At 35.0% G+C, this 72089-nt stretch overlaps 1 protein-coding gene, 3 non-coding genes and 2 pseudogenes across 4 annotated transcripts; 2 read left to right on the top strand and 4 right to left on the bottom strand.

Moving 5' to 3' along the window:
* Nucleotides 1–41326: 41326 nt before the first annotated feature.
* LOC149536269 (uncharacterized) lies at nt 41327–42132 on the bottom strand (annotated as a pseudogene).
* Nucleotides 42133–42185: 53 nt separating this feature from the next.
* On the bottom strand, nt 42186–43418 carry LOC149536268 (potassium channel KAT3-like; annotated as a pseudogene).
* Nucleotides 43419–60286: 16868 nt separating this feature from the next.
* On the bottom strand, nt 60287–60358 carry TRNAT-UGU (transfer RNA threonine (anticodon UGU)). The gene has a single exon. It is a non-coding gene; the product is annotated as a tRNA-Thr (tRNA).
* An 88-nt stretch (nt 60359–60446) lies between these two features.
* On the top strand, nt 60447–60519 carry TRNAA-UGC (transfer RNA alanine (anticodon UGC)). Its single transcript has one exon. It is a non-coding gene; the product is annotated as a tRNA-Ala (tRNA).
* A 69-nt stretch (nt 60520–60588) lies between these two features.
* TRNAG-GCC (transfer RNA glycine (anticodon GCC)) lies at nt 60589–60659 on the top strand. Its single transcript has one exon. It is a non-coding gene; the product is annotated as a tRNA-Gly (tRNA).
* Nucleotides 60660–64724: 4065 nt separating this feature from the next.
* On the bottom strand, nt 64725–68455 carry LOC149536264 (uncharacterized). The gene is made up of 5 exons (XM_089805644.1): nt 67259–68455; nt 67104–67153; nt 66878–67010; nt 66610–66714; nt 64725–65507 (listed from the first exon to the last, which is right to left on the bottom strand). The coding sequence occupies exons 1-5, from the start codon at nt 67473–67475 to the stop codon at nt 64882–64884; spliced, it is 1131 nt and encodes a 376-aa protein (XP_089661770.1). The 5' UTR covers nt 67476–68455; the 3' UTR covers nt 64725–64881.
* Between the last annotated feature and the right edge of the window lie 3634 nt (nt 68456–72089).

Raw genomic sequence — 72089 nt, 5'->3', positions numbered from 1 at the left:
GCAAGCAAGGTTTTATAAAATTGCTAGCTAAATTTAAAACAAACTTTCTATAATGTGTTGATAAGCCAAGCCATATGCTTATCTGACCTTAGAATTTTAACAATTGATAATGACTATTTCTTAATACTATTAAATTTTAGTGAATAGAATTTAAACTACTGTCTAGGTTTCAAGCAGATGATACTCACCATCAGCATATTTGTTCCTAATTTTTTGTGGCTGCATACACTATTTTTTAAAAGGCCATTACCATGGAATCCATAATATGGACCTCTATTTAGTTAAAGCAAAGCTTCAAACCACTTATTCGTCTATTGCAAATCTCAAAAGCAAAGCTCAAAAATTTCATGTTCCCTCTATTGCCAAGCCCATTCCGTCAAATTTGTTAACAATTGTACTCGACTTGAGGACAAAAGCACAGAAGATAAGAAGAGAGCACATATAACTTGCCTTCCTCCCCTATTTTTGTTTCCCTCTATTCTTCTTTGCTTTTGCATTGGTGTCTCTCTTCTCAGTGCATAAATTTTTCTTCGTTCTCAATTTCCCTTTCTAGTTCCTATTTCTAGGATCTTCTTTGACAATCAAATACAAAGAATTGATTACATATTTCATGGTATAATTTTGTATTCCAATTTCTATAAATAAAAAAATTCATACAATAACATTCTTAGTATTAGTAAGAATTGACACAATGCTTCATTATACCAAATACTACGTATACAAGAAAAGCGTATGGTCATATTATGCATGGTCCTGCCTGATGGCTATCATTAAAGTGACGTGCCTCTCAAATCACCTCTTCTTTTACTAAACCAAATTTTTCTCTAGCCATTGCAAAATAGTCAAAGTTGACTTATTTTTTCAAGCTTAATTTCTCCCTTAGTCTCTGATAAGTGACGAATTGTGAGTAGCTGTTAGAATGTAGAATCAACAATTTTTTCCTACAACCACAATTTCATCCTATTTTGTGGCAGCACCCACATTCAAAATTAACATATAAAAATTAAACTCTTTTAAGAATAGAATCAATTATGAGATCATGAACATTAAGATCTAAATACCTAATCAAGCAGAGCCATCATGAAAACAAACATAAATTTCTTTGCAAACATAATTATAGATGCACACAAGCACCAGACTTTGAAACACCCTATCATTATCAACAATTGACTGACTATAATTTATATCAATATTATATAATAGTATAGTTTACAATTATGCATTCTTAAATTTGAAATCAAATAAATCATACTTTGATTAAACTATTTTCTAGAAAGTAACAAATTCTTTTAAATTCATATAAATTAATTTAACATATAATATTTAAAATAATTATAGATATTATAGTTAGTTATTTTTAGAAAATATTAAAACCAAGGCTTAAAATAAATATTTTTTTAAAAATCAAACAGACATTCTCAAATGATCTATAAGAATATTCAATTACAAATGAAAAATGTTTCTTAACATTAAGATATAAAAATTAACTTCATTGTAAACAATCGACCATAACATTTTTCAAACTCACAATCTTTAAACATATGAAACCTAAACACAACAATTAGTCAACAGTGAACGAGGCTAACTCTAGAAAGTTTATAGTTTTAGTCCATATTCTAAGTCACGTAAGGAGGTAAAGCCCTTTCTACTACATTTAGTTTTCCTTTTAAAACATTGCTAATTTCTCAAGTAAATTGAATAATAGGGTGGATTGATTATTATATATTAAAAATGAAAAAAATTTAACTACTATCATTTTAATTTATTTTTTTAATTTTGTAAATTTAGTTTTACTTGTCACTTTAATAAGAAATAAGTTGTACACTAATTGAAGTGCGTGGATATACTTATAATTTGATTTATTTATAATTAATTATAAATATATTAATAAAGGTAATATTTTTAACAAACTAAATATAAAAAGGACACAAATTATTATGTGGAATATATTCTTGAATTATGTTTATGTTTTCCTTAATAATTTCATCAAACATAAATATTTATATTAAATTTACCTTACTTAATAATTAGAATTCTAATCTTAATTATTCTATATAAACAATGTTATGATATTTTCGTCTTTAGTTCTTTAAATGTGAAATAGATTCTTGATAATTTGATCATGATTTAAGTATTAAAAATGTAACTTTTGATATAGTTATAGTTATAGTTAAATATTAATAAGAAATATAAATATAAATGGACTAATAAAAAATCAAATGAATTGATAAGATAGAAATATAAGTATATATTTTTAAAATGAATATATATATACACTCATAGAGCTATGTAGATATATTTATAGTTTGCTTTATTTATAACTGATTATAAATATATTGATAAGGATAATATTTTTAACAAACTAAATATAAAAAGGACATAAATTATTAAATAAAATATTAAAAAAATTAATCTACCCAGCAACTATTTAAATATATATAAATATTTATGTACAATTTAGTTTGCTTAATAATTAGAATTCTAATGTTAACTATTCTTTATGAACGATGTTATGATATTCTTGTCCCATAAAATATGGCATACTAGATTTGTCTATGTGTTGTTTAGATGGAATAAAATTTCACATATTTTTCGTCACAATTTTTAGAATATTTGTTATTATTTTCTCTAGAATTTATGTATACACATATCTCTATATGCTTTATATTCATTTTATCTTCTATCATTTTCTATGACCTCTAATATATTCCACTAAATATTTACACTATATTTCCATAAACTTATCAACTACATTTTAATAATATTTTAGTCTTATTTTATTCTACTAAATTTTCCCCCATTTCTATCTTGAATCTTAGCTCCATTGCTTTTAGACAAGTGTTTTATGTTGTTGATTAAATATGTAATATTGTACATAGATGATAGCTAATATTGCTTACCCTTGTAACAAATTTCAAATCATCCAGAGCATTTGATTGCAAATACAAAAGCACCAGGTAAACTATTGGTTTCTTTATCACATGTAGAAAGTTGTAATTAAAATCCTTGCTTGGTTTCAACTTTAAATCATTGTTTTGTCATGTTCTCTAAATCTAATAGTCATATCTATGTTTTCCTGATATAAGAAACTTAGTGTTTTCTTCTCCTTGAGTTAATAGCTAGAGTTAGATTCTACAACCAAAGCCAAAATAATTGCACAAGATAATGCCACCAGAAAAAAGGAAAATAGAAAGCATTCAAATTGTAGATATAGAGAACTACAAAAACAAAAGCTTAAAGCCAATCTCCAATATTGACAACGTACTTAATCAACAAGGTTTGTCTAGGATTCTATCATTTACATATAATATTGGAGAGTGCTTATTTGATTCACTACAACTTTTTCTTGGGAATCAGTATACATCAACTAATCTTCACAGAGGAACTATTCAACACTTTTTGAACAGTCTCAAAAAATAAGAGTCAGAGGCAATTGATTCTTACAACCATGAATTATATCCAGAGATACTTTACGAATTGCATAAAGTTAGGGACCGTGAAACATATTTGCGAAGAATGCAAAAACTTGCAAATCCTAACATAAGTAATAATGAACAAGGTCTTTGGGGAGATATATTCTGCATACGATGGTTGTCAAAATGGTTGAATATAGGAATATGCATTTGGTCATCTACAACGGGCAAAAAATACTTGCATTTTAACGAATCTTTAGTGACTAAACCGTACTCACTTCTTTTCCATGATGCTAACCCACTTTCTGGTCATTTTGAACCACTAATAGAAATAGTGACACCAAGTTTGCAGAACTAGCAACAAAACCAATGCCCAATTGGAATATTCAAAGATAAATATGCAGAAGAAATGAATTTTCCAACCCTATTTTTTGGTAATCCACGTGACCATGACATCGACCAAAAACTATCATATCAAAAAATTGCAAAGTGGTAATTGTTGCATTCATTAAGACATTTTTCATATCACACAACAAATCTTTTCTTTAAAACAATAAAAATACTCATAGATCAAGTCATGTACACAATGTGGATAAGAATTTGTAAAGGACAACTAAAAGGAAGAAAGCTATTAGCAAGAGATGTTAAACACAAACCAAACCTAGAAAAAATACTAAAATCAGATATAGGATACGTTGACTTCAAGAGAATTCGTATATCTCCATACTATGCACATCAACTAAAAAAAAACATCTTCGCTATGATTTGACAACTAGGACCTCCAACATTTTTCCTTACATTTACAAGTGCTCAACAAAATTGGAATGCTTTAATGAACATGCTCAAACAACTATACAACAATCACCAGTCAACAACACATAACATATCAAATATGACAAAAGAACTTACCACATATGAACTAATTAAGAAGGATCCAATAATTTGTGTGCGGTGCTATAGACATCGGATAAATGCCTTGAAGAAAATGATACTTTTATATGAATCTTTTTTTGGAAATGTAGTAGATTACTTTTCAGTAATAGAATTTCAAAATCGTGGAAATGAACACGATCACTTTCTCATATGGGTGAAGGATGCACCTATCTATGGAAAGCAAAGCAATGAAAGTATTACAAATTTCATCGATACATACCTTACATGTGAAACAAAATTTTTTGATCCAGATATTGCTATTTTCCATAGACACCACCATACAAAGAAATGCAAAAGATCAATAAATAAACATTGTAGACATAACTTTCCATTTCCACCAATCAGAAAAACAACAATACTTGAGCCCTTGCCTGAAAAAGACTGAAGCATAAGCTCGATAGCCAACAAAATTAAGTGCAAACTTGAACTTGCAACATACGATACATCTTTTACATTTGACAGCTTCCTAAGTGAAATAGACATAACTGAAGAAAATTACATAATTGCTCTGAGGTCAACAATTCAAAGACCAACAATCTTTCTCCAAAGAAAGCCTTCACAAATTTGGAATAATAGCTTTGGCAAAAAGATACCTCTTCTATGGAAAGCCAATACAGATGCACAGTTTATTCTTAATGCTTATGCAGCTGCAATGTATTGCAGTTCATACATAGAAAAAGTTGATAGGTCTATGACAAATGCTTTCAAGAAAATATGTGATGATCATCAACGAGACAATATAGATGCACTCAAAATGATAGCCAAACTTGGAAATGCTTTACTAAACTTATAGCAAATGTCTGCTCAACAAGCAGCTCATCTAGTTTTAGCCCTACCACTACACTCTAGCTCTAGAAAATGCATCTTTATTGACACACGATCACATAATGATCGTACATTTGTACTAAAATGAATAAAGAAATTAAAGAAAGAACATGATAACTCTGAAAATGTGATGTGCAAATCATTAATTGAATATTACCTATGTCGGCCACAAGCTATTGCTAATTTGTGTCTAGCAGAATTTGTATCAAGCTATAAAAAAGATGGAACTAAGCTTGAACCAAAAACTAAACTAAACATTATACATTTTATTAATTTCAATAAACATTTACAGCTAGAAAGCTATTGCAGAGAACAATTATTTCTATATGTTCCATTCATTATAGCTGAAGATACATTCAAACAAACGTATGGCTCATGGGAAAAAGCTTATATGCATAATGCAAATATAATTCAACATAATCAAGCAAAGTTTTCACACAACACAAATTTAATGTGGGTTGATATTGATGATGCTATTAATGAAATAGATAATAGCAAAGAAACCAAAGACAATATTTGCCAACAACCAATAATTGAAACACTTGACGAAAAATATGACATGCATGAAGATATAAAAACAAAAAAATTTGACAGCTCCAAAAATACAAGTCCAAAATCTTTTGAGCTTATACAACTCTCTCAAATAATGAGCAATAATGAGTACTATAACTTAAGGAGAAAGTTAAATGGAGAGCAACAAACAATTGTCAAGGATATTGTGATGAAAAAACTTAAGGACATAAAAACTCCATTGCATCTTTTCTTAACCGGAGGTGCTGGAACTGGAAAAACATTTACAGTAATAGCCATTTTTCAAGCTCTTATTCGCATTTATAGTAATCTGATTGACAACGATCCAGACAAACCTAAAGGCTTAATAACTGCATATACAGGAAAAATGGCATATAATATAGGTGGAAGTACATTGCATTCAATTTTTCACATACCTTTTAATAAATCAGATTTCATCCCACTTAGTATAGAAACATTGGATACAATGTCAAAGAACTATAGTCAATTACACGTGCTCCTCATAGATGAAATTTCACTAGTAGGTTCCACCTTTCTACGTTACATTGACAAACGATTGCGTGACATAATGCAGTTGCCAACAACATACTTTGGTAACCTAGACACAATTTTTTGTGGCAATTTCTATCAAGCACTTCCAGTACTTGACTCAGCTATTTTTGATAACAAACCATCGACAACAAAATTAATGCCCTATAATTTTTGGGCTAATAATGTGAAATACTATTCACTAAACAATACAATGCGTCAGAAAGATGAGAAATTTATTTCCATTCTAAATAACATATGTTTAGGGAAACATACACAAGATGATATAGAGCATCTCAATTTAACTTGTCTACGACCACCACCTATCGATCCAACATTTCCATATCTATTTTACAAAAAAAAAAGATGTGGCGGCACACAACAACAATATGCTTTCCAAAGTTCCTGGAGACTATATTGTATTAGATGCAATAGACTTTGAAGATGAAAATTTTAACGCAATGCGACTATATACACAGACAATGATTCTACCAGTCCAAATAGTTGTGAAGCCAAATATTCTTGTCAAATTTTTCATAGGAAACTACAACACAAAGGATGGGCTAGTAAATGGCTCAGATAGAATATTTAAGACATATACGAAACAAGAAGAAGTCAACATAGTTTGGATACAATTCAACAATGCAAAAATAGGCTAGGAACAAAGAAACAAATTATGCCACTATTACATTCAAAGCATTCAAAAAGACTGGGTTTCGATTCTTCGAATTGCAAGACCCATTCCCAAAATATCAACTATTGGAAAAGTTCAAATCAAAAAACAATTTCCAATACAAGTAGCATGTGCTAGGACAGTACATAGAGCCCAAGGCCTCACAATGGATGGTCTTGCATTTGATCCTAGTGACATAACACAACATGGCTTAACATACACAACACTTTCGAGAACAAGATCAATTAATTCGTTATATCTCTTAAAACCTTTGATTCCAACAAATTTCAAAATCCATCATGAAATGTCTCGGCTATACTCAGAGGCAACATGGAAACTTGAAAGTCAACTACATTGTACAGCTCACAATGAACACATATTGCTATGCACACTAAACACATGTAGCCTACATGCTCATGCAAATGACATTTCAAATGATTGGGATATCATGTCCACTGATATCATATGTCTACAGGAACTATTTTTCCTCCCATGCAACACCGATATTCTTTTTGGAAAATACAATAACCATTCAATGTATTATATACACAGTATAACAATACTTACTTCAAGCAATCTTGTGATAACCAATTCAATAGAACATAGATCTAAAAATATTGAAGCTATAACAATTACCTTCAAACAAACAGATTCTCAACTCAGTGTTTCTAATATTTACATACGACCACATACAACAATTGCCAAAATCAAAACACTAATTACTGAAATAGCTACAACCTACATATCAAAAAACAAGTTTTACATTGTTGGAGATTTCAACATAGACATGTCCACACAAAACATAACTTTAACAACACTCATAAAACATATGCAAAAATACAATATTCAATTCATCCTACCTCAAACACACAACATAAACAAGCCACTCATTGACCATGTATGGACAAATACACCAACAAGTATATGCTCTATCAACAAAACTGAAGCATACTGGAGAGATCATTTTGCAACATTCATTCACCTATATGCAATTTAATTCTAACTTGGGTTATGTCTACAACAGCAATGACTCCACCAAAGCGACTAGCAAGTGAACCACCACAGGATCAACAAGAGCCCACCAAAAGGTATTTTAAATCTAAACTTTGCAACTTGTTTGTTCTTCCAACCTTTACATGCTTGCAAATATTTGAACATTAAATTTTTTTCCTTAAACTATTGCTGGACAAAAGAGGATAATGAACCATGTACATTAATAGAAGAGCTAATTGCAAAAAAGGCAGGCTGAACTTTCAAAGGTGATGTCTTGGTGGTTTACAAAGCCTTCCTGGACAAAGTGAATAGAACACGTGAAGTGCTACGTGTTGATCTTATAGACTCCAAAGGAGAGCTTACTATAACATTAAATATCAATAACAACAATCTTCTTAGCAGGCATGAAAGTAAAATAATCACAAGCATGGCATTAAGAATAAAAGACTTTGACATAGAACCAAAATCAGATGTTGATCGAGGAGATAGTGATTGCATACTAATTCTAAAAGAGTCCAGCATAGTTGAAACAATACCAGCTATATTGCATGAATACAAATTCATTCCCGGTACAACTATAAAGCAATTACTAACAAGCACAACTGATTACACCACTGGAACAATTGGTGCTATCGTTTTAGCAACATACAAAAAAGGTACTCAAAATGTGCTTGAAATCAAAGATGGAAACAACGACATGAGCAAAGCACTGGTAAGCTCATACAAACAACTTCATTGATACATCTATGAAAATAAATCTTTATTTACTTATTTCTATTACATTTTACGATTTCACTATGTCAACTTCTAAAACTAGAAAACTAACTTTGTTACTTGTGTTCAGCTATACATGCATCTAGCTTTCACACACCAATATATTCAAATACAACACCAACTTGAAAAAAATTAAATACCATCACTACTGTTTAGAAACATAGCTAAAAGAATTGATCAAAAACTAGCTCTACGAACAACTCCAGCAACATTTATCTGCAACCTACATAACAAAAGAACATTAGATACACTCCATGGGTTGCTACAGACTTCAATTGAGGTAAGTGATTCCAGATCCTTTGTCATTTTACCTTATCTTTTTATCTTTCATGTTTTAAAGCATACTAATACATGCACATTGTAAACAGGTCATGGAAAATTTGACTATAGAAAATGCATACTCAAGTCCATTCCATGCTTCTTGCTCAAAATGCAGTCGCAGATTTGAAAGCAATGGAGCATTGAATGAAGAAAAAGGATACTACAATCGATGCAAGGAACATGTCTGATACAAGTATTCATTGTACCTAAAAGCAATTATCACAAATGATAACTAGCAACCAGTTCATTGCTCTATCGAAAATAGTATTGTACAACAACTACTTCCTGCTCTTAAAGACATAGATTATCAGCAGTACATTGATGACAAATCAGAAGTAATATTTATGCTCTGAGACTTTTCAGCAATTGGCACATACACTCTCAACCAATACAATATCATCACTCATGCAATCCTTATGAGTTACTAAACTAGGCATCAAACAACAAAGGTACTTATTCTTTATACTTGTTTATTTTTAATTACAAAAAATCAATTACTTTTTCCCTATTAAACATCATTGACAATGCACTAATAATGTTACCAATTTTGCAGGTATCACGTTTGGCCACCAAAATAATATACCTCCCTACTACATTGAATGTAAAACTTTCTTATATGTATCTCCCACTACATCAAAGTTTTGTTAAGTCAAAATATCTGGCTCAATTATATGTATATATACTATGTCTAAAGTAACCAAATCTATATGTATAGATTCAGTAAGCTTTGGACTTTGAAAAAATACCTAGTTAAAGACTCAATTGAAGACATTGTGAATTAAGTATTTAGAACATGCTTTCTCTACATTTAAATTGGTTTATGCTCTACCGTGCTTCAATAAACTTGCATATAAATTATTAATGCACTTTTAATTATGATATTCTCTTCCTTCAAATATGCTATTTTAAGACATTGCTTTCCATTTGATCAGTAACGATATTTGCATATCTATTTAACATCATCTATATTATACCTCCAAACTTATAGTCCCACTGAACAGATAAATTTCTACCATCTATTTTTTTGTCAACATATCACCTAATGGCATAACCCATTTCTATCACGCATATGGCAGGAACTACGACGCTACACGTCACTTGTTATAAGAGGAAATGGTTATCAATAAAGGAAAGTTGTTATCAAAAAGAACCCGAGAACAGTAAATTGATTTCAATTTCTAATCGTTGAGTTTGAAGAGAAAAAATATCATGTCTTTACTCAAATATTCAACTTTCAGAAATGGAACAGGCTGGTAGCCCTACACAACTTTGAACCAGGGGAAGGAAATTTGCATGTGTCTCTTTCGCTACTCATGCCTTTGCCATAGTGCCAGTTGCTCCCTAGTTGATTCAATATGTTACTGGTAGAGAAAAGTGGGATGCTAATCGACCCACATCTTGAGAAAAACTCCTGGGAGGTGTGATGCCTCTCCCCCAATGTTTTCATTTTTGAGTAAATCTAAGGGCAAAGAGAAGATTGATGATGGATGATTGTGATGTGAATATCAGGATTTAACTGTGTAATTTTGAGTCAAACTCGATGACCCATGTTTCATGAGTAGTGATTCAACATGAATCCATCTCTCATGAGAATAAATGGAACACTTAGCACTCATTGGATCTAGGTGATGCTCACAGGGGTGAAGCACCGGGACTTCCCAGGAGGTCACCCATCCCAGTACTACTCCAGCCTAAGCGCGCTTAACTACGGAGTTTCCTCCACAGTTAAACCCAAAGCTTGCAACCCCATTTGCTAAATAAACTAGTCTGAGATACAACTTGATGATAAAATCAAATAGCCTCTTGTCTAGATCTCGAGAAATCCATCTGCCTCCATGTGCTTTCTCTTGTGTGTACAATATTGTCAGTGATAGCAAATTAGTCATGTTGAATGCATCTACAATCACCAATTTAACCCATGCTCATGGATTAAATGTGGAGAAACCGTCAGAATTTAGCACCTAAAATCAGGATACCAACCTTTCAACTAATTTCAGGTATGGGAAAATGATTTTTTTCGATGGTTTCCCACCCATAATAGTCTAATTAGTCGATAGGCTTTCCCATTAGGATTGCCTGCAATAACGATTTGTCTTACGCCGAAAATATTTAGCCAGTTAATGGTTTTTTCAGACGTTGTCAGATATCGGCATCTAAATGCGTTCATTTCAATCAATAAAAAGCTTTTCCTCCTTCTACGCTAGCAATCCATTGAACAATAGGATTTCAAATCACGTCGGAGTAATTGGACAGGTGGGAAAGTAAATGCTAATTCAGGCCATGATAGAAAGCATTGAATCTAATCCAGGAATATGACTACCAGAAACTTAAAATAGTGTACTATCATCATATAAAATCTACTCAAATATGCTCAAATCATGAGCTCGATTTCATTTATGGGCGTCATGAGTTATTGACAGCACTATCGCAGGCTCCACATTATGGAAAGTCGGGAATATCATTAACTGTTGCATCTAATATTCACCCATAGTTTACATGCTATTTAAAAAAGCCCAGAAAACTTCCTGGAATGAAGTTGAATTTAGTAGGGAGAAGCAACTTGGACGTAGCTAAAGATATAATGGAGGATTTATATAAGCAACGTGGACATAGCTAAAGATATAATGGTGTATTCAATCTTTCATCGATACTACGAAACAGATTCAAATTTGGATTCAAATTAGATATTACGTTGATAGCTATTTGGACAAGCCTGTGGACTTGTTGCCAAGGTTTTTATTCATTGTAAGAGATGTGTGGGGTATTATGGTATTACTTAAGTGTTCTAATGACTGGCCAGTGTTGCCTGAAAGTAATGCTCGCCGGGATGAAAGTCGAAGCGATCTGCAGATTAAATAGTCACCGGATTATGGTGAAACGACCGGTAATAATTGCCTACGATGGAATGATTTCAAGAAGATTTAGTTATCTCTGAATCTATATCATTAATGTGGAGTATTGACATGATCTGACAGCCATATCTGATCTGATCTTAATGGCTATGTAGGAGGTCTTTAAATAGTGCACAATTTCTACTCATATTTCAGTATCCACCATTCCCGTTCCTGTTCAAATTTATAGCATCAACCTTAGCATAGCATCTACTTCTACCAATTGTAGCTCTAGGTTCATGTTTCTCTTGTTTTTTCCCTTGCAGCTTCAAGTTCATGTTTCTCTTGTTTTTTTCCTTTTATGTTTTTTAAAGTATTCATTCTGAAGCATGTTATCATAAGTGAATATTAAGGATATTTCTTTACTAAATATTTGATAGGATAATCTACTAGATGCTTTTATCTGACAGTTATGGCAATGCACAAATAGGACGTTTTATTTTCTGTTGCCTTTCAAAAAGTATTAAACTATTTGGGTAAGTTCTTTGTATCTGGTAGGGGAGAAGACCCAGTAGTTGTGCACCCTAACTTCGCGCTTCTCAAAATCCTATGTGGAAATTTCAAATCACTCTCATTTTTTGATAGTAGCTTACTTGACAAGTCTCCTGCTTATAACTAAGATTTCAGAGCCACATCATCAAATATGATGCCACATCAGCATGCTTTTTGTCGAAGTGTGCAAAACAGCCCAAAAAAAGAGTGAGACCAATCATAGTGCATTGGAGACCCCCATACTTGTGCAACTGACGTGGCATCACACTATTGGTTGTTTTTTGGGAAAAGGGACACTTTTCATTCACTTATGGGTAATCATCATTAACAAAAACAACTTTAAAGTCACATCCATTGGTACAATCTTGTCAAAAATGTTAGATATTAAATCAACAAGTATGAGTATTAAGTTAACAACTACTGTCACAACTATTGGAAGGCGCTCAAGTACTGGGTCCTCTCCCCTAGTGATATTTTGTAAATTTAGGAAAAGAATATGAGAAAGATACAGAAATTATGAAAACTTAATCAAAGAAAAACTTCAATTGAAACAAAGGTAATTCATTTAATGTTAATATTGTAAAATCAGCAAGCAGCATAATATGGGTCTTCAATAAGATAATCACCACAATTATCGTTTACAAGCATAAATTGAAGTTCAGAAATGATGAATAGTTTCTGTCATTTGCATTCAAAATAAGATAGAATGTGTTTTGTGCTTAAAATGGTTTAACTTTAAATGACATTTTTAGGCTAAAAGGGTCATTTCTTTTCCCTTCAATCAAATTAAAAGTAGAAAAAGAGAAAAAAGTGAATAAATTAGAAACTGCCTTTTTTCCCTGTGGCTTTGCCCGACTTACCCCAGTTCATCCCAGGCAAACTCAGTCCAATTTTACAAGATTGCATATGTGCATGTTGCCTTATAAATTTGTAGGAAACCTTCCTATATGTCTGAGAAGATATACATGTTGCCCAAAAAATATTTAAGCCTCAATCTGTAACAGTAACACTTGTACTTGGAAGAGAAATGCTATTTTACATTGAGCCAGTGCAAGATCAATTATGATTTTGAAAGTATGATGTGCCTAATCTTTACTCCAGACAACGAGATCAAACATGAAGGGTTGAGACAAATTCTTAGTTTCTCATTATAAACCAGAAATTGCTGTAATTTATTGAAGAAATTTCAGAAATGCTCATATGAGTATGTATTTAGTGCTCAATTAACCATGAAGAGTAGCTGTCCTATTCACTGGGCATCATATTTTAAGTTTCAACGAATTATTGACAATATTTTAAGTGCACTCTCTTGTTGATATTTCTTCAAGTTTTGAATGTTCTTTTAGGGTTTAAGGCATAAATAATTGTATTAATGTAACTTTGCAAATTCAATAAAATTGTAGTACAAAGATTTCAACAGCTAGAATGATATATTAGATATATTAGATAGAATGATTGTTTGTACAATTTTATAGACTAGTTGTGATAGATTATTTCTTCTTTGGTTGATTATCTTGGTTTAGGACTGTCCTTGTTTACTAGTGACAACAATTTCTTGCACCTTAATTAGCTGATCGCAGTTTGTTAAGGAGCCCAAGATAATGCATGGCTTCAACATGTTCAAGCCCAGAGTTCTTCATTTGTTATTCTGAGAATTTGTCTTGGAGATGTCCTTCAACACATTGTGAACTATTTGGATTCCTCAAGTCTTAAATAGCTAGCTTCTTATTGCCAACAAAACTAGCCTAAATCTAAATTGTTTCTATATTTTTCTCTTCCATAAATAAACCTAAACTATTTGGGTTCCTCAAATTCTAAAAAGCTCACTTCTCATTGGCAACTCAGCCAATCCATCTACAGACTAGATGTCAAAAATAAAGCCTCCGTTATGATTTCACTGCAGGCCTCAGATAAAACATGAACTTTTGATTCTCTTTCATTTATTTTTCTACCATATCTGTTGAGGAATATGGAGACTGAAGTATTGGGGTGCTCCTTGAGTTCGTGGGTCTTAAATTTGGAGGCATTACTGCTTCTTAAAGATTAGGGTTCAACGCAGACCATGAACAACAACGTGTCTCAACGTAGACCATGAACAACATTGACGGGCTCAATGAAGTGTATTTTCACCATCTATATATGTTTGTCACTTTCTTTAGCTCAAGTTCATAATTTATAAAATAATATATGTTAGTTTTAAAGTTTTGTTTTCATATTATTGTAATAAGGTCAAGTAAGTTTGTTTTGGTCAAATTTTCTTTATTAAATGAATTTTATACTTATGACAAATGTTAAAAACAATGAGAAAAAATAATAATTGTTTCAAAGTGTATTTATTGTTGTCTTAAAAGTTTCAAAGATTGAAATATTTTTAGTAGTTTTTATTAATATAGATGATTATTTTACAACTGTTTGACTATTGTTCCAATGAATGTCTTTAAATTTGTGATCTAAAGCCACCATATGTGCCCTGTTATTTCAGGATTTATGATCCTTTGAATTAGTAAATATTAATATTTATCAAGATCAATTTCATAAATTCTATGAAAAAGGTCCACTTTAGCATTTTGCCAATCGTTGGAAGTAGAATTTTCACTCACTATTTTGAACAGGCCTGGATCTACTTGGGGAAAATAACCTTCTCTTAAGGTTAATCTACATCTTGATTTCTCATGGTACTAAGCTAATAAGGAGCAGCACCAAAATTATAGATTTTTCACTTGCAGAGCAACCTGCAATGGTTAGATGGGGATCTTTAAGCTTCCCAATATGTCCAGACTCCTGACTATTCTATGTACTCATCACTACTGCTCTCTATGATCATCATTAAATGATATATTAAACATGGGAATAATATCTCTAGCCTAATTCTTTATGCTTTACTAGCATAATGCATGAATATTATTGTATTCCAGTTCTCATTAAGAGTTGATATCATTTCTCATAGAACTAATCATCTGAGATCAATCCATAAGTACCATGGCAAAAATATCAACATGTTCAATTGTGACTTAAACTACATCATCAATATATGGAAGTTTTGAATAATTTATATTGAATTAAACAAAGTTTGCAATGTGCATGGTTCATAATTTTTTTCCATACAATATAATCATATTTCATTGGACAACAAAGATTAGCTCAAAAACCAATCAGGAATACATTCTAATGACCAGGAATAAGAGGTAGATTTAATGACAGATAATGTATAAGAATAATGTTTTTGTTCACATTTTTCAATCCCTAGAATCAATAGTCAATTACTAGGTATAAACCATCATTCTATTGAGCATTTAGCACAGTGATAACAAAATTTGACAAGGAGTTGGTAAAACCATCATTACGATCCGACAAGGTTGAGACAAATAAAGCAGAATCCAAGAGACAAATTTATATGTTTGAGCTAGAGTTAGACAGAAAATGGTAGGCATTGTGTAAGACTATTTAGAGGTTTTAAATAGGAGAAATTATAGCATGATATTGTATTGAAATGATTAGATTCAATTATTTTGAAAAATAAAACCTATCCAATATTAATGTAGCATCTCTTCATAAGATAGATTGAATAAAAACATAATATCAATGAAATAAAAAAAAATTATTGGTTGTGCCAGCAAGGATTAATAAAAATTTATGTCATAGCCTTGGCATTAGTTCTCTTCCATGGCGGGAACTAATTACTCATTTAAAATCTTTTAGTGACCATACTATAATCAAATTATTGGTCTGTATTAAATGCTATGGTTGCTCCAGCCACTATATATTTATAACTATACTATAATCAAATTACTGCTCTATTAAATGATATGGCTACACTATATATTTATAACTGTCTCTAAGTGCATTTAGTTGCAAATTAAGTTGATCTACATAGACTCACATTGTGTGATTGCAATAAATGAGAGGATGTCATTCTATAATCCCAAAATCTCTCAACCAAATGTTTCACAAACTGAATTGATTTGTAACTTCTCTTCCATTATTGGAAGGCTTTCCCATTTGACAAACTGCAGATGGGTGGAAATTACTTTTCAAGCAATGTGCCACTAGAGCTCGTCAACTTATAGGTTTGTAGATTGCTTTAAATGTAAGTTGGAATAGCTTGTTTTGGAAGATAACAGTTGAATTAGGTAACATAAGTTTGTTAAGATCTATTTATCTCAACAATAATCAATTTTTTTTATCAACTTCCTCCTTCATTCGCTAAGCTTTCAAGTTTTATATATCTATTTTAACGCTTTATTATTTTTGGAACAATCAAACTGCTATTGAATCTAGAATCCATGATGAGAATAAAGGCCAAGTCGATTGCTACTGAAGATAAATATTTAAGCTGGCTACATCTGTAAGAAATAATAATCAGTTGGAGTATTCTTTCAAAGATTTTAATTTTGATTATTTTTTATGTATTATGTTTAGGATAGAGAACATAAAAATTATAATTTAAATTTGATTTATCAAAATATTATCTGAATCTGATTATCAAAAGAAAAAATTGAATGAATGATATATTAGATATATTAGATAGAACGATTGTTTGTACAATTTTATAGACTGGTTGTGATAGATTATTTCTTCTTTGGTTGATTATCTTGGTTTAGGACTGTCGTTGTTTACCAGTGACAACAATTTCTTGCACCTTAATTAGCTAATAATAGTTTGTTAGGCTTCAATGATAGCCAAGCACCACCAAGGTTGGAGGATGTGGAGAAGCGTTGGCTGCCGGCTGGGCTAGGGTTTTTCCCCTAGCTTGTTCTTGGTGTTTGATCTTTACTATTTTTCTGTTCTGTTTGGATTGCTAGCTACTAGACATAATTTGCGTCGGTGTTTTTGGAAATCTTCTGCAGTCAATTTTGGATTGGGGTTTTATTGTTTGCATGGCAGGGCCTGGGATTTCTTCTCCGTTGGTGAGAATAGATGGTTCTTCTCCAACTATGCATGCAATGCGATCTGAATCGTTTTATTCAGGGGAGAGCTCCAAGCTGAAAAAAGTTAATGGTTGTTTTCCACGTAGCCATGATCGCCCTGTTCTGGTTATTCCTCCAACTACTGTAATGGAGGACATTGATTATTGGACCAAGCATGCTTTGATATGCAAGTTTCTTGGAATCCGGATTTCCCTATCCGCTCTTGAGGCATGGATCTGCCGCTCTTGGCAGGTGGAAGGCGATATGGAGATTATGTTGGCAGGGAATAGTTATTTTTTTGTTGTATTCTCTTGCATGTCTGATCGTGATTGTGTTTTTGAAGGAGGCCCTTATTTCTACAACCATGTGGGGTTATTTGTCAAACCTTGGCATTCAGGTTTTAATTTTGCTGAGGATCTCCCTTCAACAGTGCCAGTTTGGGTTCGCTTGCCTCGTCTTCCCTTGGAATTTTGGCGTGAAGACATCCTTCGACAAATTGCTGCTTTGTTGGGGAAGCCTGCTGCGATCGCACATCAATCCCTCGATAAAAAGGTTATTTCTTATGCTAGAATTTGTGTTGAAATTAATTTGAATAACCCATTACCAGATTCTTTGGAAATTTGTCTAGGGGATTCTTCTTGGGTGCAACAGTTAGATTATGAATCCCTCCCTTTTCATTGCCGGATTTGTCATGAGTATGGTCATTTACAGCGTCAGTGCCCTCGTAACTCGAGTTTCAAAGGAGTGGATGGTTCTACAACTGGCAATGCTGGTGGTTTGGTAGATACTACAGGGAAAGGACAATCTCAAATGGTTAATACTACCAAGGGGATGAATCCGCAAGATGCTACAGGTAAGGGTAAGGCTCAAATGTAGGATAAGGATGGATTTACCCCTATTCGCCCTCGAGCTAAGGGACGTGGTCAAAAAAGGCCTTTGAAAGAAAGATTATCTGATTCAGGTTTTAACCGCTTTGAGGTGCTGGATAGTATGGTTCTAGAGGAGGGTATTCCTCCTCCTATCTCTTCTGATCCAATTTTCCTAGATGAGAGATCTATTCCTAATGATGCTTGTGGGGCATCTCAAGTTGTAGTATATCAGAACTGTGAGGTTCCGGTAGCTCCTGTGACAGAGGCTCTGGTGACTCCTGCAGTGTTGGAAGATAATGATGTTGTTTTGGCTAACTTGGTTAAGGATGTGCTACCATCAGGTAAAGGCAAGGGATCTCCTCTCCCCTTGGGGTTGCTGCCTCGACCCTTTAAGCGGGCTTCTTCTACTCCCCCTCTAAGGAGTGGGTGCAAAACAGACCAAGAGAAGATTAAACTCACAGGAGATATATTGATTGAGTCTAGTTCAGTGAAACCTTTGGATTCTCATTTTCCCAATTCTACCCAACGATGATTACTCTCTCATGGAATGTAAGGGGGTTGAATAGCATCCCTAGACAAAAGGCTATTCATAACTTGGTGGTTGATCATAGTCCTGATGTTTTCTGTATCCAAGAGACTAAGCTCTCTGTGGAGTCTATGGTCCAACATGCCTCTAGTATTTGGTCTCGTGGCCAATGCCAATGTGTTGGGGCAACAGGCAGTGCTGGTGGTTTAGCTATATTTTGGGATCCTCAAAAAATTTCTCCTCTTGGCTGGATGTCTTCTCACTCAGCTCTCTCTATGGTAGCTTCTGCTCTAGACTCAGGAGAGGTAATCATGGTTACTAATGTGTACGCACCTGTTGATCTTGTGGGAAAGGAGGAACTTTGGGAACATATTCAATATGTTAGAAATTGTCATCCTTATCATCCTTGGGTGTTAGCAGGGGACTTCAATTCAGTTTTAAGTCTGGAGGAGAAGCATGGTGGTTTGGCTAGATTGGGGCCTTCTTCTACTCTTCTTCGGCAACACATATCTCTTTTGCATCTCTCTAATGTTAAGCCTTCTAATGGTCTCTATACCTGGAATAATCGCAGGACTGATGGTGCTGCTATCATAAAACGTCTGGATAGATTTCTTGTTTCTTGCTTCTGGGTTAGTGGCACCCTTACTATCTCCTCAGAAATCCTTGATTGGAGGGGTTCAGATCATTGGCCAATCAAATTTTCCACTATAGGGGCTTATGTTCCAAAGCATCCTCCTTTTAAGTTCTAGTTGATGTGGCTTCGTGACTCCTCTCTTCATGATTTTGTTTTTTGTTGGTGGAAAGATGGTGCTCCTACATATGGTACTGGAATGTTCTAATTTTCTAAAAGGCTTCAATATGTTAAAAGGCAGCTCAAGATATGGAATAGGGAATGCTTTGGGAACCTTCACTTTATGAAGAGGCTTGCTCAAGAAGATCTTGATGTCATCACAAGGGAGATTAGAGATCGAGGTTTCTCAGAGGATCTTGGCAAGGCTGAATCCCTTTCTTCTAGAGCTCTAGAAGAATGGGAACTTCGAGAGGAAATTTTTTGGAAGCAAAAGGCTAGAGTTGATTGGCTCCAGGAAGGTGATCGAAACACTTCCTTTTTCCATAAAATAGTGCAATCTCGTCAGAATTAGAGCACTATCTCTTCTTTGGTTAATTCTCAAGGTATCCATCTGAATTCCTTGCCAGCTTTGTTCCAGGAGGCTATTTCGTACTTCTCTACCCTCTTCTCTAAGGACTCTCCTCCTGCTGATAATGAAGAAAATATTATTTTGTCCTGTATTCCTTCCCTTATCACTTAGGAAATGAATGATTATCTCATGCGTCCTATCTCTTTGGAAGAGCTGGAGGAGGTGGTCTTTGGCATGCCTAAGGGGAAGGCTCCTGGTCCTGATGGCTTTCCAGTTGAATTCTTTCAGGAATTTTGGGACATCATTAATCATGATTTGTTGGAGGTGATTAAAGAATCCTATGCTAGCAAGCAGATGCTTTGAGCTTTGAACTCTACATTCTTGACTCTTATTCCTAAGAGAGAGGGTGCTAATCAATTGGAGTTTTTTAGACTAATTGCCTTATGTAATGTGGTTTACAAAGTTATTACTAAGTTGATTGCTGAGAGACTGCAAAGGTGGCTTTCCATTATTATCTCAGAAGAACAAGGTGGTTTTGTTGCTGGTAGACAAATTTTGGATGGGGTGGTTATTGCTATTGAGGCTCTTCACTTTATGGCTACTTCAAGGGAGAGAGCCATGTTTGTTAAGCTGGATATGGCTAAGGCCTACGATAGAGTTAAATGGAGCTTCCTAATGAGTATTCTTCTTTCTTTTGGATTTAGCTCTGACTGGGTGAGTTGGATTATGAGTTGTGTTACTTCTGCCTCTTTTTCTGTTCTTATTAATGGTCAACCTTCTCAACTATTTGGTGCTTCTAGAGGCCTCCGCCAGGGTGACCCTCTTTCCCCATATCTATTCAGCATCATGGCTAAAGGCTTGGACAGATTCATTAAGCATCAGGTGTCCCAGAATTCTATTCAAGGCTGGCGGTGGGGTAATGGCTTACCTTCTCTTTCCCATCTTCAATTTGTTGATGATTCTGCTCTTGCCGGTCTTGCTAGGATCAAGGAAGCTAAATCATTTCGACATGCTTTGGACGTTTATTTGGCAGCTTCAGGCCAGAAAGTTAATGAGCACAAATCTTTCATTTACTTTTTTAACACTCTTGATTCTATTCAGCACAGGATTGTTGGTATCCAACGGTTTCAGATGGGTTCACTTCCTTTGACTTATCTTGGCATTCCTATTGCTGTTTCCAGGCAGCCACGTCTCTTCTGGAAAAATTTGATTACCAAGCTTCAGGATAAGGTAAATAATTGGACTCATAGATGGCTTTCTACTGCTGCCCGGGTTACTCTTCTTCAAGCTGTTATCCAAGCTCTTCCTACTTATAGAAGCATGGTTCACGCTACACCTATTTACTTTCTCAAGGAGTTTGATGCTCTTTCTCGACAATTCCTTTGGAGTGGTAATTTGTGTAGTACTAAATGGAGCTTGGTTAATTGGGCAACTATTTGTAGGCCTAAAAAGGAGGGTGGTCTTGGTCTTCGATCTGCTCTATTGAGTAGTCAAGCTTTGGCCGCTAAAATTTATTGGCGATGGTGCTCTGGACAATATCAACTTTGGGCTCGTATTATCACTCATAAATATTTTCATGGTGCTGATCCTTGCTCTGTTTCTGCACTTCCTCTTGAAGGTCATGGCTCAATGGTTTGGCATACTTTGAAGACAAGTGTGATGTTGGTGAAGAGGGGTCTGTTCTGGATATGTAAAGGAGGTTCTCAAGATTTGTTTTGGTCTGATGCTTGGGATGGATTCCCTTCCATTTTATCCATATACCCTCATCTTCAGCCTCTTTGTGACTCTTTTCTTGCCGTTGGATGGGATAAAGTGGCTCATTACAAGACTCCTTATCAATTGGGACCTGTTGTTGGTTATAGATGGAAGCATTCTTCTAATTGGCCTCCTGGAGGTACAGACATGGATCGTCAGGAGCTTTCTCAAATTCTGGCCTCTAGAGAGTGTTCTTCTTTGCTTGGTCCAGATGTTTTGGCTTGGGGCGGTAACTTGTCTGGTAAATATCATGTCTCTGTTGGGTATCAGGAGATAACTAGACAATTATTTGGGGATGCTGAGGTCCCTTGGTGGAAGCAAGTTTGGAATAAAGTTTCTTGGTCCAAGTGCAATTTTTTCATAGATAATCTTTGTAAACGTGGATTTTAGGGCCCCTCTTATTGTGTTTTGTGTGGTAATGGAGAGGAGTCTGTCTCCCATCTATTCTTCCATTGCTCCTATTCTACTCAGATATGGCACCTTTGGTGGAGCGCTTGGGGTTTCTCTTGTCGGCATGCTTCCTCTTTGCTTGAGTTCTGGGCTCGCTTGGGTAGTGCTCCCTTCAAGTCTTCTTCTCTCCATGCTGCTTGGATTGCTGGCCCATCTTTCATGGTTTGGCATATCTGGTTGGAGAGGAATCGTCGCATATTCCAAGATGTTCAGCTTGGTGTTTTGCATCTTTGATAGAAAATATCACATTCTCTTCAGGAAACCATTCTTGTGAAGTGTGAGCTTGATGGGGGTATGGATCCGATTGATCTTGCTATCTGTAATCGCCTCAATTTTCATCTGCAAGATGGGGTTGTAGCTCATAGGTTTCCTTCTATGTCCAGGCAGCTTCACCATCAGAGGAAGGGTCAGGTTAACCGGGATGGGCACTGGACTCCTCCTCCCTATGGAGTTCTGAAAATTAACACTGATGGTTCTTCCCGTGGGAATCCTGGTCCAGTTGGTATTGGCGGAGTGGCTCGTTGTAGTTCTGGGGATGTTAAATTTTTCTTCTCAGTTCATAAGGGTGATTATACTAACAATATCATGGAAGCTCAGGCTATTTTATATGTTGTGGAACAGTGTTGCTTGCGAGGATGGAGTAAGATTATTTGTGAGTCTGATTCCCAAGTGGTGGTGAACATGCTTTCTTCGCAAAAGCTTGAGGATGTTAGTTGGCAGCTGGCCACAGTTGTTAAGCAGATTCTTTTCTTCTCTTCCTCTTTCCAGTTCATTAGGTTCACGTATATTCCTCGTGAATGGAATAGAACTGCTGATTGTTTAGCCAAATGGGCTTCTAGTCATGATCTGGGTTGGAATATTAGGGATAGGAGGCAACTGTCCTTTGAGATGGTGCAAGAATTTGATGATCTTGTTGCTCAGGATCGAGCTCCTTGTTGAGCTCTCCTTGTTGTATTCCTTTCTGTCTTAATAAATTTTTACCCCTCTTTTTGCCAAATAATAGTTTGTTGAGGAGCCCAAGATAATGCATGGCTTCAACATGTTCAAGCCCAGAGTTCTTCGATTGTTATTATGAGAATTTGTCTTGGAGATGTCCTTCAACTTGAGATATGAATTAAAAATGTGGTGAAAGTATAAAATAATATTCCAAGGTGAATGATAACTTTTAGCTAAGTTTTTGCAAGCTCTCCCACATTAGTGGCAAAGATTATTTCACTAGTAGATTTTTGGCAAATAAATGACTGCATGACTAAAACATTTAGTCACAAGACTAAAATTTTTAGTCACGTGATTAAAAGTGATCAAATTTTAGTAATGTTTTATAATTTTTAACCATAAGTAATTAAATAAATGACTAATTTGGTCATCAACTAAAATCATATGATTAAACAAAGATAAATGATTAAGAAATTGATCACTCATAATCAGTCACCCAAATAAATGACTAAGTTATTGATAGATAGATTTTTTGGTCATATTAATAAATTCTTTAATTTTTTTAATAACTTTTATTACTTAGTCATGGAGTTTTTGTCCTAATAATATATCATTATTAGAAACCTCCTCTAATGTGCTCTAAACTTGTATTGAACTAGAAATAAACTTAAAATCACCCCACTTTACACTCAAACTCCCCGTAATCTATTTATGAACTATTGAAGAAAATAAAAAAATGTCCATGCACCCAAAAGAAGACTCCAAGTCTATCTCTCATATCAAAAAGATTAATTATTAGTTAAGTATTTTATGATCTCAACATTATATAATTGCTATTAATCACTTTCATGTCATGTAATAATCATATATTTATGAATAGTCCCTTTTTATTAATAAAATATTAAGTTATATATGCTTGATATGGCTTTGATAGACTGTATGCCCTAGGGCCTAGGTTGTAGGCTCCTTGTCACTCTCGTAGTTGTGTTAATAAGAATTATTAAAGTTAATAATATTTTATTTTTATTTCATTTAATGTATTTTTATATTTATACTTAATTATATTATCATTATGTTCAAATTATGTTTATTAAAAATTTTTCATTGTATTATTAATAAATATAATTTAAAATACATATATTTGTTATTTTTATTATTAAATCATTTTATTTAATGATCACTATTTATTAAATAGTGGTTCCCACTATTTACTAATTAATAAATAGTAAAAACCACAATTCAATAAATAATAAAAATGATAAATATTTATGGTTTAAATTATATTTATTCATAATGTAAGAAAAAAATTAACAAAAATGATTTAAATATAAATTACTTTACAAAAAATATTAATATTACACTTACGATCCATGGAGTCTCATTTGAAAAAATTCATAATTTCTACGATAAAAAATGCCCATGACCATCCAATACATAGGGTTCACCAAATCCCAAAGCAAGAGAGACCACTTTAATTTTGGACTTGACTTGTTTGGAAAAGTCTAAGCTATAACTAGAGGTTTGGTCACTTTTGGAGTTAGGATTTCAAATCTTTCTTGATCTCAAACTCTCGTATGATTAGGGTCCATCTTTTGATAAAGATCCCCTTTATCTTTTCTCATACATATTTCATGTGACCACCTAATCCTTACTTATATATTTTATTTCAACTTTTGACTTTCATGATATCACACCATTCTGAAATTTTTTGTATAACTAGCACTTGCTAAAAGGAGGGTGCAATGGTTATACTATTTATTTAGTAAAATATATACTTTGTAAAATACTTGTCTTATTTGTAACCTTCAACCTAACTATGGGCATATGCACTGAGTTGTGGTGCCAAAAAGATGACAAGTTTTTTTTTTTTTTTTTGCTTATTTTCAATAGCGCGTACGCACTATAGCGTGTACGCGCTATTCTGTGACCAAAAAGTTATATGATGAGCTGTAGACCCATGACCCATCATTTTCATTTTGTTTTTTGGCTCTCCAACTACGCGTACGCGGGTTTGACAGCGAAATTTCACCACCATTAACCAAAATGCCTCCTCATCGATGAAATCCAAGACAACGAGCACACCCACAACGACGAGGTAAGTGATATAAACTTAACTTTGCATTGTTTAATATGTTTTTCATATTGTTTTATTGGTTTTTGATATTCTTTTGTAGGGTTTTTACAATTTTCATTTAGATAAATGTTTATTTAGTTGAATTTCAATTGATTTTTTATCAAGAAATGTCCATAATCAACCAGAGAATCCACAAAACCCTCAAGAACCTCAAAATCAAAACCCTCCTCAAGAAGAACAACAAATTCCACAACCCAAACCAATTGCAAGACCTCTGCTAGGCACACAAGAAAATATAATAAATGAAATAGAGAGAGGCAAAACTGAATTAGAAAGACTCATTGCTCGGTTGAAAGAATTCGAAGAAACCAATCCAATGAGGGCTCAATTGGCATCATCCCTCGAATCCATTAACACTTAGATAGCCTCAGTTAGTGGTCAGTTAGATATTTGGCGGGCTAAGAGGGATGAACAAAAAAGATTTTATGCAAATAAATTGTCATATGAAGATGTTAAAAAAAAAGAAATACCAAAAGGTAGTATATGTGCATTATTTAGAAAATTCAGTGAGAAAAATACTGTTAGAGAGGGTACTAAACGATTCCCCATCCATTGGTGCATACACGATGCAATTAGAAATAATTTTTGGGATAGATGGTGGATGGTTTTTGATGCCCCTCCTTGCAACAATCACGAGGTCCCCATGTATTTTTTGAAGAAATTATATTGTGAGTTTGTCCTTGGGGAGATTCCCAATTATTTTGATATGTTAGACTCCCAGGGTAGAGGTGGGGGGTCATCATTTGAGAGGCCAGGAGCACGTCATGACCCTAATGTAGTTAGGGCACTTGTGATCCATCCACAGCACGAGCATGTGATTATTCCTTCAGTTGTGAAGGAACATGTAGAGGCCAGCACTCTAGGGACCATTAATGCTTTGACGTAGACCCTCATCCATTGAATTGTTGTAGGGTCTTGTCACGCCTAATCGTCCATGAGCATTTGAGGTGGACTTACAGAGTGACTATTTGTTGGCGGTAAGAAAATAATTGATTTTGTGTGTACATATATTTGATTTCAACGTATAATAAATATTGATTCATATCTACTTTCCTTGTATCAGTTGGACCTAGAGAAGAGCCTCAACAAGAGGTCAAGTGAGCATGTCAGGAGGGCCCCGTCATCTCCACTGTCTCCCTCCACACAACGACAGAGGACATCGAGAGACTTGTTTCCTTCCCCTCACGGGAAGGAAAAGATGTAGTTGAGATATTCGATACATATATATATATATATATATATATATATATATATATATATATATATATATATATATATATATATATATATATATATATATATATATATATATATATATATATATATATATATATATATATATATAAACTTGTTTCCTTCCCCATGTATATATATAGGCATCAGAGAGACATATTTGACATACATTTGATGTACATATGACATTCTATATTTGATGTATGACATTATTGGTTAATATATGATATGTTTTTTCATATACGACATTATTGGTTATCATAATATATTATGTGTTTGTTAATGTATATGACATTATTGGTTATCATTTTATATTATATGTTTGTTCATGTATTATGTTAAATTAGATATGTTCGTGTATGACATTAAATTAGATATGTGCATGTATGAAATTAAATTCAATTGCTAGAGAGTTGCCATTATGTCTACCAACTAGTAGATGTTCTTTTTTTCTTTATTAGTATTTCTCAAAAATTGCAAAGAAGTTGTTTCTGGTGAATAGTTGTAAACAATTGTGATCATTGACTTCATGTACTCATGGCTTTGGTTGCGAACACTCATAACTTTGGCTATAAGCATCCATGGCTTTGGCTATGTGCACTAGTGGCTTTGGTTGTGAGCATTTATGGCTTTGGTTGTAGGCATAATATAGCCTTGGCTGTAGGTTGTCTTTCTTGATGCATGCCAAAGTTACATTCAAGAATATCATTAGTCTAAGATCATTACAATTAAAATACTATGACATAATACCTTGGAAATAATAGTCTTTAACCCATTACTTTATTTGTTAAAACATCATGTAGTATCTACTGTAGTGCTCCTACTCAAATATGTTTTCAAAAATACTTAGTATGGCAAAGAAATGTCTATGGAAAGCTTGTCAAATAGGATATTGAAGAACTAAATGTGGACAGTCATTAGTACCCATCAATAAGAACACGGACATCTTTCTCAAGCAAGCCATATGAAATTAGCTTAATTTATAAATTTCCTTTGCAAATAACTAGAAGATGCTATGAATCTTAATATAGAGTTAATCACGAACTCATTATTCCATCCAAGAAGCATATATCACCCTAAGCCAATTAACCGATAGGATAAACATTAATTAAATTTCAACAAAATTTTGAGTATAACAAGCATCTTAGGGATTCTTACAAGAATTAACACGATGTTCAGAAGAGCATTACAAGTTCTTGTAATGCTATTTCACATATTGTAATCATATTCAGTTTTGAATGGCCATTTGTGTTACAAGCATAACTGTTCTTTAAGGTCTTTTAATTCTAGACATGAATTTTATTCTGAAGCTTTTTTGTTGTTTCACATTATGCTGATTTGACTTTCATTGGTTGATTTGGGTCTAGACATGATGTTATTCACTACCTTTTTTATATATTATTTTTTTGTAGTGAGGTTCTAGCCTGAATGAATGTATTAATCATCGAAGTTGTGAACCTTGGTCGAGATCCTTACAAATATATTTTCAAATTGGACCTCAAATAGTTTTCTCAGTCACCCCTTGTACACAGATGCTCAAATTGTAGTTAATTACAAAATTAGTACTGAATTAACACAAGTTTAATTGAGAAGTATTATGTACCTCAATAGGCTATATTATTATTGACCAGGAAGCTTTATCTTAGAGCAGTTGGTTTCCTAAATCTTTAGCACAATGACACTCTTATGGAATGTGGAATTAGGTATGCTAGCTAAGGAACATTCTTTAAAAGGTAGAGGAAACTCAAGACTCACATGTTTCCAATCAATATAAATGTTTAAATCGCTTCTCTAATTTTTTCTATTTATGATCTTCTTAAAACTTAACTTTCTAAATGCATTGATGGGGAAATAAAGATCTTCTAGGAACTAAAGGCTAATCATGTTTAATACTTACAATTCTTTATTTTTATCTAATAATTTAAAAAATATTGTACAAGTGTTTTCAAAAAGCAACACTTGTCACTAACATCATAAGAAGGAATATCCAAGGAGACTTACCATTGATCCCCCACCACCAAATTCAAGAGAAAACAAAAATTCACTACTAAAGAGATAGTAACAATGATCATCCCTAGTCTCTCCCTTATCACAAAATGATTACCATCAAAATTTGCATTTCCAATTGTGTCATGTGCGTTGAAGCGATAGTAACATGTTCACTCTCTTACCTAATGTTTCCCATTTCTGAAACTCCTGGGGAAGGGCAAGGCCATCTTCTCAGTACTTCAAAATACAACGAGTTCCATTTTTTCCCATATTGATAATCGTTGACTTAAAGTATAGTCAAAGTATTGACAGCCTATAGGAACTCAACCTTTGAACATCCCATCTATAAATGACCTCATAAAGAAAGTTCAATAAACCCGCATGAAACAGTGAAACAAAAGTTTCATACTTGTGAAGATGATCAGACTGTAGGTGATCGATATGTCTCAAATCTATATTCAGTTCTTTTACTATGCATATAAATGGTTTGTTATATAAAAGACTTATATCCACCAGATAAATAATCATTTTCTTACTATGCTATCCTTATCCTTGGCTGATCTATGGTAGACCATTTCTTAACCATCCTCCTTCGATCTATAGGTCACTGTATTAATCTGGTTCATCTTGTCTCTACTCGAATTAATAAGAATTGGCAATCTCAGGGATTGCCAAAAGAGGAATGGGTCCAAGTGGAATTAAAACATAATAAATAGTGTATTACAAAAAGGAGAATGGTATGTTCTTTGCAATCTACTCCCTTATACATTCTATCAATGTTCCACATTGAACCTGATAGAGAACATCACAACACATAACTAGCAACATAGAACATACCTCCTAGCCACCTCAAGAAAATAAAATTTCAAAAACCAAAGTGCGCAAGTTTAAATTCAAAGCCTCAAAGGTCAAGAGCACAACAAATAAAAATAAATAAATAAATACGAACAAAACCCACATTTGATGGAATCACAGAAAATCACAGTAATACAAGCATCAAACCAATGTGATAACAAAAAATCAAAGTTGATTCCATAAGGTCTAACAATATCATATAATTCATTTATTAATAATTTGAAACATCATAAGCATATGTCTAATAATGTCATACATGAAATATATGTAAAAAATGACATACATAGAAAAAAATATGCAAAACATATGCCCAATAATGCCATATAGGTGTAAAATGTACATCATTAGATACATACTCTTTCCAACTAGGGGAACAAAATAAATCCCTAATTGTCTTTAATTGCCAACAAGTGGGAGATGCTATATATAACGAGGTCTTCCTAACATGCTCACTAGTCCATTAGTCTAGAATCTTTTGTAACTCGACATGTTATAATCAAAATTATATATGAATTTTATATTTAATTTCAGTACTAATGAAATTTTAATGTAAACTCTTTCATACCTTAGTCCTTGGCTTAGAACTAGTGAGTGCAATAAGGACTCGTTGATCAATACAATGATGAAGATGTAAAGGAATCTTTGATGTCAATAGCTGAAAATGATAATACATGAGACTCAAATGCAGTTATGAAGAATACACATTTTCTTTTGTCTCCATATCAAATAAAATATTTTGGTACCTCTGTGAATGTAGTATGACATCCTTCATTTTATAGTGTTGATCCCAAAGCTACAACACTTATTATTTATTACACATGTATGTAAATGTGTTAAGCATCAAATTCAACACCTTTGTGTGCAAAATAATGTACTATATGTTAGAGTAATAAATTAATTTTCTTAGTAATTAAATTATATTGATATAATTACTAAGTTACTTATTATATTGATATAGTTTACTTATAATTCCTTTCGATTTACAACTAATTGAAATGATTTCCCCAATTTTCCATCTAGTCACTAGAAAATTGGATTTGTTGTCTCTTTCTCTTAAATAACCGAATCTACTAGTTCCTTTGGTCTAGAAGCCTTCCATTGAGATTGGGGTTTTGAAAGGTTCAAGGGTTGAGGAACTTTTTATAGAATATCTTGAAGAAGGAGAGGTCATGTATAATGGTTTTGAGGAAGGCTAGAGTTCCATCCAGATGGTGTTGCAAAATGGCCAAGCGGAGGAGGAGGTAGAAGAATAAATAGAATAAATGCATGAGAAGGAGGGTCATGGGGGCAATGGATAATTTGGGGAGGGAAGAAATTAGGAGATTGGGTCAAATATGGTTCTCAACTAGAAGGAGAGTATTGCATTGGACACTAATACTAGTCTGCCTCGTAGCAAGATCACCTTGTTAAGGAGATCACAAACAATCAGAATTTTACTTATAAGCCTACAAGACTTCATCCCTTGGTGGTGGTAATAGTGGTAATTATGGTTGAATGTGTTTGAAATAGAAAAAGAAACGAAGGGTGTTTTGCATGACACTATTCACTCATCATAGGTTGTATGGATTCAAACCCACAACCTAGCTTTTATACCATTATACAAATTACAAATTATAAGACTATGCCTTTCATGATAGTCGCATTTTCATATTGGCAAATGAAGAATGACTTTTGGAACAAACATAATAAATACTTCCAAATACAAATGAAGCCAATGTATTGTATTATAAGCTCAAATGGTAAAGACTAAGCCCAAACATTTATTAAGGTGTAGCATTTATAATTGTCAAGTTCATGTGAAGAAGTCATCGTTCATATTCTCATTGTTGTGTAATTTGATGATAAGAAGAATACAATGATATAGAGGTTGATAGTGACTTAAAACTTTACAAAATGCAATCAATGAGAATTTTACATTGAGGGGGGAGTAATAATCAATGTTTCATTCTCATTGTTTGACAAACTCTTATATAAAGAGGGAGTAGACAGATGATATGGTTTAGTCTTCTTCCGAGAATCTTAGTGATATTGGTTCAGAAGGATTCATGATACAACTACTATACTTAGCGTGACCAATTGATGCTAAAAACCTTAGTACTGATGCTACAAACCTTAGTATTGACATAATTTAACCTTTGCAATTCCGAGCATAAGATGATTAGCATACAATGGTACTTGAACAAAGAACACTAATAAATATTGAGGATGTGAATTGATAATACCATTTCGCAGATGATTTTGGCATCTCACCCTTTATCACTTGTGCATCAACTTTATTAGCCCTCTTCTTTGGTGACCTACAAATGGAGAATTAGCACAGTAAAAAATCTAAGATAAGATTAAAAAAAAGGGTCCTATTAAAGAATCTAATATAAATTCAAATAATGTATCTAGATTCTAAACAAATCAAAACTAAATCTCATCACTTACACATCATAACAATATGGTCCACCTTAGTCATGTGATAGTCTTGGGGAAGAGGTTGTAACATTGTATTTGGATCCAATTGATCACTTTTTCTCTCTCTCCCAATTCAATCTAATGAGCCAACTGGATCTGCTCGACATTTTAATGTCTCAAGTATTACCTCATGGTCTAACTCGCGAACTTTCCAAAGAATCTTATTATGTGGTTTTCCACCATATTTTATCAAGTGGACATTTGATGCAACAACAAGGTTTGAATAATGAAGAATCTTCCTCTTTGTTTGCCAATCCTCAAATAACCACAAGTTAGGGTTCTTCATAGGATATTGTCTAAGCCATGTGCCTGTTACAACCACCGCACCGACATGGTACTCTAAACCTTCACCATCTATAACTGAGTGATCCAAATTTTGTTTGGCTTCAACACAATGACGCAAATAATAATTTGTCCCTTCTTCATTGTCTTCAGGTGCAATAACAGCAAAAACATGGCCTGTAGTGACAAATGTACAAAATGCGATCATTAATTCAAAAAATACTTGGGTAAAAGTTATAAAGTTACATATTGAAATTAAAAAGATATATATATATATATATATATATATATATATATATATATATATATATATATATATATATATATATATATATATATATATATATATATATATATACTACCAGGTTGCACTAGATCTGAAAAGCGGTCAAAGTCAATAGATGAATCCATCTCTACCATTTCCAGTGCTTGTGGGGGACGATAGGTGTCAATTGGGTCGAAAACTCATACATATCCCATTTGTCCACCCATTCAGTTGACTCACAGTCATCCCAATTTTCCTCTGCACATGATGGACAATAGCATGCCATTTTTCGTGTGTGGATACTCCATGAACCTACATCAGAGCTTCTAAAAGAGTGTAACTCACTAGATCCTGTTAGTGTGCAACAATCCTGATATGGTGCAATGTTAGTATTATCTATCAATCAAAAAAATCTACGAACTGTAGACTCACCTTCCTTACCTGGACCCATTGTACCGTTACACCATTGGACGATGGATTTTGCATCTATCAATATTGCTCCATCTTTGTACTTTAGTTCTTCATGAGCCAAGGCTCTTTTAATGCATGTGCCTGCACCATCGTGCTCTCCCTTACCATGACCAGCCTCTGTGAAATTCCACATATATTAAATTCTACACAACCTATGCATCCTGCTTAACCAATAGAACATCTGTGCATTCTTGAATTGAGATGCACAATTGTCTGACCAAATAATGTGTTGACGATATGATATGCCCCTGTTAGCCAAATCTCCATAAAATAGCTGAAAGCAACCATGTACAAACTCCGTAGAATGTGATCGATCATCGTTGATGTAAAAATGGTACTCCCTCAAAATCTTCCTGTCATCCTCTGTACTTGTAGGTGAATGCATGAATGTTATGTGAAGAAATATGGAAACCTGTTGAGATGTATAATACTTTGCTTGCACCTCATTTTGTGGTTGTAGTGTGTAGTTCTCTGCAAAATCTACAACCGAAACAATGGTATCCAATGGAAACGTATCCTTGCACAACTTGAATTGCAAATCCAACCATCGAGCTCTATGGGTATGCCTTGCATACTCGTACATAATCTTTTCACGAAAAATCTTCATAAACTCATGCACTGGAATCTTTTCAATAACTAGATCACATCTTTTACCATGTTTCCCATCTTTTAGAGCATATGTCACTGTCTTGAATTTTTCGTAATCTACTATTTCATTTCCAATTGCATGTGTACTATCCATATGTTGACAAGTTGATAAAAGTTGCAAAGAACCACAAAATAAGCACGTACCATCCAAGCATGATGTCTTGTAAAATTGTTGGTCGTCCCCTATTTCACATAAAATGTTGGAAATGAATTCCCTTGAAGATCTTGGTGGCTCTTTTATGTCACAATCCTATGAAACAAATTGAGAATGCAAAACTATGCATATGTGCCTAAAAACATCAAAATGGTTAGAAAATTCAATATGTATCCTACAACAACAAGTTGTGCATGTGTGATTTATTTTCACATAAAAAGGTTTACCCATCTCAAAAAATCTTTGACTTATTTGAATTTGAGGATACATACCAACAAATTTTGCAAAAAATTGTGTCTGAGTTGAGTCCAAAAAATGTTTCGCATGTGGCTCGCGATTTCGGCTACCAATCCTCCTTCTTACAACATCTCTTTGATTAGGAGAAACACGTGTGTTATTTTTCAAAAAATCTTCGATCAATGATTTGAAGGCTTCACTAATTTCTTTATCCTTTTGCAGTAGTCTACCGCTAAATGTCCATAACTCATTTTTGTTGGATCTTCTAATCTCTCACGCCTTAGCATGGCTCTCCTTAAGGTACCTCTAACAATTTTTAATGTTTTTCTTGTCTTTCTCATGAGTCAAGCTTTCTTCATTTGGCTACTTACTATTGTCGATGTGAGTACTTGTCTTTTTGATATTACTATCTTTGGTGCGTGATATAGAACCCACTTTATCATAAGCACTCATTAGATTCTTTACAATATTTCTTTCATTTGAATCATCCATCGTTCTTAGCCCAAGAATCTTCATGATAGGCCTAAATTTCAAATTTCTCATCATTTTAACAAATAATTGGCATTGACCTATAATATTTAATTCTTCAAAAAATAATCTCCACATATGATTAACTTTTCTTTGACAAGTACGCTTGCTAATCTTGTCAGGCATTGATTTCAAAATGTTAGTATCAACATCAATCAAATATTTTGGTTTTCTAAAATGAATTCTAGAAGGTGTTCTAATCTCTTCAATTCTCTCAACATTTTGAACATCAATATAAGGTTGAGTGTATTGTGTACCTTGAACCGAAGATGATGTGCCTTGGCAATAAGATGTAAAAGATGGAATATCACCTACTTGATGTGTTGATGTTGTGCTTGCAACATGACATGATAGAGTGTGTATATCATCGGATCTATAAATCAGTGTCTCTTCAACATGAGAGGATGATATGAATTCAACATTGGAAGATGGTGTAGCGGATGATATGACTCCAACATTCGAAGATGGTGTAGCAGAAAATATGACTCCAACATTGGAGGATGGTGTAGCTTCACAATTCAATTGTCTTCTTGAGCGTAACAATCTCATTCGTTCTCTTTGTCTTTCTAATTCTTCCTCCTTGTTTCTTTGTACTAGTGGTTCTTGATCCTCTTTGAAAGTTAATTCTTCATCATTTCTTTGCAATTTTCTTTGTTCATGTAGTAATTTCATTTTATCTCTTTTAATTGTCAAATCTCTCTCCCTATCTACATTTGTTTGAATCTTTGGTTTCTTCCTTGGCATGATGATGATTTCTACATGTCAAATTATTCAAACATCCGAATTACTTAAAATGTGTAAATTAGAAATTATTCAATTACATATAAAAATTATAATTATTTGAACAAATACACAATATATATCAAACGACTTGTCAAATTTCTAACCATTTCGAAATAACATTTCATTCAAACATACAATTTTTAATGAATTCACTATATATTACATAACATATCAAATTATAATCAAATTTGTATCTATATATCGAAAAACAATATTTAAAATGGATTGCACTAACATTTTCTATTAAAGGAATATTCAAAAATTCTTCAAATCACGTATCCAATGATTGAATTTGGTGTTTGCTAGCTTCCAAAAGTGTTGAAATCATGTTTGCTAGATGTTGAAACTCGTGTTTTCTATCAGAATAACAGAGAGCATAATAGACCAAAAGTTTAAAATGGATGAAATGGGCCCCAAGGTTGGTTTTTGACCATTTTTTGGTGATTTGAGATAGTGTGTACACACTATAGTGCATACACACTATCTCAAAACACATCACTCCCCATCCTCCCTACTCTCTATCCTCCCTACTCTATCTCCCATCCCCTCCCTCTCTCTCTTCCTACTCTCTCCCATCCTTTACTCTCTCTCACTCTCCCTCTCCCACCACCTACTCTCTCTACCTCTCTCACCCCCTCTCCTCTCCCATCCCCAGCTCTTTAGATCTCTCACACACACTCTTATCCCCCCATCTCTCTCCCTCTCCCTCTCCTACCACCTAATTTCTCTCCCCCATCCCCTACTCTCTCTCTTCTCTCCCATCCCCTACTTTGTCTCTCTTACACACATTCCCATTCCTCCTCTCTCCCTCTCCCACCGCCTACTTTCTCTCCCCCATCGTCGTACTCTCTCTACCACCCCCTACTCTCTCTCACACTCACACTACTACTACCTACTATATCTCTCTCTCAAGTTCTCTCTTTCCCTCTCTACTCTCTCTCTCCCCCATCTTGTACAAGCTCTCTCTGCCTCTCCCACTCTCTCTCCCATCACCTACTTTCTCTCCCCCATCCCCTGCTGTCTCTCTCGTCTCCCATCCCCTACTCTCTCACACTCTCACACTCTCCCCCATCCCCTACTCTCTCTCTCCTCTCCCATCCCCTACTCTCTCACACTCTCACACTCTCCCCCATCCCCTACTCTCTCTCTCCTCTCCCATCCCCTACTCTCTCACACTCTCACACTCTCCCATCCCCTACTCTATCTCTCTTACACATACACCCCCATCCCCCCCTCTCTCTTTCCCTCTCCCACTGCCTACTTTCTCTCCCCCATCGTCGTAGTCCCTCTCTCTGCCACCCCCTACTCTCACACTCTCACACTCTCTTCCATCCCTTGCTCTGTCTCTCTTACACACACTCCCATCCCCCCCCTCTCTTTTCCTCTCCCACCGCCTACTTTCTCTCCCCCATCGTCGTACTCTCTCTCTGCCACCCCCTACTTTCTCAAAACACATCACTCCCCATCCTCCCTACTCTCTATCCTCCCTATTCTCTCTCCCATCCCCTCCCTCTCTCTCTTCCTACTCTCTCCCATCCTTTACTCTCTCTCTCCCTCTCCCACCACCTACTCTCTCTACCTCTCTCACCCCCTCTCCTCTCCCATCCCCGGCTCTTTAGATCTCTCACACACACTCTTATCCCCCTATCTCTCTCCCTCTCCCTCTCCTACCACCTAATTTCTCTCCTCCATCCCCTACTCTCTCTCTTCTCTCCCATCCCCTACTTTGTCTCTCTTACACACATTCCCATTCCCCCTCTCTCTCCCTCTCCCACCGCCTACTTTCTCTCCCCCACCGTCGTACTCTCTCTACCACCCCCTACTCTCTCTCACACTCACACTACTACTACCTACTATCTCTCTCTCTCTTAAGTTCTCTCTCTCCCCCATCTTGTACAAGCTCTTTCTGCCTCTCCCACTCTCTCTTCCATCACCTACTTTCTCTCCTCCATCCCCTGCTCTCTCTCTCGTCTCCCATCCCCTACTCTCTCACACTCTCACACTCTCCCCCATCCCCTACTCTCTCACACTCTCACTCTCTCCCATCCCCTACGCTATCTCTCTTACACATACACCCCCATCCCCCCCTCTCTCTTTCCCTCTCCCACTGCCTACTTTCTCTCCCCCATCGTCGTACTCTCTCTCTCTGCCACCCCCTACTCTCACACTCTCACACTCTCTCTCACCCCCTGCTTTGTCTCTCTTACACACACACACTCCCATCCCCCCTCTCTCTTTTCCTCTCCCACCGCCTACTTTCTCTCCCCTATCGTCGTACTCTCTCTCTGCCACCCCCTACTTTCACACTTTCACACTCTCTCCCATCCCCTACTCTCTACATCTGTCACACACACTCCCATCCCCTCTATTTCTCTCCCTCTCCCTCTCCCTCTCCCACTGCCTCTCCTACCGCCTACTATCTATCTCTCTCAAGTTCTCTTTCTTCCTCTCTCTCTCTCTCTCTCCCATCCCTTACTCTCATTCTCTCTCCCATCCCCTACTACTTTCTCTCAAACTCTCACACTCTCTCCCATCCTTTACTCTATCTCTCTTATAAATAAATACACATTCCCATTCCCCCCCTCTCTCTCTCTCTTGCAGTCCTTGTCCCACTACCTACTCTATCTATCTTAAATGCTTCCATTCCACCTCTCTCTCCCTCCCAATCCCTCTCCCATTGCCCTCTCTCTCTCTCTCTCTCTCTCTCTCTCTCTCTCCCATCCCTCTACCATTGCCTACTCTCTCTATCTCTCTCTCCCCTCTCTCATTCTTCACTCTCTCTCTTTCACACACACACACACACACCCATCCCCCTTCTCTCCTCTTCCATCCCCTACTTTTTCTCTCACTTTCTCGCCCTCTCCCACTGCCTACTCTCTCTCTCTCACTCTCACTCTCACTCTCTCCCTCTCCACTCTCTCTCTCTCTGCTACCCTCTAGTCTCTCTTAAATTTTCACACTCTCTCCTATCCCCTACTCTCTCTCTCTCTCTCTTTCTCTCTTACACACATTTCTATTCCCCCCTGTCTCCCCCTCTCCCACCCCCTCTCCCATTGCCTACTCTCTCTTCCATCCCCTACTCTCTCTTGAGCTACTTTGTCTTCCCCCTCTCCCATTCCATACTCTCTCTCTTTCACACACATGCACTCCCATCCTCCTCTCTCTCAAGTTCTTCCTCTCCCACTTCATCTCCCATTGCCTACTCTCTCTCTCCCCCATCCCCTACTCTTAGTCTCTCTCTCCCAACCTGTACTCTCTCTAACACTTCCTCTCTCTCCCCTCCCCTACTTTAAATCCCTTTCCCCCATCCCACACTCTCTCTTTTCCACCCCTACTCTCTCTCACACTTCCTCTCTTTGCCACCCCTACTCTCTCTCTCTCATCCTATACTCTCTTTGCCACCCCTACTCTTTCTCACTTTCTCTCTCCTATCCTGTACTCTCTCCCCTCTCCTATCCCCTTCTTTCTCTCTATCTCTTTCATGCACACACATAGCCATTCCCCTATCCCCCCCCACCTAGTTCTCTTTTGCAACTTACATCTTAATAGTGTGTGCACACTATAGTGCGTGCGCCTTATAGCACGTGCACTATTTAGAATTGAGGTTTAAATATAGGGTGCATGCAATATTTAAACCTTAATCAAACCCAAGCCTAAGGCTTGGTTTTGCCTTGGAGATCCAACCCAAAGGTTTGGATTTGATGAACAGGCTTGAGACATGTTTTCCAGCAAACATACAAAAAATGATTTTTTTTCTTCTGTGCTCCCCTTCAAGATTTCTAGTGGTTGGGTATCGATAAGATCAGGTTACATAGCATTATAGGTCTCTGTGTTAGCTATCTAACCATATAATTTATTTTTAATTTGAACTATTTCAAGCCTTTCATCTATAATTTCTTTTGAATGTATGTTCCTTTTTTGTCAAAAACCACCACGTACTAATTGGGCTATAGATTTTAGCTCATTCATCGAATTTTGTAACAAATTAGTTTTTTAGAAACTAGACTCCATTCTACACACTTTGAAAAAAAAAGTTTTGATTTTAGATTAGTTTTCAATTATTTCTAGGGGGAGCACACAAATATTTCACATTTTTGGGATGTGTCTAGTTAAAAAATTCATTAAAAAAAATACACATTATAAAATTACCTGAAAAATCTGGGATAAACTACATAGTGCTAAGTAACTTTTGACCAGAGCAATTAAAAAATTTCAAAAAAAAAGTTAAAATTTTAGGGGGGCCACACTTTGTACTATGTTATGTTTTTTTGGAATAAACAGTACCACTTTTTGTGGCCCCCTTTTTTGAGGACCTAAAAGTAAACCATTTTGAAAAAAAATTAGTAGTTTAGAAACTAGATTCAAAGGACTACGACTTTTTTTTTGGTCATATCTAAAATTTTTGAGCGTAACTATCTTCAAATTCTTGTTGAAGTTCAAAATTTGTAGATTTCAGGAAAAAGGTGTCCACTTATACCCCCCTTTTGGCACCACAACTTTGTGCACTTACCCCTATATCTAAGAATATTTTTGTTTTCTTCTTTCATTAATCACACTATTTATAGGCACACCTTACCTCTCATGACTAGATGTTTGAGAGTATCATATAATTTGTAGATTCACAACATATTTCTGATGCACCTAAAGAGTGTAGAATTGTAACTATATTCATATAGAAACACCGAGAATGTCCACATAACCACAACATGTCTAATCAGCATATACCTATGTATGACTTGTACAAATGAAGTACATACAACCCTCATCCATTAATCAACACACACACACACACACACACACACACACACAAAACTTAAAATGCGAGGATGTGTCTATAACACATCAGCTTCATTGATTTAAAGAGCTTATTTAAAAAATCTTTTCTTGTACACTTAATTTAAAATGAGATGTTTCTTGTATTCAAGTTGGTTAAGAATTCAAATATGACTTGATCCCATCCTCACCATCCTTAGAGTTGAAAGTTGGTTACAAAGAGATGTTTTTCTATATTAAAATTGGCAAATCATTTTAACGTGAGCTAATCCTCTAAATTTTATGAATAATTTTTTTTTGGTATTAAATTTAATAAATAATTTAAACATGATTTGATTGTGTCCTCACTACGCCAAGAGTCAAAATTTCATTTCTATCTTTTCAATTCAAAAGTTTAGAAATAAATATAAAAAATATATTGCATGATAAGCTTCACATATATTTGATTTTATTAACAAAACATTAAATCAAATCCAAGGTTTTGAAAATGGGAAGAATTATTACTTCAAACAATATGATATTTTACTATAATAAGAAGTTAATCAATAACAATTATCTTAATCAAATTATATCAAACATAAAATTGTATATCTTTATTTTATTTTTATTAATTCTATTGAATATTTTGAACATAAATACTATATTTTATTTATCCATACAATCTAAATGTAAATTTTACTTAAATAAATCATTTAAACTACTTGACCTCATAAACATTATTAATAGAAATATACACTCATTTTATATGGCATAAGAATAGAATAGACCTACATAAATTGCTAAAACTCTCCTATATTATAAAAGATTTAAAAATTGATAATCAAACATGATAAAAATAATAAGAAAGTATATTATATAAAGTGTATATTTGATTTTATCTAAACTATTAAATCAAATACAAGGTTTTCATAAGAGAAGGGAAAGCTTAACTAGTCTACTATTACTTCAAACAATTTGATAGTTTATTATAATGATAAATCAATCAAATAATTGTCATAATCAAGTGTATCAAAACCTAAATTAAATTCTAAATTATATCCTATGTACATCTAAGGTAGCCCCTAAAGAGATTCTTCCTCTTTAGAAGACAATGTTTTATTTTCTGATATTTTCCATAGCTTTGGGCATTTGGATTTGGATCTGAAGATCCAGAGTGCAAATTGCAGGTGGATCTAAATCTGTGGCCCTTGATCGGTTCTACTTTGGAGGTCACCACAAATTTCCATGGGATTCTTCATATTCAAATTTTTCTTAACACATGGCTTTAACTACATGGTTATTTGGATTCTCTTTGCTTATTTGGATGATCTTTCATTATCTTCAAAGTAGATTGAGGTCAGGTAAAAATATTTGATTCATCTCTTGTCTTTGATTGTTTTCTTTTACTCACTTTGATTTAGGGTTGGACCTCAAATTGGAGCCTTTGTCATGGGTGGTTGTTCTCAAAACCTTTATGTAAAACTATTTCTTGATTCCTATGGGAATGTGATGTTATGCAAGACACTTTGAGCAATATTCTATAAAATTGAACCTAAGATCTGGTTTGAAACCGATAAGATCAGGCCATGATTCGCAAAAGTTCCCAAATTAAGTCTGGTAAAAGTATCAACTCCCTTTACTAATTGCTTATTTTCCAATAGATTGGGTGATCATTGTAAATTGTTATTCTTGTAGGGAGTGAAGAATTTTTTTACAAGGATTTTATGCCATTAATAATATTTCCACAAAAGCTGAGGTTATTGTGCGATTGCATTGTGACTATACTAAACAATGAATTTGGGAAATTGTTAACTCTTTTTCTCCTTTGACTTCCAGAAGTCCCCCAAGGGAAATTGGGTTTTCAAAATGATGAAAACTAATTTCCATGGAAAGATCTAAAGGTTTAGTGATCTCTCTATGATTTCTCTCATCTATGTAGGATGAAAAAGTTCTACATAATATTTAATGGGTATATAAAGATGTCAATTAGTTTTCTGAGATTTTTCTTAGAATAATGCCACTAGGTCTTCTTGCCCTAGCTTTTCAAAAATGGTCATGGCTGTGGAACCATTACAATCCACTTTTTTGATGACTTCTTCTTTCTATAATAGACATTTGACCATATTGATGGACCCCTAATTAGTGGCAAGACGAAGAGATGTAGATCCTTTCTCATCTGGTTCATTTACACCTTCTTCATATCTTTGCAAATGTTTGAGCATTTCCATGTCACCCATTTGTACATCAATCAATATAAAACTAATAACATCACTAGACTTAAGATTTTCTCTCTACTCCCATAGTAAATTTGGTATCAATTTCCTTCTTCATCTATTTTAGATTGGCAGAATTTGGTCGAGGATTTGTTGTTTACATCTGCTCCATACTCTAAATGAAGGAGCACATAGTCTTTGAATCCCTAAATCTTATTGTTTAGCTCATGCCATGCACAAATTTTTCATGTTCCCTATCACATATTCAATCAATCTATGATTAAATAGCATGTAGAAGATGTCAAATACCACCTCCCTTGTGTAATGAGCATGTAGGTCTCCTTACCCAATAGTTGTAAGCGTAGTTATGGACCAATAAATTGCAGCAACATGGCAAGTTGAGGGATCATTTTGTTGGAAACTCAGAATTATAGCACCAATCTAGGTCCTCCTCTTGTCAAGATACCGAGCTTCCATAAGGTAATTGGAGCACCCAACATAGTACACTATAGATAGAGTGACACACTAATTTTGTAGAGTGTGTCAAAAAATAGTTAATCAAATGAATTTCTCAACCCTTGCAAAAATAGCACCAACCCTCCTTAAACAAAAAAGCCAGCACATATTAAGAATGCCAAAAGATAAGTTTGTTTGAGATTGGAGATGGAACTAATTTCGTCAAACAATATTATTTAAGGAATTTCAAAAAGACGCCATGTGCAAATCTTCCTTTTGAAAATATTCTTGTGATCATCCTCTAATAGGTATGTTATTTTGTCAAGAAAGTTGACAAAAGGGTCGTGATTATATCCATTGAGAAAAATCTATTGACTGGAAGGTCCACACAGAACAGTGGCTAACTTGGTGAATCAATAAAAGAAAATACAAATGGTGAAACCCAATATAGTAAATAACCAGCAATATCAATAATGTTTCCCATGCCCTACATTATTTAACAAAATTTAACTTTTTAGATATTTTTGCACATGAGTCAACAGTCACTTTGTTAGAACATTTGGGATTCATGACTTATGAAATTACTCTTATAGCCCATTGGTATTTAATGGTTTCTGCATAGTCTGTTGTATGAATGTTTGGAAAGTTTTGTAGATAAGATTCAAGATTCAAGATTCCACATGAACAAAGAAAATCATTTGAACAATGAAGATTTGAATTGCTATCAAAGGTCGTTGGGCTATCTATAATTATGTTGATTAAAGTTTTGTAGTTTCACTTAGATTGTCTTGTACATTTAACCTTTGTCAAAAACTAGTTGTGTCTACCAGATAGAATTTTCATCCCTCTTTATCAAACTATGTTTGAATAGAAACTCGTATTACACCTCAGTCAGGACCAGTTAGCACAGACTCTTCCATCAATCATGAACTTATAGTGTTGATTTTCCAACATTTGGGTGCCCCACAATTATTACTTGTAAAGGCAACTTGTCATTCCCATCCTTATTTGTATTTTCCTCATTTTAAATGAATTTTTTTATGGTGAACAAAATGTAGTTGAGGTAGCTAAAGAAAGGGTACTATCAACTAAAGAGAATAATTTAATTCCTATGATGTGTGCCATAGTATCCTCCAATTAAGGACAAAGAGACTCAAAGTTCAGCCACACCCTCTCAAATTTTAGTGGATATTGGAACAGGGTTCCTAAAATCTAAGCAATGAGTTTATTCCATAGATTCCATCACAATACCACTCCTATCATCATAAATTTATTCATCTCTATTTATTGCTACAATAGTCACTAGGTGTTAAAAGCAATGAATTTTAATTGAAATTTTTAAAATCACTAAAGGACTTGAAGCTTCATTTATCTTTCCTAGAAGCAAGTTACCGTGAGAGGCATTGTGTAGAGTAGAAACAAGAAAATGAGTACCAAGTGAAACATCTGATTCCTAAGTAGCTTCTGCAGTAGCTGCTTTTACTACACTTGATGCAAAAGCTACATCAATAGTATTAGCAGCATAATAACTGTCAAGCCCTCCCATAATCCACTCTACCACCTTCTTGACCTCTGCTTCTTGTAATAGATGCACCTACAACAGAAAATAATAATTCATAATTCACATTTACTTTTCTATTTTAAATCTTCAATGACAGGATTGATGACGAATACCATGTGGTTGAAGAAAAATATGAAATATAAACTATATTAATTTGATAATTCGCTATCAATATCTATGACTGTATCTTCTAGTATGTATTTCAAATCACATTGTTAGTGTTGAAAAATAGTATTATTTTAACAATTAGATCCATCTAAGTATCTGAAAGGTGGGGTTACTACCTAAATTATGGAGAATTGATCTTCAATTCTTAGTTTGATGCATCCCTAGTTCACCATTGTCATGCATAGTTCTCATTGTCACTGCATAGCATAGTAGAGCATAGAAGAGAAGGGATTATTGTCTTATGTTTTAAGTTCCTAGGTAGACATGTATGCAAAATTTGGGAGCATATATAAGGTGCATGAACTATTTGATAACATGCCTCAAAGAAATATAATCTCATGGAATGTGATGATCACAAGATATGTACAAAATAGGTTTGTTGATAATAATTTGGACTCTTTTATGCAAATTCAATTAATGCTAGATGTAAAGCCAAACTATACAACCTTTGCTAGCATCCTCCCCGTGTACGCCAAAGTTGGAGCTTTGTAACAAGGTATGGAGTTACATCAATGCCTTATTGGACTAGGAATTTTACAAAATGTTGAAGTTGTGAATGCTCTGATAGACATGTATACAAAATATGGATACATTCACAAGGCTCACGAACTGTTTTGCAAAATGTCCCAAAGAAATTTCATCTCATGGAATGCTATGGTTGCAAGATATGTAGAAAATGGGCTTGTTGAAAAGGCTATGGAAAATGTTAAGAAAATTCCTTCAGTTGATGTACAGCCAGACTCCACAACCTTTTCTAGCATCCTCTGAGCTAGAAAACATTAATTTCTTTTAAGTTGGATTTAAAACTTTTATTTCTCATCTTTATATTGTGTAATATTGTAGAGTTTTTTGGCCAATTTTTTGCAAGACTAGAAATACCAACCTTCCCATGCAATCAATTTGCTGGAGAGGAACCAAGTGACAATGAGAAGATCACAGAAGTGGCATGTACTTGTTTAAAAGTAGAATTTCCAGTATTTGAGAAGGTAAGTACATCACTCCTATTTTCCTATTTCCTCACTTTTTTGTTTAGGTATTTATGTGAATTCATTTGTCATAAGTGAAACAATCTTGTAAATAGGTAATAATTAGCTTATCTAGTACATGCTTATTAGATTTTTTAGCATTTATATTGCAGCTATGAAATGTAGGTTGAGGTCAACAATGATAATGTAGAACCTATTTATAAGTTATCGAAATCAAAGAAAGGCGACCTTTTGGGTGACAAAATTAAGAGAAACTTCACCAAATTTCTGGTAGACAAGATGGAAATGTGGTTGATAGATATGCTCCAACTACTTCTTCCTTGAATATTGAAGTACTTGACAATCCCTATTTTGTAGTTTCATTCCTTTTCTATATACTTTATTTAATGATTTACCATTTGTTCTTTCTGTTGCATATGTATCAAGATAACAACAAGATCCTATTTTATATAACAAAGGTTTGATGTGTCAATAAGATAATCAATAATAGTTGTACTTTATGTTTGCAGAAAACATATCAAGAAGCTCCTAGGAATTGCCTAATTCTTCAAAATAGAAAATAGTACACTATTTCTATAGTGACCACATAGTGCTAAGGAATAAGATTTTTTGGTAATGAATAAGATGCACAAATCCATTAAGATGTTGTTTTATTATAGAACAAGATTGCAGATGGAAAAGCTAGTTATTTCGAATTTGTAATTGCTCAAACTTCCACTTTTTGTTGCGGTGCTATGAATCTCATTTGATTCACATGTTTGAATTATGACATAACCAAGTACTGTGTTCCAAATCCCACCATATATTTTCTCAGCATAAGAGAAATTTAATTTCTTAAGGATCATAGGCAATTTTGCTTAGCTAGTCTTCTCAAATGGAAAAGAGATGTTTACATGTTTTTCCAATCTTTAACATCAATAACTTGCAAGATCCATGAATTGTTCTCAAAAAATCATTTACTTTCACTTTTTTATTGAGCAACATTATGCAAGATGCCCTAGTTTTCTTTTTTAATTGAAAGTAGCTTTCCAATCTATGTGATCAAATGTTTTCATTCATTGTTTCCTTGTGGAAATGATTGTGTTTAGAGAGGTTTGTAGGGTTTTAACTAGCAATTTTCATTTTCCTTGGATCCTCAGATTTTAACTATTTGTTCTTAATCTAGTCATGTTATTGTTAATTATGCACATCTTCCTCTGTAAAAGAACCAGAGCTATGTATTGAAGGTTTTGCATCAAGATATGTATCATGAATACTAATACTCCCATCACAAAAGCTTCTCCCAATGACACGAGACCCGTCAACCACAATGCAAAATCTGAGTGCACTTAAAGAATCTTGAATTGTATGAAATAACTAGATCATTGTCTCTTCAACCATATTGTGTGTATATCGAGCTCTTCAATCTTAGCTTTGATGATGATGATAGACGCTAATTGAGAAATAAGATAAAATCTATTTTTTAGAGAAATTATAATAGTTACTTACATTTATAACTCTTATATATAACAGCTGATGGAGACCTACAATGGGACATTACATTATCATTCAAATCTAGATCTAAAAAGGGGACATTACATTATGGTTATGATCAACCATCTCATGATCCATCAATGTATGGTTTTGGGGCTTATCCTGTAATTGGAGTTATCAACAAGTGAAGCATAGCCATTGCCTACCAAACTTTACTGGTCTATTATTTCCTTTTGTTATAGGTTTTTTTAAGCAATTTATCATAAACAAATTATTTAGGTTGTTACATTTATGAATTGGCACCACTTTCTCTATTACGATGAATAACTTAATCATAGTTCATCGATACAAACTTTCTTTTTACATTCCTTATTTTTATCAAATTCCTATTTTTATGTTATTTGTAGACTAAGATTCAATAGATGTCAAAATCAAATGTAATAAACACTTTTAGCACCCACCTGAGCATAAGGAAGAGGAAATATTTGATCCTTTGGCACCTCCATATGTTAAAAAGTGAGTATTTCAATTGATTGTGTTTCGTAGTTTTTAATAGATGCTTTTTTTTTAATGGGATTTAATATTTTTATTTAATGCAAAGGTCTATTTTCTTGACATAAATTTCATAATTATTTGTATCTTTTTTTGAGAAGTTAGCACAAGAAAAAATACTTGTGTGTGGCCAAAGTGCTCCAAATTATATTTTATAAAATGCCCGAACAAAAGAATTTAAAATTATTGAATTGTTATTGATAAATATTTATATTATTGTTTTTCATAATAACTAAAATTTTTGTTCTTTGAGAAGAGCATATTATGTTATATTGACCATGATCATGGTAGATCTAATGTTGGGAAAAAAACTTTGTCAAATTTTTGCATTATTCTTTAAAGGGTACTAGCTCAATGGAAGAGCACCTACTTTATAAGTAGGAGGATGGTGGTTCAATTCCATCATGCCCTTATATGGCTAAATTAATTATTAAATAAGATACCAAATAAGCTACCAAATATATTGCCGTATATACTACCATATATACTACCAAATAAAGTACCAAATATACTACCTTATATACTACCCAAAAAATTATATTACCAAGAGAGTTTGTGAGAACATAATTACCATCATTTATAAGAGCTTCCCAATATCAACACAAAAGAGGAGACCAGGATTTTGAAAGGGAAAAGCAAAGAAAACCCCTTGTGAATAATATGAATGAGGCAAATGCCTAAAGAATGAAAGAAAGAGAGAGAAGAGAGAAAATGGAGCCATAGGCTCATTACAAGAACTACATAGTGATTGTGTATTAAGAATGAGAGAGAAGCATCTCTTATAAAGAAATGAGAGGAGGAGTTATTTGTAACTCCCATGTGAATGATTGCCACATTCATAAGTGTGTGCATAACAAGTGTCATAATCCTCTTAAGGAGGAATAACTATTTTCCTTAATAAAGGAATTACAAAATAGGCTTGTCCTCACATGTGGACTAGAGGACAAACAACATAAAGGATACCTTGGTTTATCCCATTTAATAAATACAACCAAGGAAAGATTACCAATTCTAACATTTTGATAAATTTGAATTCTTCTTCAAATATTACCATTGTAAAGCATTTGGTTTCATTCTTGACCATTTTCCTTTTATCTACATGTTTTTTTCCCACCAACCACAAATAGGGGACTCAAACTATTAATTTCAGTACTTATACATTTCAACCCAACTCTTTAGAATATCATTCATTCATGCATTTACACTTATCTTTCATTAAAAAATATACGCATGCAAATTAGTTATAATATATACATAAAATTAACTACCATTCAATACTATCAATGTTCCTATTGGTTCTCTTTTTCATATTTAACATTTGTTTTATTTTTTTAGGTCATGGCTAATCCTCCCCAACCTCACCACATAATAGACATCTCAAGCAGTATATCAAAGGTCAATACTCCACAACCATCTACGAGGTCTAATGGATCTATAAATTGGAATGGGTATCCCCAAACTGAAATACAAAGTCTTGCAAATTATGTTTCTCTAAATTGTGCTCAACTATATGCACACATGAAAGTGGCAAGCATACATACATGTGATGTTCACAAATTTGAGATCATTAGGGTTGAGGAAGTTTTGCAGGAAATCAATTTACAACAACTTGATTACTATCATTATTATGTTTATCTAAGGGAGATTCATGCTAACGAGTATTATAGACAAGGGAATGCACCTATTATTCATCGTGCTTTTCAAGACTATCTTAATCGTCCATAGAGCATGCTTCACTTGTGTTATCCCTTTTTGGTGATTATAAGTGGTTACTCTAATACAACTCTCCAAAAAATAGGGTTTTTTGATAAGTTTCTCCTATTACTGTAATACACGAGTCAGATTTATGTTCCTCCTCTGTTATGTCGTATGTTGATTGAAGTTTAATTTATACACACTCGGTTATATTTTGAATACAACTATGCATTACATATATCTCCAACAACTATTCACTTTTCTTCTTCCTTTCCCTTACATAGTTTACTTTTCTTAAAGAGATGCCACATTTGTTTGATAATATAAAGTGAGCTATAATGTCTACGAAATAGCTCATATATATTTAACTAGAATGATTTTTTTTCATGGCACAATGTTTTATACAATATTATGTATGTCACATCTTCATGCATCTTTGCACACTTTTGTCTTATGTTTATGTTTGCACACTTTCGACTACAAGTTTGAGTACTCTTTTCAATCTTTTCTCACAGTTTAGTTGACAAACTTATGCTTCACCAAAGCAATTTTGGTTTATCGTTTCCTTGTATGTCCTCTTATGTTTGGACAATTGCCTTGCGTATACGTTTTGGTTTGAAAATAAAGTCAATAGATACCATTAGAACCATCTCTTTAATATAATTTAATATCATGTTCCTAAGTAGTTCTATATACTAACTTCAATAAATGATATTCTACCATTTTTAAAAACCAACTATTCTTTTCGATCGTACTAACCACTTATGGAAAACATTACTCCTCATCCAGGAAAACGCTTGGAAACAAAAAATGTGTATCTGAAGAAATTACTTTTGGATTGCACATTCCTGATATGCCTTCTTACCTATATTCCTTTTGCACATGTACATGTTTTGCTATATAAGTACGAATATCCAAGTATGCATTGTTTTAGCACTGAGTTAAATTGATGTTACCTTCCATTTTATTTGGCTTATATTCATAGTGGGAGTTCACTATAGTTACTAATTCTTTTCCCTCCTACACTTCACCATAAGCATTCTTTCAACCATATCAAAGTCACCTATAACTACTGTTGTTATACTATGACCACTATGTTCCCATGCAAAGTGGTACCATACTATAATGTGTGAAGAACCTCCTTATAGCAATATCGTGAGAATGCTCGAAATAACAGAATACCAAGTGATAGCAGAACTCAGAATAAATCTACTGATCGCAGGCCACTTCGAGGGGGTAACCTCCTTTGAGCAAGCTCAATACAATAAATTCGTCCGTACCCATCAAGGGCCTCAACCTATTCTTATATACTGGGTACGATCTAGAAAAGTAATACTACCTATGCATGTGGGATAATAAAATATACTCACGGGACGACTTACAAAGCATATGCGTCCAACAACACTACTCTAACAAAAATAAACAGAAGGAACACACAGGTTCCTAACATCCCCTCTCCCTTAGAAAAAAGCTTTGTCCTCAAAGCTTAAGGTGTGGAAATTGTTGTTGAATCTGAAGAAGGGGTTCCCAGGTAGCATCCTCTGGTTGCATGCCATGCCACTGAATCAAGACCTCAGAGATGGAGCGAGAGCGAAGCTGGTGAGTGCGCTGGTCAATGATTGCCACCGGCTCCAGGATAATGGATCCTTCCGTATCCATTTCAGGGAGAGTAGTTTGTGCTCTGACAGTGGTACCCAGAACTTTCTTTAGACAAGAAACATGAAAGACTGGATGAATGTGGGAAGAAGGAGGAAGTTCCAGTTTATAAGCAACTGAACCAATCTTCTGCAGAACCTTATAAGGCCCATAAAATTTTGGGGCCAGCTTATGACGCCCTTTCAGCTTTAGGGAGGATTGTTTGTATGGCTGTAGACGAAGAAAAACCATATCCCCAACTTGAAATGAGCGCTCAGAACGGTGTTGATCTGCTTGCTGTTTCATCCGATTACGGGCCATGTGAAGATTATCCTGTAAGGTACGAAGAATCTGATCCCTGCTGCGGAGAACTATGTCAACTGCCTGGACTGGTGAGCTGTTGGGAGTGTAGGGAAGGAGCACTGGAGGTGCCTGACCATAGACTGCTTCATATGGAGTCATTTTAGAGGCAGTGTGGTAAGAGGTATTGTACCACCATTCAGCTAAAGGGAGCCACTTGGCCCACTGATGTTGCTGCTCGGAAGTGAAGCAACGAAGATAAGTTTCCAACCATTTATTGACAATTTCAGTTTGACCATCAGTTTGTGGGTGATAGCCCGAACTCATCTTCAGTTTGGTGCCAGTTTTCTGAAACAGTTCAGTCCAAAAATGACTGGTAAAAGTTGCATCACGATCAGAGACAATGGAAGAAGGGAGTCCATGAAGACGAAATATCTGGTCCATGAAGAGTTGTGCAACAGAGGAGGCAGTATAGGGGTGGCTGAGGGCACAAAAATGACTATATTTCGAGAGACGATCAACCACAACCAAGATCACTGTCTTGCCACCGGATTTAGGAAGCCCTTCAATGAAATCCATAGAAATATCAGTCCAAATACATGTAGGGATGGGCAATGGTTCGAGCAAGCCAGGAAGGAGGGTCGTTTCACCCTTGTGGCATTGGCAAGTATCACATTCAGCCACCATCTGTTGAATCGTCTGTTTCATCCCTTTCCAAAAGAAGTTTCTCCTTGCTCGCTCATAAGTTTTGAGGAAGCCTGAGTGCCCTGCTGAAGGAGAAGCATGAAGTTCATAAAAAATAGCCTGATGTAGAGCTGGGTTCTGAGGAAGCACTAGCCGACCCTTGTATCGAAGAGAAGCACCATCCCAAGAGTAATGTGGTATAGCAGAAGGATTATTGGCTAGCTGGTGAATGATTTGAGATAAAGAAGAGTCACTGTCATAGCCCTGCTGAACAGATGCTAACCAATTGGGAATGGGCATAGAAATAGCGGAAAGGGAAGCTTGATTATCAAATGTGTGAGAAAGAGCATCTGCCACAATATTCTCCTTACCCTTCTTGTAGGTGATCTCATAATCATACCCCATGAGTTTGCTGACCCATTTCTGTTGTGTAGGAGAGGATACCCGTTGTTCCAGGAAGTATTTCAGACTTTGGTGATCGGTTCTGATGCAAAAATGACTCCCTAAGAGGTATGGCCGCCACTTCTGTACAGCATGCAAAATAGCCATCATTTCTTTTTCATAAGTAGAGAGGGCTAGATTCTTACCAGAGAGGGCTTTGCTAGTGAATGCAATAGGATGGTCATCTTGCAGGAGAACAGCACCCAATCCATTGCCGCAAGCATCACTCTCAATAGTGAAGGGTTTGGAAAAATCTGGCATCGCGAGAACAGGTGTACTGCACATAGCCTGTTTCAGTTGTTCAAATGTAGTCTCAGCAACAGGGGTCCAGGAGAAGGCATCCTTTTTTAACAGAGCTGTCAATGGTGCTGCAATTTTCCCGTAATCTTTGACAAACTTGCGGTAGTAGCCAGTCAACCCCAAAAAACCCCGAAGGCTCTTGAGAGTTTTAGGATGCGGCCAAGTTTTCATGGCATCTATTTTTGTAGGATCCACCCGCACTCCATGGTGTGCAACAATATGCCCGAGATACTCCACTTCCTCCTGGCCAAACACACATTTAGATAGTTTTGCACAGAGTTGATGATCAGAGAGAAGTTGCAAGACAAGCTCCAGATGATGGAGATGCTCAGCCCAAGTTTTGCTATATATGAGGATATCATCAAAGAAGACTAGAATGAATTTCCGGAGGTATGGTCGAAATATGTTATTCATCACTGCCTGAAATGTTGAAGGAGCATTCGTGAGGCCGAAGGGCATGACTAAAAATTCATAGTGACCATCATGTGTGCGGAAGGTAGTTTTAGGTATATCCTCCTCATGAACCCGAATTTGATGATACCCAGAACGAAGATCTAACTTGGAGAAAAAATGAGCCCCATGAAGTTCATCAAGAAGTTCATCAACAACTGGAATGGGAAACTTGTCCTTTATAGTGAGATGATTAAGTGCTCGGAAATCAATGCAGAGTCGCCATGACCCATCTTTTTTGCGAACAAGCAGAACTGGAGAAGAAAAGGAACTGGTACTAGGGCGAATAATACCTTGCTTCAGTAAGTCACGGACAAGTATCTCGATTTCGGTCTTCTGATGAAATGGGTAGCGGTAGGGCCTGATGTTGGGCGGAACACTGCCAGGAAGGAGCTGAATACGGTGGTCCTCTGGACGAGAAGGAGGTAATCCCACAGGTTCAGCAAATATACCAGAATACTTGTCCAAAATGTGTTGGAGATCGACAGGAGTGCTAGAGACTGCTGATGGCTGCATCTGAATGGAATGGAGCTGAGCGATGACACCATGTGAATTCTTCTTAAGAAGTTTTTCCATACGGTGTGAACTGATGATGCTGAGAGACCCTGGTTGTAAGCCTTTCAAAGTGTGTTGGTGCCCCTCGGCTGAAAACTGCATCCAAAGTTCAGCAAAATCCCAGAGAATGGGGCCAAGAGTGCGTAACCATTGGGCACCCAAAACCACATCACAGCCACCTAAGGGTAAGGCAAACATGTCAGAGCGCATGTTATAATCTCCAATAGAGAGACGCACATTGCGACATTTCCCTTTACAAGGTAAAGTGCCCCCATTGGCAATCATGACTTCAAAGCTAGAGCAGGGATGGATAAAGCAATCAGCCTGTTTGGCTATTCGTGGATCAATGAAGTTATGAGTGCTACCAGAATCAATGAGTATAGTAAGAGGGATCTTCTTGAAGAAACCCTGGACCCGCATGGTTTGTGGAGTAGTGACTCCTGCCAAAGCATGGACAGATATCTCTGGTGGAGCTTCTGGTGAAGGAGGTTCAGGCTGGTGAGGCTCAACCTCATCATCCACTGTTTCCTGAGCATCTACATATTCTTCCAGTTCCGGTGGAGAATCCACATCCAAGAGATAGAGCTTTTGCTGAACACATCTATGGCCCCGAGACCATTTCTCATCACAATTATAACAAAGCCCTTTGTCTCGCCTGACTCGCATCTCTGTTTCAGACAAGTGCTTGATCGGAGTAGTTCTGGGAGCTGGTATGACTGGAGGGTTGTGAGAACCTGTATTTCTGAATGAAACAAAATTAGATCTGGAGCGTTGTAGAGCACTAATCTTGTCTTCCGCTAACTTAGCCAACCCAAGGGCTTCCATCATTGTAGTAGGTCGAAACATTTTGACTTCTGAGCGAAGTGCATCCTTCAGACCACTGACAAAACAACTACGGAAGAATTCATCAGACAAGCCCTCTGTGTGATTAGCTAATTTTTCAAACTCTGTCTGGTATTCTCTTACAGTGCCTGTTTGACGCAGTTTAGTGAGTGCTCCTGTGAAATCATCAAAGGAACTAGGGCCAAAGCGCTCCAAAATGAGGGTGCACAATTCGCTCCACGTTGGGCCTACATTAGCCTTGATGTACCAACGAAACCATTGAAGAGCTTCATGTTCCAAATGAAAAGATGCAAGGGGGACTTTGTGGTTATCCAAAGTATTATGCAAGCTGAAATACTGCTCTGCCCTATAGATCCATCCAGTCGGATCAGAACCATCGAAGCGTGGAAAATCAAGCTTTGGTCCACGAAAATTGCCAGAAGAGGACCCAGTATCTCCTGAATGGTTTCAGCTCATGGCTGATTGCTGAAAGTTAAGACCCAGAATTTTGTCATCCAGATCTTGAAGTTTGGTTTTGAGGGATGCAATTTCCTCTTCCATGATTTTTGCTCCTGTACGCGTAACAACCATAAAACAAGGTGTTTTTTTTTTTTTTTTTGTTTTTTTTTTTTTTTTTTTTTTGGAAAGGGCAAACCCTAAAATTAGATAAATGAGGGATTTAGGGCTTTGATATGTAAAATTTGGGGTTGGGTCACCAAGGAAGGAAGTATGCGAAATGATATTGCAGACGTTCTGCGGAAGTATGAGCAGAAACAGAAAGCAAACAAGGAAGCTACGACTAAAAAATAGAAAAAATTTTACTCTTTTTTTTTTTTTTTTTTTTTTTTTGAACAGTCGACTTAGAAAAATTCACTCACAGACAGAACAACTGAAAAGAGTTATTGCAATAACAAGAGATATTAGAAGTGAGAGGAACCTGAAGGCCACGACAGAAAAAAAATTTGATGTAATTTCCACCCAGCGAGCCCAAGAGAGTGCTCTGATACCAGATGTGAAGAACCTCCTTATAGCAATATCGTGAGAATGCTCGAAATAACAGAATACCAAGTGATAGCAGAACTCAGAATAAATCTACTGATCGCAGGCCACTTCGAGGGGGTAACCTCATTTGAGCAAGCTCAATACAATAAATTCGTCCGTACCCATCAAGGGCCTCAACCTATTCTTATATACTGGGTACGATCTAGAAAAGTAATACTACCTATGCATGTGGGATAATAAAATATACTCACGGGACGACTTACAAAGCATATGCGTCCAACAACACTACTCTAACAAAAATAAACAGAAGGAACACACAGGTTCCTAACATAATGCTTAGGTCCAACCCTACTAATGTAATGTGGCCTTTTATGACATTGACAACCACATGCTCCTCTAAGTTTACCATTTTTTCTGACTATTATGTTTGTAAATCTGAACAAGATAATGATAGTTATCTGTCTCAGTTTATAAGGAAAAATCAATCTCCCCAAGTAATGTCTCCAACTCTTACGAAAGATGCAATCAAACTTATCAACAATGAAAACAATCATTTGCAACCGCATCTCCAAGTATTTGACATTGCACCATTTGGACAAGGAACTCAAGCAATGAATAGATACAAGTTAGAGCTCTCTAATGGCCTTCACCTACAAAGAGCAACCTTGCCAAGGAAATTTAATGATCATATACTTTGAGAGGAAATCCAAAAATGTTCTATAATACATGTCACCCACTATTCTATTCCCACCATTTGTGAGTCGAGGTAACTCCACTTCCACTCCACTTCTATTTAATGAATCCCTTCATGTTTTATTATGAAAATATGTACCCTTACTAATATTATTATTTTACCTACCTTTTTAGGTGGATTGTAATCTCCGACTTAGAGGTTTTGTGCACAAAACATGATATCATTGGTGTTCCCATATTCTTATTCAAAGAACCAGAGAAAACTATAAACCACTCCTTTGTTAGTCCATTGAGCATAGGAAAAAATGTTGATTAGATAGGAACAAGAATGCATATGACTCATAATAAATTGATGTTTGGCCTCAATGCATCTCTACGTAAAAAATGTTGCACTTTAACAATCACTCCATTTAGAAGTTTGAACCCATATCAAACAATGTGAACAATTAAAGGTCGTGTGACCATGAAAAAAGAAAAATACCAATTCAACTCAAAGAATGGGAATGGTCATATGTTTAGTTTTGACATTATCGATATTGAAAGGACTGAAGTCTGGATAACTTGCTTCAATGATGTTGCAGACCTCCACTTTGATAAAGTCCAGGTTGGGAGTGTCTACACATTGTTTGGTGGTACTATAAAATCTACAAACAAGTTCTAAAATAAATTGAACAGTGATTTTGAAATCACCTTAACAGAGGATTCAACACTTTCACTATGTGACAATGACCTCTTAATTCCAACACTTTGATACATGTTTACACCCATTGTAGAGATTATGAATATAAATATTAATTCTACTCTTGATCTCATTGGAATTATCATTTGTGTGGAACTGAGGTTGTAAGGAGTCTCAAGATGGTTGATGTTTCTACGTCCACTATCAATATAACTTTGTGGGACAGGTAGCTATGAAAGAAGGTGCACAATTACAAGAAATGTATCATCTACAGAAGTCAATTGTGCTTGTTATAAAAGGCGGTCATCTAGCAGAATACAATGGTAGAGTCGTAAGCACACTTGCCACTTCACAGATACTTGTAAATCCTGATATTAATGAAGCCAACCAACTACAGTCTTGGTTTTCTAAACATGGGCATACGTTTCTTGCAACAACACCCACCCTACTAGATTCACCTCTGATTTTAGCACAAAAAACCATTACCAAGATTGAAGAGGAATGTCCAACTTCCTCAAAACCTCTCCAATACATTGTTAAAGCAACCCTTGTTTTTGTCGTAAGGAAGAAATTTTGTTATCCAACTTGTCCCCTTATCATAGCAGGAAAGCAATGCAAGAAAAGGGTTGAAAAAAATAGTGGCTCATTTATTGGCCCTTCTACCTCTATCTCTGCCAATAGTTACACTTTATCATGACATCAACAAATTGCACTTTCTATCATTAGAAACCACTCTGCATCTAATTTCTCCATGGAACCTTTATACATGGTCATACAAGGAACTGTTGGAACTGGTAAATCATACCTTATTAGCTGCATAAGAAATGCACTACACAACTCAATGCCAAATACAATAAATCCACTCCTTGTTCTTGCACCCACAAACATTGCAACTTTCAATATTCATGCATCAACCATACATGCAGCCTTCAAAATCCCAATTCGAGAAATGAAATCACTTCAGGGTCAAGCATTAACAAAATACCAAGAAGACATGAAAAATATTCAATACATTTTAGTAGATGAAATGAGTTTCATAGGTCCCAAACTACTTCTTAAAATTGATTCTATGCTATGTGAAGCTATACCCCAAAAACAACACCTTTTCTTTGGTGGCATGTCGCTGATTCTTGTAAGTGACCTAGCCCAACTTCCACCAATTATGGATAAACCGCTCTATGCATCTCACACAAATGCAAAACAATGGTGGCATAGTTTTAACATAGTAGTAACATTAGAAATGATATTTAGACAGGAAGGTGATGATCTGCTTCAAATACAATTTCATAGAGCATTACACAATATCCACAATGCTGAACCAATGCTACATGATTGGGATTTGTTAATGACTCGCACAAACAAGAACCTCACTCCAAATGAACAGATTGAGTTTGACCATGAAACACATTTGTTTGCTACCAATGAACAAGTTTCACTTCACAAAAAAAAAAAATGCTAAAAAAGCTCAATGTCCCTATTGCACTGTGCACTACAAAAAATACACATTGTAGGCTTGAAGAAATGATTGATGATCATCAATTACCGAGAGAATTTTTATTATGTAAACTTCAACGTGTCATGCTTATAACGAACCTCTAGGTTACTATTGGTCTTGTTAATGGGTCTCTTGGAGAGGTCAAAGATATAGTGTATCCAATAGGATGTAAACCTCATTTGTTGCCTTCATATGTCACGATAGAGTTTAGTAGTTATACTAGTCCACCTTGGGATCGTAGCAACCCAAAAATTGTCAACCCATTTCCCAAGGCAATCATACACGAATACCTCTTGCCACAGCCTGGGCTATCATTATACACAAATCATAGGGTTTAACCTTAGGCATGGCTACCATTGATATAGGTAAAACGAAAAGACAAGGCCTCACCTTCACATCAATCTCTAGAGTCAAATCCATCCAAGGGCTTCGTATAGAGCCCTCCTTTTCTTTTGAGCGCTTTTGTAAGATGAAAAAGAATCCATATAATATTCTTAGAAAGAAAGAAGAAGCACGGTTGCACTCACTCTCGCATCGAAACCATGGCTTTGAAGCTACTTCTACAAAAAATGGTAATGTTTGTCATTCTACAAATATCCATTTTTTCCATTTACTTGTGTGTTTGTGTGGCTTCCTAAGTAATTCACTACTCTTTTCTACAGGTTGACACTTGTTGGATTCAAAGAAGGTGTTCACACACAAAAAAATGCTCAAGAAACTTTCAGGTATTTCAAGAATCTTTTGATTGCTTCTAGAATTTCACTACGACTACATTTCCTACAATTGCCTCATATCTACTTCTTATAAAGAATTAATCCTTCTTCTTTTTTCCCTTACATACAGGTCTTTGTTGCCTTGCCACAAATAAGACTCCTATTATGTTTCTACTTACAATTTCAAAAAAAATAAAAAAATGTGCAATTCAAATCAAGTATGAAATCTATTTTTATATCCTCAACACTGAGGGAGCGGACATTTTTTGGTTCCATAAGTCAAAAAAAATGTGAACTTTACCATTGAGATATGTTTCAAGACTATCTATTCTAGCATTGGATGATCCTTCTAGTTACATCATTATGATTTATCTTTTGCGACTTGTCCTATCTTCTCATCTTATTCTTTGGTACATATTTATATATTCGATGTGCCTCCTTAATGAGATTTATGTGTATTGTTACGTTTCTATTTACAATTTCAATAATAATAATAATAATGTGCAATTCAAATCAACTCTTGAACTCGATGTCTTGCATTAAATCAAATAATATAATTTTACATTTATTTTTTACGTCGAAAGAGAAATGTCAAATGTATACCCCTCTATTCCATATATATAATCTACACTATCAATTAGAAATATTTGTTTTAAATTTACGTCTTTTGAATTTGTCTTTTAAATAAAAAACTATCGGCGTACCTCTTGCACCTCTTTCGGAGCAAGTGCTAGTTAACTAGATACTAAATTTATTAACTTATCAAAGTGCATTCAACCTTACCTCTCGCAGACTTTTTTCTCATTTTATAAAAGTTGCTTATGCTTGTTTTTTTTGGGGAGTACGGTCTTTACATTTTACTTAAAACTTAGCGGTTTTAAAGAACACAAGTACAATATTTAAAAGTATACTAATCCAATTTTATACAGTAGATTCGTCCAATTTTACACAATTTGTGATAGCCGTGAAGAGACATGCTCGGAAAGCATGAACATATGCAGTTAATTGAAAAAATTACATAATGTCGGGAATACAAATGAAATCCTGAATGCTAATAGTGGAGGGGGGCTCAAAGATAGAAGTTTTGAGTAAAATTTGAGCTCGAAATAAAATCCAGAATGTCCAAGACTTTGGATAAAAACAGGTCTGCCTAAGATTATGAGGGTATTAGAAACCCTATAAATGAACTTGGTAAAATGAAACTCTGCAGACCATGCTAGAAATCATTATATGCAGTCAGCAGGTTATGTAAACAAAAAAATGACCTGAAGATTCAATAAAGACTGTATATCTGTTAGAGCGTGAGCCTTCCAAGGTTTCTGTGTATTGAAAAAATTAGTGTACAGAATTTATTAAAATATGGATATAATAACGAACCCAAGAATAATAATATTATTTATGCATAGGCATGTGGGAGTAAAAGAGAGGCTTCCATGATGTTAAAATAACAACTTCAAACCATCTAGTAAAAGGATGTGGAAACTCCTTTTAATGGATGTGGAATCTTCTCCTATACATTGAAGTAAATTTAGGATGAGCTGATATTACGAAGTATGATTTTTTTATGGATAACCTCATCTCCTGCTCTAAGCGGTAGACAAAGAGAAAGATAACAATTATGAAAACCCAAGACAGCATTGCAGAAGCAAAACATACAACAGTGATTTGCCTCCACGCAGGATCGAACTACGGACCTTCAGTTTACAAGACTGACGCTCTACCACTGAGCTATAGAGGCATTCTTTCGAATGGTATCGAGTCCCCTTAAGAATCGCCACTAAGCTGCATGTTTATAAGAAGAATCAATGGATAATAATTAACAGTTAGGGGATGTAGCTCACATGGTAGAGCGCTCGCTTTGCATGCGAGAGGTACGGGGTTCGATACCCCGCATCTCCATAAGAATATCTTTGTCTTTTTGTTTGTAGTCCCTTAAATATATTCCCAACTAATCTGTGCTAATTTATGGCACCAGTGGTCTAGTGGTAGAATAGTACCCTGCCACGGTACAGACCCGGGTTCGATTCCCGGCTGGTGCATTTTTCAATATTTGTAAAAATACTGTTTTACTCTAATTACTGCCAGATAGAGTGACATGCAACCAAACTTGTCGCTGTCGTCTATTAAGCACCAGATTAGGCTGTCCACTTTGATCTAGTTTTCTTAAATGATATAATAGATTGGGTAATATTAATATCAAAATAGGGATGCAAACTAAGATTTATCAGTATGATAACACCTTTTTTTTTGTAAACTTTTTCTGTAGACCTATTAGTTCTGTTACGTTAATCTCATTATTAGGTAATTAAACATCACTAAGCACAAAGAATATATGGATGTATATGGATGCATCTCAATGCAACAACAGAACAAGGACCATCATGTGGTGGTCCATACACATCATTAAGCATGAAAGTACAAAACACCATGCACACTCAAATCACTCAACATCTCTACAAACACAATCAAAACATACCAAGATATTCAAATCTGAAAACACAAACATAAAGAATGTTACAAAGTCTCTTACACACAAACTCATCATTATTTATAGGTGCACAATGGTCCCACACACTCATGGTGTACGTCAATACACCAATGCTCATGCTAATATATTAAATCAAATTGTTTGTGCAAGAACTATAACTCATTCTAAGATTTCAAACTAAAGATTATAGTTTGACAAATCTAATATTTGTATCCTCTCACACAACATTGTTAAAAACATACTATTCATTTAAAATAATCAAATCAAATTGTTTGTGTAAGAACTATAACTCGTTCTAAGATTTCAAATTAAAGACTATAGTTTGACAAATCTAATATTTATATCCTCTCTCACACCATTGTAATAATTCATTAAAAAATTCCTACATATGTCCTTGTTTGAATTTTAGGACCGTTTGGGCCATCCCCCTTCCAAGCCTTTTTTCTTCAAGTTGCTTGGACTATTGGCCCTTCCCATATTTTATGGCATGTTTGGCTTGAGAGGAATAGGAGAATCTTTCATGATGTGCAGTTTGAGATCAGGCACCTGTGGGAGAAAATTGTTAATTCTCTTCATGAAACACTCCTAGCTAAATGTGACATTGGTGGAGGTTTGGATCCTAGAGATGCTGGTATTTACTCACGCCTTTCCTTTCCTCTTTAGGGCGGCAACCCCTCGGTCCCCCATAGCTGCTTTGGGAAAAGAGCTAGGCATCACTCTTAGCATGTTAACCGTGAGGGGCATTGGTCTCCTCCCGAGGGCGGAGTTCTTAAAATCAACACTGGTGGTTCTTCTCGGAGAAATCCTGGTCCGGCTGGTATTGGGGGAGTTGGGTGTGACAGTTCTGGTGATATTCAATTTTTGTTTTCTATATACAAAGGTATCCATACTAATAACCTCATGGAAGCCCTGGCTATCTTGGTTACAGTGGAACAGTGTTGTCAACGTGGCTAGAGAAGAATTATTTGTGAGACTGACTCACAGGTGGTTGTGAGTTTATTGAATAAAAGGAACCTTGTGCGTGTGGATTGGCATTTGGCTCTGGTTATTCAACAAATCACTTAGTTATGCAATTCTTTGGATTCTATGTCTTTTATGCATATCCCTTGTGAGTGGAACGGGGTGGCTGATTGTTTGGCTAAATGGGCCTTTGAGCATGGGCCAGATTGTAACATTATTGATCATAGGATGCTTCCCCTTGATTTATCTCAGATGCTGGATCAACTTGTGGACCAGGATAAAGCTCTATAATTCTCTTTGTTTTTTGTGTTGTTCTGCTCTCTTTGGTATTCAATAAAAATTTTATCCCTCTTTTAGTTATAAATACAATACCTAAGATTAATGGAAGTGGAAGCATAGAATAAAGTTTTTTTATAGTAAAAGCAATCAAAACAAGATTAATGGAAGTGGAAGCATAGAATAAAGTTTTTTACATTAAAAGCAATCAAAATAGGGGATCCAACAGTACAAGAAGAGTGCATTGAAAGTAAAGTATAACAGAGCTGCCCTCATCACCTTCAACCAAGCATTTCTCATTCTCTTGTTGGATGGAGAAGCTGCAGTGTAGTAGCAGGAAGGTGCATCACCCTTGATGGAAAAATTGAAAAGGGTGTTTGAAAAGGGTGTTGAAACTCTCATCTAATTCGAAGACCATATTATTCAAATTTTCCATTTCCCTTTTAAGGCACTTTAGATCTTCCACCAAAGGGTTGCAGTCCTAGCATTTAAAAGTTGTTTTTCTAGTTGGCTCTTCCTGCGCAGAAGGCAAGTAAGAGAAATCATCCTCAATATTCTCTACTTTGAGGGGAGGGAGGAGGTAGAAGTATCCTTGGTCACAGGGCCGAGGGGGGTGGTATCTTTAAGGTTCTTGGTGCCATCCTTAACAATAAGGTCTATAGTATCCATTTTAGAGTTGGCCAACACATGAGTCATCTCTCCACTACTAACACTAACATCATCCTCCAGGATAGCTTTACCACTATCTGACTTTGAAAGTTCCTCCTCTTCTTCTACATACTTGCTCCTAACAACTTTCTATTTTTGTCTTGATTTACTCCTCTTAACTTTCCCACTCTCTTTGGATTCAGAACCTGAATCCTCCTCGTCCACATTGAAAGGTTTTTCAACCATTTCTTTCTTTCTAGGGTTAGATGTGATCCTATGGGAGCATTTGCGTCCACCTCCAAAGTCCACATTCGAATCACCAAGGTCAATAGGAGGGTCCAATTTTAGCTTCTTCTTGGAGGCAATATGAGCTTGAACTTTCTTATTTTCCTTTCCACTAATAGAAGAGGTAGCTTGTGACACCTGGGGGGTAGGATTTGCTAGACACTCAATAGGGTTAGCAACAAGGGAGACATTAGCAATGGGGGCTTGCTGGAGGACAATATTGCAGGGAGGACAAGAGCGCAATGAAAATTATAAAGACATAGGATCAAACCTTGATAGAGGATGACAAAGTTTTTCCATTGGCTCTTTTTTGGCACTTCCATGATTGAGGCTTCAAGATCTTGGAGAAGAAAAAATGGGATAAACACCAAATTATGGTGCAACAAAGGAAAATGATAATGGTAACTAACCCCAACATGACCCTCCAAAAAAAGATACTTCATGACTAGGAAACATACCGTGTTCCAAGGTTTGGGGAGTTGTTCCCTATCAAAGCTAACACAGAGTCTTACAGGGGCTTCCTTGGCCTTGAATAATTTGTTAAGGTTGGTCTTGTCTGACACTTCACTGACCTTTTACTACTTACATCCCTCAGTTAAAAGACCACTGGCCTAAGGAATGATATCCTTATTGATTTCAAAGGTTATCCCATCAATGGTGACCTTCCGCTCGTTCCAAGTATTAGTAGTTGCATGGAGTCCACCTCGTCGAAGCCCTCCATGGCTTCCATAAAAGGTAAAAGCCCTCCTTCAATTGTCATTCAGGTGCAAGGGCCCTTTCGCCATTTGTCCTCAATTTTGCTAGGTTCAATTCTGACCATATCCCCTCCCATCTCTTGTTCATACACAGTATTCTCCTAAGCCTTTGGTGTGATAGCAAAGGAAAAACTCTAGCAACTAAATTTTTTACTACAATAGCTCTCACTTCTCAACTTTCAGAAATGATGAACACAAATTGAAACAATTTTTGAAGAGTTAAAGAGATAAATCTTTACACTAATAATTTTTAGTAATGAAGCTATAGCAAGTTGCATTACCATGGTATGGAGCCAAGTATGAAAGGACACTCTCAAAAAAACCCAAAGGAGAGTCTTTTTTAACAACTGTGCATGAAAGAATTAAGTTGAGATTGTATGCTTATCAAAATTCTAATTTAATCGTTGATGTAAGGAACAACAAGATGATTAGAACTAATGTAGTAAAATATAACTTCTTATGTGTTATAGTACAAACCCTCCTATATTGATTATAACTTCTTGTGATGTATAAGCATTAAGATATCAATAAATCATAATCTATTGTACAATAATTGAATTATATCAAGATGGGAGAAATTGTTAAGAAATATTGAAGAAAACAGTGAAGGAAATTTAATTATTCAATATGAAATAGTTTTTTTCATTCGAGATAACTTTTTCTATTGCAAACAACCTCACTGATGAAGCCTATAAAGCAATGCAGGATATTGATTTATTTTGAATAATGTAAAGTTACAATAAAAGATAAAAAATTACAGTCAAACATTAAAAATTTATTAACAAATCTTATAAAGCCTAATAACATGCAGGGGTTCTCTCTCCCATGAAACAAAGCCCCATTTGATGACTACAGATCAACTGAAAATTTAATCAGCATGGTGTGCTTGTAGACCTGGCTTGGATGCACAATCACTGATGGAAAATTTGGCTGGTTAACAGAATTAGGAAATGCTTGAGTCTCAAAGCAGAATGAAGAATGTGGCTTGTATACCACACCTCCTTTGCCCACTGTGTTGAGATAATTACTAGTGTAGAACTGCAATCCAGGTGCACTTGTCCACACTTTAAGCACTCTTGAACTCCATGGATCCTTGGCTCTTGCAGCAAGTCTCAACCCCTTCTTTGTTTTAGGGCCATCGAGAACATAATTGTGATTGAACCCGGGGGGAACCTTATCAATTCTGCTCTTGATGGAAGTCTCTTTCCTGAAGTCCAAAGGAGTTCCTTTTACAGACAAGATCTGGCCTGTCGGAATGAAGGCATTGTCTGAAGGAGTATATTGGGAAGCCCATATTTTTACAGAATGGTCGAGTATGTCCCTTCCACTGTCTTGTCCTGCAAGGTTCCAGTAAGCATGATTGATCAGGCTTACAGGAGTGGCCTTGTTCCTTGCTACTGCCTCCATATCTAGTCTCAGCTCCATATCATGGCTTATACTATATGTGGCATATACATCCAGATCACCAGGGTATCCTGTTGCAGCAACAAAGAGAATGGCCACATTAGAAACACACCAGTTTGCAATGAAAGGTAAATTTACAAGAATGCCTGCTTTAACAACCGACTAATCCTTACTGAAAAGTAAATGTAGAACGTTGCTCACATTAGAAAATATAAAGCAATTGTCAGATTAACAATCTACTGGTTTTTGCTTTAGTGTAAGGTTTTGATATCATAAAGGATTAGGTCTGGATCAGTGTTTCTACAAATTTGGCGGAATAGATATCCCTATTCTTGATTCTTAACCAAAGAAGCTCAACCTAAGACTCACATTCTCATACCAAATAATTAAAATGATTATATGAATGAAAAATCCTCCAACAAAAAGCACAGACATTTGCTTCCTTGTAAATCTTACAAGACTTTTCCCCATGGGAGCAGAGAAAAAACATTTCAAGTGCCACCTATTAGAAAAACTATTGAAATATCTAACAATTAGGCACAGCTAAAATTTAACAATTAGGCACAGCTAAAATTTCTATGGATTTAACAAGTTTCTATGGATTTAACAATTAGGCACAGCTAAAATTTTGCAATGACAAGTTGCAGAATCTCAATAATGAATAGAAACCCAACAGGAAAAGCATACCTTATTTATGAGCAATGGACAAATGTATCTTTACTTCTATAATCATATTTCGCAGAACAAGGATACTCTCAGTGAAAGTTGCAGATCACTAAATTAAAAAGAAGCAAATAAATCTGATAAAATCCCATAAACAATAGATAGATAGGCTTTTATAGAAAATCCAATCAATTTATGACCACCAGCTAGAGATCATACCAGTTAGAACCATCAAGTTTGTGGGATCTAAAACAATAGATCATTTTAATTCTTATAGCTCTCTATTATCTGAATGACGATTCAAATGTTCAAACACAATCTGATCCAAATAAGCATCATCAATACTATGATAAATCTCTTATCATTAAGCCTTTTTCTTGTCAAATCTTTAAAAAATTATTGTAAAACTCAACAGCCATATCAACCATTAGCAAGTTGGTAGGACATGATAGAGGCTTTCCTACTGATATTAACCTATTTGGCGTAAATAAACAGATATTGTGTACTTACCTTCTTCACCATCAAAGCTGTGATAAGCAAACTTAATAGATGGTTTGCTTCCACCCTTCATTTCCTTGACTTCCCACAGCACATTGTCAAAGCCTATCTTTCCTCCTGCATTTAATTACCTCTGTTAGACAGCATTGCAAAAAAATAATGAGATCTCTCCACTTAGTTGAAATCTGTTTTAGTCTACAAATTTCAAAGTCTAGAGGCATCTTTAATCACATGAGGAAAAGAAGCAGACAAAACAGAGCAGGGCAGAGAAGGCATTCACCATGAAGTGAATTATTCCCATCATTGACAAACAAATGATAAGTCTTCCCATCAAGGGTGAATTGTGCATTCTTAATCCTGTTGGCTACCCTGCCTACAATGGCACCAAAGTAAGGCCTACCCGAGCTCGTGTTCTGCACAGAAGCTCAACCATATGAAAAACCTCGTACAATAGTACAGATCCATGACTTTGCAATAAACTAAACTGTAATAAAGTAAATACTTGCCATGTATGAGGCCAAAGAATCATATCCCTGAAGTATATCAGCCAGATGCCCTGCAAGTACATATAATCAAGATGATCAGGTACATTTCTGCAAGGAATGCAATGAAAATAAGAGAGGATTCAAAACAAATGCAATGCTTAGGGAATTAAGAATACCATTTTTATCAGGGGTCTTAACGGAGACCAGAGTAGCTCCCCAGTTGGTAAGCTTGATGTGCAGATTCCCCTTTTGTAAATCAAAGAAACTTGGAGAATTTTTCCCTTTGATGGGCTTTTTTCCAAGTTTTCCATCCAAACCTTGGCTTTTGCAGAGACAAAGAAAGAGGACTGCAAAAGACAATATCAACAAACTACAGAAGCCCGTCTTTGCCATGATGAATGGTCAGATTGACAGTGTAAAGCATTGATGGGAAATGGAGGATTTATCAAGGAAGTTTCAGATTGTGATTCCCTTGAATAATAAAATGGAGTGGGACAAGATAAGATGTTGAGTGAGAAGAAACGTGCAGAGACTAACCTAAATAGGAAACCAATAGACCTGTAACAAAAGAGTTATCTTGTTTTGTACTATGGATCTTCTCTCTGTCCAGATATCGAGAAAAGCATTTACTGGTCCCTAAGAGTAACATTATGTGAAGATACAGTTTCATTGTTTAAACAATAATAAAACCTAGCGATGTTAACAAAGTCAATTTGTCTTGAATATCAATATTTCTTATTTTATTTCTTCTCCTCAAGATCTGATCAATCATCCATCGCTCAAATTTGAAGGCATCACCTTTTGACTGCATTAATTAATTAAAAACAAATGTAAATCACTCATAAAACTGTAACTAGTTTTTGGTATATAGGTTTTTGACTTGCGGCTGTACAGTAAAAGGGAATTACATTTTGGCATGCAGATTGATGTATTCTGCTCTCTAACGGAAAGTCTGCCATATTTTAATGGCTGGGTATTATTAACGGCATATTTATTTTTATGGCTGTTTAAATTTTATTTGTATATTCATTTGCTGGGCTGGTTATTTATAAAGATTTTGTGAGCTGCACATGGTCACCCCTGGTTTTTCTTATATATATAGCTACAACATTGATTGACTTTGCATAGTTTATTTTATTGCTTTTGGGTGAAGTTACCCAGCTAAAGTCTTCATCACCGTCAGAAATGGCTCCTGGTTAGTTGTACAGGGTTTAGGATTTTTTTTAAAATAATTCTTGTTTGTGAATAAAGTTTGGATTCATACCTTTCAAATGTAGATCATCCTCTCAATAGTCCTCCAGATTTATAGAATTTTCCCTAAATCACTCTCCATCATGTTTGTTAAGAGTTTTTTTTTGTTCTACTCGTCAGATACTTACAACAGGCCCGATGGCCTCAAATTCTAAATGGCTGTGTTTTTAACTTTTGACAGTAACACTAATCTGATATTGTAGTTAATTTAATATTGTATTTTTTTAATGGATAACTATGTGTTATTTTATAATGATCTATTTACAATATATCAAAATAATATTTTTAATACAAATTTTTAGAACAGTTTCTATTTTAGTATATGAATTAAAAAAATTGTGAACTTAATTTTTAAAATATGTAATATATTGTTTCTTTATTGTCTATTATATGTTTATGCTAATATAAGACATTTTAAAAAGGAACATATGAATTTATAAATAAGTTTAGTAAATATGGGATTTCTGAATATATTATTAAATTTATAACTATTTTTTAATTTTATATTATTTTTTATCTAGATGACTATGATATTTTCCTTATAACTTAAAATGGCAGCCTTTGAAATGATAGAATCGTCATAAATAAGAATATATGGTTCGTGTGGGTGATAGTCAAATTCTAAGCTTGATAAACGACGTTAACCTACCATTTTGTAACCTTTATTTTTTGAGGAGTTTCTAACAACATTGGTCAGTTCTATGCATTCATCAACAATGTTAGATATCTTCGAGTTTTCAACTTGATTGCTTGATTGGATAGGTAGTTAAGAAACTAAGTTGGGGTTCTCTACTACTCTTTTATCTTTCCAAGACTAATATGAATATGGTATGCCCACATTACAAGCCTTCTTGAATCTAGAACTCTCTTGGTAGAATAATAGCATAGATAGTCAAGGAATCATCATCAATGTTGGTAAAATTGAGACAGCTCTCAACACACAAGAACTTTATGTTATGCAACATATTATGCTATATTTTTATTGTCAGTTTATGGCTTGGCAACACCTTCTTAGCACAATGTCATTTGTCATCACAAACTATGAAAATAAAATCTAAAGCACTAGGATCTTCTACGTTGTATTGTCAAAATTGAGTTCATGTCATCCACTAGGGGGGTTGTTATTTGGCCTTCTTATGTCCAACACTTCCATTTTGACTATTAAATTTTATGACATGAAGTCATCATTAGGATAGTTCTTGTAGAAGAATGATTTGATCCTAGGAAGAAAATTCTTACTTTTTCTTCTTTTCCACTCATGTTTTGGTGTTGACATACAAAAATCTTAATTTTATACATCATGGATCTTATGTTCAACACCTTACCTTTGAAGATGCACACATTCTTCTCCTCCCACATGTGCCAACAAATCATAACTAGAATAGATTTTCACTAACCTACTCATAATTAGTGTTTATGTTGTCCCATCCAACATTATAATAGAGATGAGTTCAAAGATGGAAAAGGACCTAGCCAAAACTATCTTTGGAAAAAGAAAACCTAAAAATTAATGTTTGTATCACACATAAAATAGGATGATCCACATTCTCACCATTTGTTTCACAAAGTGAATATCTGTGACCTCCTTTATTTTTTCAGTTTTACACCTACAAGTATTCGATAATAAACATATATCCATATGAAAGATGACTTTGGGAAGTATCTAATTGGGTCCCCAACACATATTAGTTGGCTAACATTATTCTTGAAGAGGTCACTTAATTTTAGCTTTTGTACCTGAGTGTAGTATTATATTTGTAAGGAAACTTGCAACCAACATATGGAAATTTTCACATAACCCAATAAACACTTTGAATCTACATGAAAAAGAATAAATAACATACCCACAAAACTATGAGATAAGATATAACCTAAGAAAACTCTCATGAGGGAGAAACGCAATAGGCCAAAAGTATTCATTATCCATATATTATTCAACAATGAAACATTACAATATACCCATGAAAACATTCAAAGCCCCAACCATCAACAAACAATTCATGTGAACATGCATGTAACCACACATCCCATATAGCATTAATCACCTTGATCTTTTATCGACATCAATGATAAAACCTTCTATTACCTTTCTCACTAGTAAACTCCACCAGTCTCATTACTTGGCTGATTTTAACAGTTATGCCAACAATCTTCCCCTTTAGCATTGATGGAAACCTTAGGAAATTTTCAAGTGTTATTTTATGCCTTAAGACCATTATCTCAATGTCTAGGTACAATTTTTTGAGTATTGTGTGCTTAGTAAATAATAACATTGTCCATTACCTTTCTCTCCTTCATTTTCTTTAACATCTCCACCTGCAATAGATGCTTCCTTTGGTGCTCCATCACTGATCTTCTTGGCTCTCTATCTCTTTTTCATATTTTATTTCTAGGTTCTCTACAAGTGCACTGCTCACTTATGTTCTTCCTTTCTCTGCTCATTTTGCTAGTTCCTCTTGATTTTTTCATGGTGCATCTTACTCCCCATATTGATCATGCTTACTATTCTCTTTACTTCTATAATATCTACCCTTTTCATTTCTTCAACCCCTTTGACAACAATGTTAAGGGTGCATATTTGCTACTTTATATCTTCCTAACTACCCCCCTTATAGAGTAGTGCTTGTTGGTCATCAATCTAGTACATGTATAATCTTTGAGGATCATGGATTGATGCTTGTCATGCCTATTCTACTTTAGGCATGATAAGGGTATGAACCCCAACCTTCTTCTAAGATACTCAAAATTATCCTTTTGAAGAGGTTTAGTGAAAATATATGCTAGTTGTTCTTTAGTTGGAATATATTCAAACCTTACCTCTTTTTCTTGTACTTTTTCTCTAAAAAAGTGATACTAAATAGAGATGTGCTTTGTTTTTTAGCACATGAACAGATTATTTTATATGTTGATAGCACTTGTATTGTCATAGCTCATAACCATCGGTTCGTCTACCTTAACTTGAATTCCTTCGAGTAGTTGTTTGGTTAAAAAAATCTAAGTGTAGCTTGTTATTGTAACTACATATTCAGTTATGTGCCAAAAAGTGGGCACCATTCTATAAACCATTACATCCAAGAGATCACGTCGATTAGGAGGCTTGGAAGGTGGCTTATATCTCTTTATAGATGTGATGAGAAAGAGCTTAATGGATGATAGCTCTCAAATGAACCTAAGATTGGATGCCCTTACACGGTGCACCATAGAATGAAAGATTCAAATATAGCATGCAATATGAGTGCAAGTATCCAAGATCCCAAGTGAATACAATGCAAAACTAAACTACAAGATTAATCTACCATGAGAGATACAAGTATAAGAAGGAAAACTAAGTTAGCAAGCTACAAGATTACTTCCTCCTAATTAAGTTAGATGTGATAATATAATTGCAATAAAAGGAAATATTAAGCTTGAATGCAAGAAAATAAACACTAAGCTATATGAGAGCACAAGAGTGCAAAGTGCTCAAAAATCAAAATGAAAACATAAAATTATCTCAAGCAAGATGGATATGAGAGAGTGAGGAGAGAGCCTCCTTTTAAAGAGATTTGGACTATCAAGATTAAGAGGCAAAAAGAAATGGTGGAGATTGATTCTTTATTTTATCCATGTGCTTGAGTCTATGATGATGAAAAAGGAGTGGATGAGATAAAGATATAAAAGAATGAGTGGTGGAGATAAAGAGGCAAAATCCTTTTTGAAAAGTTAAAAGATTTCACTCATCTTGGAAAGTGTGCATTCAAGTTGTAGAGATTTCCT

This window comes from Cupressus sempervirens, chromosome 10 (assembly GCF_028749045.1).
Source record: "Cupressus sempervirens isolate cs-2001-9-10 chromosome 10, ASM2874904v1, whole genome shotgun sequence".
NCBI classification, from domain to species: Eukaryota; Viridiplantae; Streptophyta; class Pinopsida; order Cupressales; family Cupressaceae; genus Cupressus; species Cupressus sempervirens.
Note: the sequence above shows the minus strand (reverse complement) of the source record. Positions and strands in the feature narration are given on the sequence as shown.

What these genes read in the sequence shown, in the direction of transcription:
- LOC149536264 (XM_089805644.1), bottom strand. Translation starts at nt 67,475, where the DNA reads ATGGCAAAGACGGGCTTCTGTAGTTTGTTGATATTGTCTTTTGCAGTC. An exon ending in TAAGACCCCTGATAAAAATG is followed by an intron (nt 67,154 to 67,258) that starts GTATTCTTAATT and finishes ATGTACTTGCAG; the next exon opens with GGCATCTGGCTGATATACTT. An exon ending in CAGCTTTGATGGTGAAGAAG is followed by an intron (nt 65,508 to 66,609) that starts GTAAGTACACAA and finishes TTGCTGCAACAG; the next exon opens with GATACCCTGGTGATCTGGAT.